We start from the raw sequence: 72,089 nt of genomic DNA on the forward strand, positions 1-72,089 counted from the left end.
CCAAATCCACCTGGTTTTCCTGACAACTGATAAACTCAGCAGAAGACAAGGTATATCCAGGAACATTTTTCTTAGTCTAACTATGTTAGCCTGGAGGTGAGGGATGGGAGAGAACTTAAGGATTGTGGGTTTCTGGGAGAAAGCCATGGAGAGGGCTGCTGGACAGACATGTAAAGTGAGTGTGCTCTCCCCTGGCTCCTTCCCAGGCCCCAGCATGGACCATGAACATGAGGACATGATACACACTTCTGCTCCGGGGCTGCTGGGTGGTCTGCAGAATCACACCATGTATCTTCTCCAGGAAAGGGAACCTCCGCCTTGTGCTGGCATCATCAGGACTCACCCTGTGGCTCTGCAGAGGTTTTCTACCCTTGAATCCCACTAACTTCTGACTCTTTGGTATTTTTGTCCCTCTAGCTACCAAAAGCGATGCACTTCAGCTAAACTGCTAATATTTTGCCTTTTCATCAGGGTTTGAAATTTAGAAAACTTAGGAAGAGGAGAAAGAAAAAAAAAGAAAAGGGGAAACAATGTGAAAGAAAGAAGCTACTTTCCTATCAACTGTTTATTCCCCCAAATGAAAATCTATTAAGAACGTTGCAAAAGAAAATGGGTGTGACCTTATCCCTGAAACCACATGAAACATTTTGTTTCAGCCTGGGCCACAAGCAGCTGGAGGAGAGGGCCTTGGAGGTCCCTGAGTTGGATCCAAAACCTCAGAGTAAGTGTAGACTTTCCTCTGGCAAGAGGAGAAGGAGGCACCCACACAGCTGGAGAGGCAGGAGTGAGCAACAGAATCAGACTGACAATCAAGAGGACCATGCTGGGGGGGAAAGGGCAGGGGGAGGGATAAATTGGGAGATTGGGATTAACATATACACACTATACACTACTATATGTAGTATAGTATAAATAAGGACCTACTTATAGCATAAGGACCTACTTACAGCATAAGGAACTCTACTCAATACTCTGCAACGACCTATATGGGGAGAGAATATAAAAAAGAGTTGGTATATGTACATATATAGCTTATTCACTTTGCCATACAGCAGAAACTAACACAACATTGTAAATCCACTATACTCCAATAAAAATTAAAAAAAAAAAAAAAGAGGACCATGGCCTTGGGCAAGGAGGCCACAGGGAAAGAGAATGTCATAGCCCTCCTGGAATTCCACTGAGGCAGGAGGTCTGGAATCCACGAAGGCCAGACAACCCTGGGGGTCCTGTCTCTCCAGGTAGCAGGCCAGGCTCTCTTGGGCATTCCAGGGGATAGCAGAGCGACTACATGTGCTTGGGTTTCAGCCAGGTGAATAAGCATTTTCATCATTATCCAGGGTTTGTTGGGTCTGGCGTTAGGGCAACATGCTTGATCCTAGGAATAAGGGGGCCAAGCCTCATCTTTACTTTCTTGCCAGGGGACAAGGCACATGCTTTATGACTGTGTTTTAGAGAAGGCCATGAGAGCTCTTCACTCCCCCGTCATCCTCTGAGGCAACTCTTGTTCTTCTCCAGAAGAGACTAAACGTCTATGTTACCCCATCAGCACTGCAAGCATGGTCTTCGCCATGCCTGGAAAGGGAGAGACAGAAGGGCACTTTTTGCTAAAATACTAGGCCAGCAAGTTGTATTCATAGAGGCTGAACTTGAAGGGAATCCCACGAACCATGAAGGGAGAATTTTGTGCCAGTCCAGTTCTTTCCCATTCAGATCGACAGTGTCTGGTTAGGACATGGTCAAATATAAGAGTTTGAACAATTTTGATCCAACAAATATTTATGAACACCTACTACATTACTAGACATTCTGCTAGGAACTTGGGTATTAAGTTGAAAACAATATGTTGCCTTCAGGAACTTTCAAATAAGTAGGGGAAATTAATACAAATTAATAAAACATGTCAAACAACTACGGTATTGAAAGAGCTATATGTGAGTCTATCAGTCCCACCCTCCCTAACCTTGACTTCTCCCCATGAGAAATTCTAGTAAATAGGTGCTTACCTTTGGATATCTCTTTAGAAAGTCAGGATGGTTGAATCTGGAGCGCACAAAGTACGAATCATTCCTAATGGAGTCAGATAGGAAAAGAGGAACTTGGAAATGAGACTGGGAAGAGCATTAGAAGTAGATGTGCTGCACTGCCATCTTGATAAAGCTGATGAGTGTAGTGAGTTGAATAGTGTCCCCCCAAAATTCATGTCTACCCAAAACCTCAGAACGTGACCATATTTGAAAATAGGGTCTTTGCAAATGTAATTAAGGTTAAGGGCTGAGATGAGACCATTCAAACGACCTACATTCAAATGAGAATGTTCTTGTAAGAGGCAAAAGAGTGAGCAAAGACCACACAGGAAAGAAGGCAAGGAGCAGAGGCTGGAATAATGATGCTGCAAACCAAGAGGTGCCAGGGGCCACCAGAAGCCGCAGGAGGAAGGAGCCTCCCCTAGAGCTTTTGGAGGGAGTGTGGCCCTCCTGACACTTGACTTTGGACTTCTGGCCTCCAGACCTGTGAGAGAATAAATTTCTATTGTTTTAAGTCACCCAGTTTGGGGCAATTTGTTGTGGCAGCCACAGGAAATGAATGCAATGAAGAAAAGTAAACCAGGTCCTTGGAATGGGGAATTAGCCCGAGAGGAAGGAGGCAGGTAGCTAAGATCGAAAGAGGAGTTGGTAGTAGGTGCTTCTGCATGCAGATACCAAGGCCATGACTGAGGTTATAAATCCTGGGAGCTGGATGGAAGGGTTGGGAATGACCTGCCGAGCTGTGTCTCATTGGTTAAATAAGATTATCTTAAACCATATCTATCTCAAGCACCAACTCACTTGACATCTCTGAATCATAGCAGAATTAAAGAAAAGCAATGCACCTACGAGCCAGGGAGCCAGGCCTGGCAAAACGAGGGGGCCGTCACCTCCTTAGCCAGTGCCAACCTGCACACCGTATCCAGCGGCCTGCAGGCAGAACGAGGGAGGTGGAAAATCAACAATTCCAAGTCCTCGAGTCAGGAAGATACCGAATATGGGGATGGAACATGAGACTCAGAAAGGAAAAACCTCTTTGTATGCATATTATCTGCAACAAATCAAAACAAATATGCAAGCATCTCCTTGGAACTGCTGGGAAGAAAATGTAACATACTTTTTGAGTCAGGGATGGTAAGTGGAAACTGAGTACCACATCCGCTACTACTAATTTAAAATGTGCAAGATATTAATTGCATCGCCTTTATTTAGATATCAGTCTTTATGATTAATGTAAACATAAAAAGGCTTTTCATATATTTATCTCCACTCAGAGCCTTGTTTTTCCACAAGATCTCAAGTTCTACAAACGCAAAATTTCCTATCTCCTTACCAAAACCCCAGCAGTGGTTCTGGCCTGGTGAAAAAGTATTTTCAGTCCTCTCCACTGAAGTGGACTAGCTAAAAGCCTTTACGTGGGATTGTGTCCACACGTGACATATCCTGTGCTAACCCCAGTAATGTGTAGTGTCTTGAACTAAACAGAACTGGATGGAAAGGTTGCCTGAAATAAAGTCTTCACGAGAAAGAGTCACCCAGGGGAACCTTGGAAGGGGGTAATCCAGTGTGTCTAGGGGCTCTCGTGGGGATGGAAAGGGAGCTGCAGAGGGCTGGACTTCATTTTGCAGGAGAAAGGGAGCTACCAAAAGTGAGTCGTTGCAGTGTTTTAGAAAGTTCACTCTAGCAGCAGAAAAGCGTGGAGGTTTTGCAGGGGAAGGAAATGGGTTACGTTTTAAAAAAAAGGAGGCAAAAATAAATAAATAAATAAATAAAAATAAAAAAAAGGAGGCAAAAGAGCAATTAGGAATACACTTAATACTAGTTCAGGCAGAGATAAAGAGGGTCTGACCAAGAGGAACAACACTAGGAGAGGAGAAAATGAAAAAGACAATTAGAAGTAGTATCAGCAAGATTTGGGACGATCTGTTGGATGGGATATTTTTGTCTTAGCCTGAGCTCCCCTACGCATCCACCACTTGCAAAAGCAGACTCCATGACAGAGTTTTACGTGCAAGTAGTTGATATGGGCAGCAACCCCAGGGAGCAGGAATGAGGGGTGAGGATGGTGACCAAGAAAGGGGGAAAAGGCAACACAAGGAGGTGTTACTGCATTGGTGACAGGTGTTTCTATCGCTGAGACCTTCCAGGAGCCACAGGAAGCCCGTTATCCATAGGCTTCCATTGCCGGTTGGTTCAGTTTCCCAAGGGCGTCCACAGCCCCTGCATTTGGTGGCCGTGCACGTGTGGGTGCCGAGCTGTCCCTTGGTTCCTCAGGTGTCCCACATCAACCTCAGAGAAGGCCCAGAGCAAGAAGTGAGACGTGCCTGAGGTAAGTCCGAGGGGCTATCTCACTGCACCTGAGCTCCCCTGGATCTTTTACTACCTTTAACAGTAGCTTTTTCCTGCTTTATGAACAAAGGGCCCTACATTTTAATTTTGCACTGAGCCCTACACATCATGTAGCCTGTCCTGCTCTTGAGTCCTACAAAAGAGGCAAACTCAGTTGCAAACACAGGTCGTACCTGATGATAGGCAACCTGTCATCAACTTACTTGGAGGACAGGTTGGGGGGGGGCACAGCTTGCTGGCAGGTGCTGGAGCTCAGGTGTGCCGCTACTGCCACCTTGTGTTCAATTCCATGAACTACACACAGCTCTAGGAGGAGACTTCCGGGCTGGGGCAGCTGCTTCTAGAAAGAAGTGCTAAGGCCACGACACTCCAGGGCCAAGCTGGTACAGCAGTAGGATTACTTTTCAGCTGGTGGTGTTTAATGAAGGCAGACTATCCTTACACACTATTTCAGAGCCAGGGCTGAAAATGCTTGTGTGTGTGTGTCTGTGCCTTTCTCTCTCCCTCCAACACGTTCTTTTTCTCCTCTCTCACGTTCCTCCTCTCTGTTTTTGCTCTTGGCTGTCCCCACACACAGACCACCACAAGCCCAAGAAGTCTGGTTCTTTTGAGTCAAACCATATCCAGCTTTCCACGTGGGGGAGGCCTGGCCCTGGAGGCCCCTCCAGGAGAACGTCGTGGATGGGAAACGCTGCAGGGGTGAAGCAGGGAGGGTATTCAGGTCCTAGGAAGTTGCTGAGTCAGCCTGGGCCAGACAAGGTCTCTAGGGACAGGCATAGACAGGCATATCACCAAGTCAATATTCTTACTCTGTGACTCGAAGGGCTGCAGCCAAGTTAACCCTGTTATTTACCATTTACAAAACAATTAAAAGGAGTAATTAAATAATCCTCCCCCAAAACAGAGAGGCAAAGGACATGATCAGTCCTGTATTAGGTATAGACTAGACACCAAAGGAACAACTTATTTGATGGTAGACACAGAGGAGCCAGAGACATGAAACCCAAAGGGAGAGTGAATGACTAGTGCTAAATAGGAAGGCAGCAAGCATCCCTGGATTCTTCATTTCTTCCTGCTTTGTCCAGGGTTCTGACTGTGCCTGTCCCCAAGGGTTAGCATAGGCTATGGACTGGGGCCAGGTCGTGACCTTTTCCTTCATGCCCTCTGAGAAACACATTTTTCAAATATTTTAGGTGAAATAACAGGCATAAAAAGACAAGAACAAGTTAATTTTTTTTTTTTTTCTTGGCTGCACCGGGTCTTAGTTGCTGCATGCGGGATCTTCGTTGCTGCATGCGAGATCTTCGTTGTGGCATGCAGGATCTTTAGTTGTGCCATGCAGGCTCTTAGTTGTGGCATGCGGGCTCTTAGTTGTGGCATGTGGGATCTAGCTGCCTGACCAGGAATTGAATCTGGGCCCCTTGCATCGGGAGCACAGAGTCTTAAAACTGGACCACCAGGGAAATTCCAGTTAATATTTTTAAATCAACTTCAGCATTTTTGTGAGTCTAAAAGTAAAATCTATACATGATAAGGAAATTGAAAAAACTTTTAAAACATAAATATCGCCAGTAATCTGGTCACTCAACCTATTACTCTTAGTATCTGAGTTTATTTCCTTCTTCATCTTTTTTCTATCTATCTGTCTATCTAACCTATAAACATACCTGTATCTTTAAACATATATATCTAAAATTTTGGAACCCATCAGATTTTTTAAACTAGAATTATAACATGTTATTTCTTAATTCATTTAACTCTCCCCCTACTGTTAGACTTTTAAGTTATTTGTTTGTTCTTATTATAAGTAATCCCAGGGTATGTGTCCTTGTATATAAATTTTAGAGTTTCCCAGTATTTCCTTGGTATAGATTCCTAAAAGTGCCATAACTAGGTCAATAGATAAAAACTTTGAAAAGAACCTTGCCAAATTGCTTGTAGACAAGTTATACCAATTTATTTTTCTACCACTAGATTAAATCTCCCATTTCCCTATACCCATAACAACACCAAACTTTTTTTTAACCTTTGTTAATTTGCTAGATTAAATTGTCATTGTTTTAATTTGCATTCTCTTGGAAACTAATGAGGTTGGATAGTTGTAATGTTAGTAGACATTCTGAGACTTGTCTACAGGGATTTAAGTTTTAAAATATGTTCACCTAATAAGAACCTGCTATATATAGAAAAATAAAATAAAGTAAAATTCAAAAAAATAATAAATAAAATTTGTTCGCCTATCTTTTCTTCTTTTTCAAGGCATTGTTAGCATTTAACTTTAACTTATCTAAAATTTATTTTGATAAATGGTAAGAGGTAAAGATATAATTTTTTCCCAGTTCTTTAACCAATTGTTCCAGTACCACTTGTTCAGTGATTTTATGCTTCCTTTAAGATATAACAAACTGTAATTATACTGCAGTTTCTTTCTGACCTAACTAATCTAGTTCATATACCTGTCTGTTGATTTTGGCATCAGTATCACACTAGTTCAATCACTATGGCTTTATAATATATGGCATTTTATAATCTGGTAGGGCAAGACCATTCATTATTTTTCCTCTTTGAAAATTTCATAGCTTTCTACCTCTTTCCCATCCCACTTAATCTTTTATATACATTTTAGTAGTATTTTAAGAAAATTTGCATTGAGGGTTTTTATTGAAATGGCATGAAACCTATACTTTAGCCAACTGATATGTTTTATAAGTAAGGATCCCATGACAGGAGTCAGGCCTTTGTCCTGGAGCTGTCGCTTCTCCAGGGGACAGTGTTGAGCGGGGATTAAGGTTGTAGGTCTTGGTCTGGGACTAGTTCTGTGAGCTTGGCAAGTCATCTAACCTCTCTGTGCCTCAATTTCATCATCTATACAATGGCTCCTCTTATTTTATTATACCAAGAATCAATATGGTAACTAGAACAGTCTCTCACAATCAAATCTCAAAATGTTTAACAATTAACTTTTAATCTGTCTACCCAAAAAATAACGTTTAAGCCTCCAAGGGAAGGACTATCTGAAAAACCAAAGGCAACATAACTGGCAATGCTGAATATCTCCACCTACATCTAAATAATGCCCAACTGCATCAGAAGGGCAGGAATTTCTTTCTGTCACTGCGCCTCACACACATACACCATGGTACATGACAGGCATTTAATACATGTTTCTTAAATGAATAAATGAATGAATGCTGATGTTTCTCCTGATCTTAGAATTCCAGGACAGTAAGGCCAACAGCTTTCCCCACTTTCCGTCAAATGGCCAGGGAGAATCATAAACTTTTTTGGGAGAACATAAGGTAAAGTGATTCTTCTTTAGGCTTTGCCAGGCTTCCCCACCCAGTAATGGGGGAGGGTGCACTGGGGGAAAATTCTTAGGCTGTTTTACAAAACCAACACAATTAATTAAAGAAGATCCTGGAGTCTTCTCTTACTGTCTCAGAGCTTCCTATCGTACCAGCCATTAAATTGCTTTAATCTCTTCTAAAGAAAAACAGCCTAATAACATACTAATACTGTTTAAGATATTTGTACATACATATATATTCATAGTAGCATTATTCACAATAGCCAAAAGGTAGAGGGAAAACAAGTCTATCAACAGATGAATAAAGAAACAAAATGTTGTACATCCACACAATGGAGTATTATTCAGTCATAAAAAGTAAGGATGTATTGAAGCATGCTACAACAAGGATGAACCTTGAAGATGTTAAGTGAAAGAAGCCAGACACAAAAGAACAAGTGTATGATTCCACTTATGTAAGATATAGAGAGAGTAGAAAAATTCATACAGACAGAAAGCAGAATGGTGGTTGCCAGGGGCTGGGATGCAGGCGGAAGGGGAACTTACTGATTAATCGGTACAGAGTTTCAGTTGAGAAGATAAAGATGTTCTGGAGATTGATGGTGGTGATGGTTGCACAACAGCGTGAATATACTTAATGCCACTGAACTGTACACTTAAAAATGGTTAAGATGGTAAATTTTATGTTATGTATATTTTACCACAATTTTTTTAAGTTACAATGCTGTTTAAAGATGCTTTCAGAACTAGTCTTACAGAAAGAAAACAAAAGGCTGCTGTGTATAAAGCTGACTCACCTACTTCGTGAGCTAATTGTGTTACTGAGTCTAAGCTCGTACTGCCCACCACACGACAGGCCAATAAATCAAGAGACAAGCTGTTGGGACGAGGAATAGTGACTTTATTTGGAAAGCTGGCAGACAGAGACAATGGTGGACTAGTCTCCTGAAGAACCACCTTCCCAGAGTTAGAATTCAGGCTTCTTTTATACTAAAAGGGAAGGGGGTAAAGTCTTGGTTCTGGCCAGACTCCGGAGGGGACGAGTTAATTGCTTCCTTCCTGCAGCCATTCACAGGTGGGCCTGGTCAGGATGTTTCCCGTAAGCACCAATAAAGGTATTTTAGCTTAATGCTTATTATCTAGGAGGCAGGGTTCCCAGAAATGCACCATTACATATAATTTAAACTTATAGGTAACATCCCTTTAGTGATTAACTTGTAATAGAATACAACTGCAGAAGATAACCCTCAACTGTGCAGAGGTATTACATGGGCTAGAATTAGGACTAGATGCCTGCCTGACACTGGTTCAGGAATTTTCTGATTCTACCATGACAGGGGCTTATGCTGTCCTTTCCTGCCAGCTGGCCTCAATCAGTCCCTCCCCAGTTCATTACACATGTTCCAATACACTTGAATCTCTCCAAAGAAAGGAGTCTGCACTCAGCTTCCCTTCCCAGAAGACTCCTGTCCAATAATGTAGATGCAAATAGCACACAGGGGAATCTCCTCACTTCATCAATCAGCACATCTAAAATAAAGGTCTTTGCCAAGCTAATATATACTCCTTGATACTCTTCTACCAGGGTGGTAGGTGGGTGGTACTTGCCTTACATCTACACAAAGTAAAGGAGCCCCACAAAGGGTTCATTCCAGACCAAGGACATTTGCTATGAAGATGAACTGAAAGTACCCTGTCAGCAATTTTTAAATGGCAATGCTCCCGGCCCCAGCCCCGCCCCCGAAAAAAAAAATATTTTAAGCGCTTTTCACCTAAAGCTCCAATACACAATATACATATTTTTAAACATATATATATTTTAAACCCTAGACATATAAATGGGAAGTATAGCATTGCCATTCTCAACATGAGCACTATCTTTATAGCAGAGAGGAGAGATTTGCAAAATCCACACAGGAAGGAGGACAGAGAAGGAGGAGCTGTCCATACTTGTAGGTTTCTGGCAAGTGGCATCCTAAATTAATGGAGGATACAGGAGAAGTAGGTTGAGCGAGAAGAATTTGGGGAGAGAGAAATTAGTAACAATGAACTGGTAGGTAAGGGAGGGTGGAAAAGGAGCTGGGTGGGGACGAAGGTAATTTAAGAGGGTGTGTAAAGCGCTCAGGAAACGAGGAACAGACTTTGACCGTCAGACTTCAATATCAGTTTCACAGCTCCGCTCCCAGATAGTTAATTTGCCCATATTCCGTTGAATACCGCGAGAACGTACATCCAATTAACTACGCCCTCCTTCCTATACGCTAAAGACCCGCCTGCCGCCCCGCCCCCTGCGGCCCAGGTCCCGCCCCTCGTGTCCTCGCTGTATCCGGCAGCGTTAATAAAGTTGCAGCAGTTTGACATTTGCGGCGGGCAACATGGCGGCCTCCACGCTCGGCTCTCTGCTGCGGACAGTCCGGCAGGTCTGCGCCACGCCCTTATACCCTCCTCCCCCTCTCCTCTGAACCTCCAAACCCACGGGTCCCCCACTATTATGCCAGCTGTAGCGCCCAGTGCAGACTCGCCTCAGGGTTTTCGCTCTGCCCACTTCCCTCCTCTGGCCTGCTTCAGGGGAGGGCCGAGCTGCAGATGTAAATTTGGTATTTGTAAGCTTAGAGCTGACTGGCGTTGAAAGCTAAAGATTGACTCCAATTTATAAGGAGTGTAGGTGGGGAGAGAAGGTGTCCGAGGAATGAGGCCCCAGAGCCTTCAATGTTAAGAGAGCCCAGCAAAGGAGACTTGAAAGAAGCAGAGCGAGGGAGGAGAGCGTGGTGGCCCGGAAGCACTCCAGGAGCAGGGTGTGGGCAACTCTCTGCTCAAAGTCAATTAAAAGACGAGCTGAGAATTGCTTGTTGGGTTTAGCAGAGTGGAAATTGTTGGGACCTCGATCTTAGCCGTTTCGATGGCGTGGTGGGGGCGAAAGCGTTCACGACAGAATAGGAGGAAAGAAATTGGAGACTGCGAATATAGACAAGCCTTTGAAAACGTTTTGCCGCAAAGGGGAGCAGAAAAATGGGTCAATAACTGCAGGGGAGGTGGGTTAAGAGTGGGTGTTATGTGTTATTTTTTTTTAACGTGACAGAATATCTGCATGTTTTTGTGTTAAAGGGAAAGATTCTGTAAAGTGGGGAAAATGGATGATGTAGGAGAGGGAAGAATTGCTGGAGCTGTACCGCTGTGTAGGCAAGAGATGATGAGTTTCGTGTTCAATTGTTTGGTCTTAGGAACATAGTTAATCTGTAATAGCGTTGTCCAGTAGAAATAAAATGCCAACCACATATGTAACTTAAAAGTTTCTAAGTGGCCACATTAAAAAAAGTAAAAAGCAGATGAAATTAATTTTATTAAAATATTTTAACTAGGTATGTCAAAAATATTATTTCAACATGTAGTCTTATAAACGTGATGTATGAGATATTTACATTCTTTTTTTCATACTAGATCTTCAAAATCAGGTTTGTATTTTACACTTAAAGCACATCTTAGCTTGGATGCTAAATTTTCCACCATTAAAATGGAAAATGTAGGAGCTTCCCTGGTGGTGCAGTGGTTAAGAATCTGCCTGCCAACGTAGGGGACATGGGTTCGAGCCCTGGTCCGGGAAGATCCCACATGCCGCAGAGCAACTAAGCCCATGCACCACAACTATTGAGCCTGTGCTCTAGAGCCCGCGAGCCACAACTCCTGAAGCTGGCACCTAGAGCCTGTGCTCTGCAGCAAGAGAAGCCACCACAAGGAAGACCCAATGCAGCCAAAAATAAATGTTAAAAAATAAATTTATTTTTTAAACGGAAAATGTAGTCCTACCAGAACACTAAAGTTAATGTTTATCTTGCTTCCGTTTAAATTTTTTAATTAATTAAAATTAAATAAAATTAGGAATTACGTTTCTCTCATTATATTTCAAACTCACTAGCTGTGTGTGGTTAGCGGCTACTGTATTGGACAGAGCAGATCTTTAATAACAGGATGGAATGTAGTACATGTGACTACAGATGCTTTTTTAAAAATTTATTTTAATTGAAGTATAGTTGATTTGCAATGTTGTGTTAATTTCTGCTGTACAGCAAAGTGATTCAGTTATACATATTTTTTTCATATTCTTTTCCATTATGGTTTATCATAGGATATTGAATATAGTTCCTGTGTTATTCAGTAGGACCTTTTTGTTTATCCATTCTATATAATAGTTTGCATCTGCTAATCCCAAACCCTCATCTGTCCCTCCCCCTTGGCAGCCAGAAGTCTGGTCTCTATATCTGATTACAGGTGCTTTTAATTTCGTAATTAAAGAGAAATTGAAGTCATCAGCTAAATGTGGGGATGTGGGAGGAGGTGTCAGAGATTTGAGGAAAGATGGTGTAAAATAGTCAAGAGTAGATCGGAAGAATAGTGGCAAGAATTAGAGCCAGTACGGTGAAGTGAGAGAGGGACCAGGGAGTTGAGGGTGTCTGAAAGATGACATTGTATTTATGGACCATGGAATTCAGGCTGGGTAAGCGGGAGATAGGAAATCAAAAGCTGAGAGCCAGTGAAGAGCTGGTAGGAACAATTGATTAAAAGTCTCAGAGGAGCTGTTATGAGGTGTTAGAAGGAGCAAGCTAGAAAGAAGTGATAGAGAATGAGATACACACAGCTGAGACAATGGAGGGCTTGCACCTACTGGTAATAAAAGACCTAGGGCATGGAAGTGAATAGGTAGAGAAGAGTGGAGGACAAAAATCACTGGAGGAAAAGAGTTCGAGGAATGGAGAGATCACAGTGTAATTTCATGTGTGTTGAGATCACCAGGAATTAAGACAGGAAGAATATTGGAGAGAGCGACAGTGAGCCAGCATTTACAGTGAGTGAAAAATGAAAGGGAATGGTGGGGGATGTGGTAGATGACTGCAGTGGTGACCTGTGGTGGGAGTATAACCCAATGGCACAAGAGCCAAAGCTTACTTTCAGGAAGGAGGGACAGTCTGGAAGCTGCAGCAAAGAGCCAGGAAGCTTTCTCCCACTCATGAGAGAAAAAAAGAGCTACGGGGAAACTATCTGGGATTCAAGATTCTCTAGAGCAAATATTTGAAGGAGATGTTAAGGAATTGAGGATTTAGAAAATTTCGACAATGGTAGACCATGAGTTGAAGAGGGCCCAATGGAAGAGTTTTAGGAGGTGAAGAGCGGTGAGAGAGAGGGGCAGGATAGGATAAGTACAGAACAGAATGCAATCTTAATATATAAAGCACTGTTATAAACTAGTAAGAAAATACTGACAATAGAAATGTGGGCAAAGGACATACACTATTTACAGAAGAAATTACTATAATAGACCAATAAATGTTTATTTTAAAAGTGTATTGCTTTTATAGTCAGAAAGAAAGTTGTGGAAAAAGAATGAAAGGTGTTTTGTTTTGTTTTCTTAAATAAATAGAAACCTGTTAGGAGATGGTAGAGAGGATGTTGATTAGGAATAGTCTGGAAAAGAATTGAGGGGAAAAATGTTTAATTTTGTTTTCTAATTCTCTTTAACTTTCAATGTCATAGATAAAAACAAACCTTGCATTGACCCTTAATGTGAATTGTTTCTTTCAGCCAAAATGATCTCCTCAGACCTTACCACTATATCTTGTTCATTTCCTCTTTTGGTTTGGAAAAACTTCACCTTCTCTTCCTTCCTTTCCATGATGCTCATTTCCAGCCACAGTGACCACGTGTTCATTTGACTCAGTCGTGTCAAATCGATATTGAAATTTCCTTCATGCTGTCTTATTTCCAAACAGCAGATTTTAGAGTTGTTGTATTTCCCCATGAGACTTTGAAGCATTGAAGATGCTCAGTTTATCTTTTGTTAATAGATTGAAAAAACGTTTTCTTTCTAATCTACTATTCTCATTTTCAGCTTTATATTCTGTATAATGCTGTACATATATTTGTTTTTAAAACAGCAGTTATAAGAGACCATCATTATTTTCTATAGCTGCAATTTAACAAACATATAATATTTGCTCTGGTTTGGGGGAGACTAGAGTTTCTAGTGGCCTATACTCTCTCTGCCTGTACTGTCAGTCAGAATTGTAAACTCTCACCATGTAAACATGTGACAATGAGGAGCCTACTATTTTATTACTGGACAACTCATGCTAAGAAATATTAGGTCAATGATAATTTCAAATTATCATTTTGAAATAATGCTTTGACCCAGCAGTTCTGCTTCCAAGAATTTATCCTACTGATACATAGAAATATATATGAAATGATTTACATAAGTCATTATTCATTGCAGCATTGTTTATAATGATAACTGGTGAGGTATGGTCTAGCTGTCCACCAGTAGGTCACAGGATAATAAATCATGATGCATCTGTGGGGAGGAAAAAGTAACTGCTTTATCTTCTTCTAAGTTCTCAGCTGGGGCCCTTGTAACAAGAGAACATCATACAAATTTGTAAGTTTTACCCGACACGGGAAGTTTCATAGGGAAATGAAGACCCAAAGAAGTTAAACCTGAGTAGTTTTGTGCTAGGTTTGATGAAGCCTGGAAAGTCATGGGGAAATTTGATAAGACAAAAGGTATGGGCTAAGTGTAGAAAACTAAGGGAAACTTAGCAAGGCCTGTTATTCAGATTCTTCTCAGTGTCCCTCAGGCTTCAGAGATAAAGATGCTTCTTTCATGCCCTGGCTATAGGGAGGGCACCTCTCACATAAGGGTCTTATGACCTGTTTCAGGGGAAGGTCAGAAAGCCCTTCTTGCACCTGCTGTTTCTCAAATTCCTTTTGCTTGAAATAGTCAGTATGCCAAAGGAGCCATATTTTGAGGTAGTGTCTCCTGAACCTGGTCACATCCATATAGTGGAATATTATGTGACCTAAAACAATGTGGAAGCTTTTTGGCATATGGATATGGAAAGATCTCCAAGATGTATTGTTAAATGTGAAAAAAGGGGGTAGGGGAAGAAACATGGGAGTGGGCGTGTGTACATGTATTTTATAGACAAAAATCTCTGGAAGGCTGCACAAGAAACTAGTAACTGGATACCTCTGGAGGTGGGGGTGTGGTCACTTGGCTGGTGAGGGACGAGGTGGGAGGGTGAATCCACTGTATGTCTCTACTTTTTTAAAATTTCATTTTTTTATTGAACTATAGTTGATTTCAGCAAAGTGATTTGGTTATATTTGGTGTGTTTTATATATATTTTTTCGATTCTTTTCCATTATAAGTTATTATAAGATATCGAATATATTTCCCTGTGCTATACTGTAAATCCTTGTTTATCTGTTTTATATATGCTAATGTGTATCTGTTAATCCTATATTCCTGATTTATCTACCTCTCCTTCCTCCCATCCTGTTATCCCTTTTGGTAACCATAAGTTTGTTTTCCGTGTCTGTGAGTCTGTTTCTGATTTGTAAATAAGTTCATTTGTACTATTTTTTAGATTCCACATATAAGTTATATTTGTCTTTCTCTGTCTGACTTGCTTCACTTAGTATGATAATCTCTGGGTCCATCCATGTTGCTACAAATGGCATTATTTCTTTTTTATGGCTGAGTAATATTTCATCTTCTTTATCCATTCACCTATTGATGGACACTTAGGTTGCTTCCATGTCTTGGCTGTTGTAAATAGTGCTGCTATGAACATTGGTGTTCATGTATCTTTTCTAATTAAAGTTGTTTTCCAGATATATGCCCAGGACTGGGATTGCAAGATCATATGGTAACTCTATTTTCAGTTTCTTGAGGAACCTCCATACTGTTTCCCATAGTGGCTGCACCAATTTACATTCCCACCAAAGTGTAGGAGGGTTCCCTTTTCTCACAACCTCTCCAGCATTTGTTATTTGTAGACTTTCTGATGGTGTCCATTCTGACCTGTGTGAAGTGATACCTCATTTTAGTTTTGATTTGCATTTCTCTAATAATTAGCAATATTGAGCATCTTTTCATATGCTTGTTGGCCATCTGTATGTCTTCTTTGGAGAAATGTCTATTTAGGACTATTTAGGTCTTCTGTCCATTTTTTTATTTTCTTTTTATATTAAGCTGTGTGAGCTGTTTGTATATTTTGGAAATTAATCCCTTGTCAGAAGTATTGTTTGCAAATATTTTCTCCTAGTTGGTTGGTTTTCTTTTTGTTTTCTTTATGATTTCCTTTGCTGTGCAACAGCTTAGTTTAACTGGGTCCCATTTGTTTATTTTTATTTCCATTATGCTAGAAGGTGGATCCAAAAACATATTGTTGCAATTTATGTCAGAGTGTTCTGCCTGTGTTTTCTTCTAGGAGTTTTATAGTATCTAGTCTTACATTTAGGTCTTTAATCCATTTTGAGTTTATTTTTATCTATTGTGTTCAAATTTCATTCTTTTGCACATAACTGTACAGTTCTTCCAGGACCTTTTAATGAAGAGACTGTCTTTTCTCCATTGTCTATTCTTGTCTCCTTTGTCATAGATTAATTGACCATAGGTGTGTGGGTTTATTTCTAGGCTTTCTGTCCTGTTCCATTAATCTATGTGTCTGTTTTTGTTCCACTACCATACTGTATTGATTTCTGTAACTTTGTAGTATTGTCTGAAGTCAAGAAAGGTGATTCCTCCAGTACCATTCTTCTTTCTCAAGATTGTTTAGGCTTTTTGGGGTCTTTTCTGTTTCCATATAAATTTAAACATTGTTTGTTCTAGTTCTGTGAAAAATGCCTTTGGTAATTTGATATGCCATTAGATTACACTTGTCTTTTTCTTGTGGTTGATTTCTATCTAATCTATTGCCATTGGATTGCACTGAATCTGTAGATTGCCTTGGGTAGTGTGGTCATTTTAACAATATTGATTCTTGCAACCCAAGAACATGGTATATCTTTCCATATGTTTGTGCCATGTTCAGTGTCTCTCAGTTTTTGCAGTACAGGTTTTTTGCCTCCTTAGGTAGGTTTATTCATAGGTAGTTTATTCTTTTGATGGGAAACTTTAACTGTGCTGTCAACTTTGGAGAAGTATCCCAGTTGTACCATGTTGGGTTGGCATTGTACAGAAATCAACAGCCATATTGGTCTAGAAACGTTAAACATAATTTTTTCCATTTGTACAGGCGTAGCACACTGTATTAAATATGTAAGGTCTTATCTACATGGGTTTGATTACAGAAACTAATAAAGTATTCTCTAAATAAAAAAAATTGTTTATATTATTGTTAACAATATAAATTGTTTATATTAATATAACAATATAAATTGTTTCTTCAATTTCTCATTCTGATATTCCATTGTTTGTGTATAGAAATGCAACAGATTTCTGTGTATTAATTTTGTATCCTGCAACTTTATCAAATTCTTTGACGAGCTCTAGTAGCTTTCTTGTGGCGTCTTTAGGATTTTCTGTGTATAGTGTCATCTGAAAACAGCAACAGTTTTATTTCTTCTTTTCCATTTTGGATTCCTTTAATTTCTTTTTGTCTCTGATTGCTGTGGCTAGGACTTCCAGAACTATGTTGAATAAAAGTGGCACGAGTGGCCATCCTTGTCTTGTTCCTGATCTTAGAGGAAATGCTTTCAGCTTTTCACCATTGAGTATGATGTTAGCTGTGGGTTTGTAATATATGGCCTTTATTATGTTAAGGTAGGTTCCCTCTGTGCCCACTTTCTGGAGTTTTTATCATAAATGGATGTTGAATTTTATCAAAAGCTTTTTCTGCAACTATTGAGATGATCCTATGCTTTTTATTCTTCAGTGTTAATGTGGTGTATCACACTGATTGATTTGCAGATATTGAAAAATCCTTGCATCTCTGGGATAAATCCCACTTGATCATGGTATATGATCCTTTTAACCTATCGTTGGATTTGGTTTGATAATATTTAGTTGAGGATTTTTGAATCTATGTTCATCAGTGATATTGGCATGTACTTTTCTTTTTTTGTGTGGGTTCTTTGTCTAGTTTTGGTATCAGGGTGATGGTGGTATCATAGAATGAGTTCAGAAGTGTTCCTTCCTCTGCCATTTTTGGGAATAGTTTTACAAGGATAGTTATTAACTCTTCTCTAAATGTTCGGTAGAATTCACCTGTGAAGCCGTCTGGTGCTGGACTTTGGCTTGTTGGGAGTTTTTAAATTACCAACCCAATTTCACTACTTATAATTGGTCTGTTCATATTTTCTATTTCTTCCTGGTTCAGTCTTGCAAGATTGTACCTTTCTAAGATTTTGTCCATTTCTTCTAGGTTGTCCATTTTATTGGCATATAGTTGCTCAAAGTAGTCTCTTATGATTCTTTGTATTTCTGTGGTGGCAGTTGTAACTTCTCTATTTCTATTTTATTGATTTGGGACTGCTCCCTTTTTTTCCTTGATGAGTCTGGTAAAGGCTTATCAATTTTGTTTATCTTTTCAAAGAACTAGCTTTTAGTTTCATCGTCATTCCTATATTTTTAGTCTCTATTTCATTTCTGCTCTGATCTTTATGATTTCTTTCCTTCTACTAACTTTGGGTTTTGTTCTTCTTTCTCTAGTTGCTTTAGGTGTAAGTTTAGGCTGTTTATTTGAGATTTTTCTTGTTTCCTTGCATCTCTAAACTTCCCTCTAAGAACTGCTTTTGCTGTGTCCCATAGATTTTGGATTGTTGTGTTTTCATTTTCATTTGTCTCCAGGTATTTTTTGATTTCCTCTTTGACTTCTTCAGTGATCCATTGATTGTTTAGTAGCATATTGTTTAACCTCCATGTGTTTGTGTTTTTGCAGTCTTTTTCTTGTAGTCGAATTCTATCCTCATAGTGTTGTGGTCAGAAAAGATGCTTGATATGATTTCAGTTTTCTTAAATTTACCAGGGTTTGCTTTGTTGCTCAGCATGTGATCTATCCTGGAGAATGTTCCATGTGCCCTTGAAAAGAATTTGTATTCTGCTGCTTTCAGATGGAATGCTCTATAAATATCAATTAAGTCCATCTGGTCTAATGTGTCATTTAAGGCCTGTGTTTCCTTATTGATTTTCTGTCTGGATGATCTGTCCATTGATGTAAGTGGGGTGTTAAAGTCCCCCACTAAAATTATTATATATTCTTGTATTGATCCTTTGATCATTATGTAGTGTCCTTCTTTGTCTCTTGTAACTGTCTTTTTCTTAAAGTCTATTTTGTCTGATATAAATATTGCTGTTCTGGCTTTCTTTTGATTTGCATTTGCATGGAGTATCTTTTTCCATTCCCTCACTTTCAGTGTGTATGCGTCTTTAGATCTGAAGTGTGTCTCTTGTAGGCAGCAAATATACTGGTCCTGTTTTTGTATCCATTCAGTCAGTCTGTGTCTTTTGGTTGGAGCATTTGGTCTGTTTACATTTAAGGTAATTATCAATATGTATGTTCCTATTACTATTTTGTTAATTGCTTTGGATTTGTTTTTGTAGGTCTTTTTTTGCCCTTTTTTCTCCTGTTCTCCTGTGTTGTGATTGGATGACTATTTTTAGTGGTATGTTTGGATTCCTTTTTCTTTTTTGTGTCTGTATCTATCATAGATTTTTGTTTTGCAGTTACCATGAGGTTTTTGTATAGGAGTCTATATTTATGCATGCTTGTTTCAAGTTGCTCAGCTCTTAATTTCTAATGCATTTTAGATACACTCACTGAATTTGTAGTCTCCTTTCCTCACTATTACTGTTTTTTGGGTTGTTTTTTGTGGTACGCGGGCCTCTCACTGTTGTGGCCTCTCACTGTTGTGGCCTCTCCCGTTGTGGAGCACAGGCTCCGGATGCGCAGGCTCAGTGGCCATGGCTCACGGGCCCAGCCACTCTGCGACATGTGGGATCTTCCCAGACCGGGGCATGAACCCATGTCCCCTGCAGTGGCAGGCAGACTCTCAACTACTGCGCCACCAGGGAAGCCCACTGTTACTGTTTTTGATTTTACATTTTACGTCTGATTGTTTTGTGTATCGCTTAACTGCTTACAATGGTTACAAATGATTTTACTACTTTAGTCTTTTAACCTCCCTACTAGCTTTGTGCATGGATGATTTTCTACCTTTATTGTATGTTTGCCTTTATCAATGAGCTTTTCCATTTTGTAATTTGCTTGCTTCTAGTTGTGGCCTTTTCATTTCCGCCTGATGAAGTTCCTTTAGCAGGTGCTGTAAAGCTGGTTTGGTGGTGCTGAATTCTTTTAGCTCTTGCTTGTGTGTAAAGCTTCTGATTTCTCCATGAAATCTGAATGAGAGCCTTGCTGGGTAGAGTATTCTTGGTTGTAGGTTTTTCTCTTTCATCACTTTAAGTATATCATGCCACTCCCTTTTAGCCTGTAGTTTCTGCTGAAAAATCAGCTGATAGCCTTATCGGAGTTCCCTTGTGTGTTATTTGTTGCTTTTCCCTTGTTGCTTTTAATAGTCTCTCTTTATATTTAACTTTTGTCATCTTTCTTACAATGCATTGTGGTGTATTCCTCTGTGGGTTAATCTGTATGGGACTCTCTGCACTTCCTGTACTTGGGTGACTGTTTCCTTCCCCAGGTTAGGGCAGTTTTCAGCTATTATCTGTTCATTTATTTTCCAAGACCACCCTTTCTCCCTCCTTCTGGGATCCCTAAAATGCCAGTATTAGTGTGCTTGATGTTATCCCAGAGGTTTCTTAAGCTGTCCTCATTTCATTTCATTCTTTTTTCTTCTTTCTGTTTAGTGGCAGTGATTTCCACTACCTCTGTCTTCCAGCTCACTGATCCGTCCTTCTGAATCATTTAGTCTACTGTAGATTCCTTCCATTGTATTTTTCATATCAGTTATTGTTTTTTTTAGTTCTTTATATTCTTTATATTTTCTAATTCTTTTTTAAAAACTTCTGATTTCTTGCTCTGTGCATCTATTCTCCTCCCAAGTTCTTTGATCGTCTTTACGATCATTACTCTGAACTCTTTCTTGGGTGGATTGCCTATCTCCACGTGACTTAGTTGTTCTTCTGGAGTTTTATCTTGTTTATTCGTGTGAAACATATTCCTCTGTTGCCTCATTTTATGTAAATTGCTATTTGTGTTTTTATATATGTGGTAGGTTGGTTTCGGTCCTCCACCTTGGAAAACTGGCCCTCTGTAGGAAATGTCATTTGTGTCCCAGCAGTGCACTCCCCTCTCATCCCTCAAGGATCAGGGGCCAGCTGGTCCCAGGGAAGTGTCTGGCCTGTGTTTGTGGACTCAGTCTGCAGGCTGCGGAACTGTAGTTTTCGTGCATCTAGTGACTGTCCCCTGGTAGGTGAGCCTGGTGTAGAGGCTTGTGCAGGCTTCTTGGTGGGAGGGGCTGGTGCCTGTCCGCTGGTGGGTAGAACTGGGTCTTGGTCCTCTGATGGACAGGACCATGTCTAGGGACATATCTAGAGGAGGCTGTGAGCTCAGGAAGTCTTTAGGTAGCCTGTCTGCTGATGGGTTTGACTGTGTCCCTGCCCATTGTATTGTTTGCCTCAGTGCCTCTCAGCACTTGAGCCTATGGATGGGTGGGGCCAGGTCTTTGTGCCAAAATGTCAGCCTCCACAAGAACTCACACATGCAGATGAATGCTCCCTGATACATCAGGCACCAGAGTCTGTGTCCCCAGGGCGGGCCACAGCCACCTCCCCAGGAGACCCTCCAAGACCAGCAGTAGGTCTGGCCCAGGCTTCTGTCAGATTACTGCTTTTGCCCTTGGTCTGGTGCATGTGAAATTTTGTGTGTGCACTTTGAGAGTGAAGTCTCTATTTCCCCCATTCCTGTGGAACTCTTGCAATCAAGCCCCACTGGCCTTCAAAGCCAAATGCTCTGGGGGCTCCTCTTCCCCATGTCAGACCCCTGGGCTGGGAGTGGAGTCTGACAGGCTCAGAACTCTCACTTCTTTGGGAGAACCTGTGCAATATAATTATTCTCTAGTTTGTGGGTAGCACACCTGGGGGTATGGGATTTGATTATATCATGAGTGTGCCCATCTCATTGTGGTTCCATCTTTATGTATTTAGATGTAGAGAATCTTTTCTGCCAAGTTTCAGTCCTTTTTAACAATGGTTCTGCAGATTATTCTGATTTTCGTGTGCTCGTGAGAGGAGGTGTGCTTAGGGTCCTTCTCTGCCATCTTGACTGCTCTCCCTTCAGCATTTTTATTACTTCCTTTTTGGACTTGGGGTCATGTAGACTGGAGAGGTCTGTTTCATTGCTTGTTCTTTCAGGGGATTTCACCTGTTCTTTTAATTGGGAGTAATTCTGCTTTTTCATTTTACTTATATTTCTCTTATTCTGAATTTATTTTTTTAAGTATTAAATTTATTTATTTATATTCTATTTTTGGCTGTGTTGGGTCTTCGTTGCATGTGGGCTTTCTTAGTTGCAGCAAGTGGGGCTACTCTTCATTGCGATGCATGAGCTTCTCATTGCAGTGGCTTCTCTTGTTGCGGAGCACGGGCTCTAGGTGCACAGGCTTCAGTAGTTGTGGCACACAGGCTCAGTAGTTGTGGCTCACGGGCTCTAGAGCACAGTCTCAGTAGTTTTGGCACACGGGCTTAGTTGCTCCGTGGCATGTGGGATCTTCCCAGACCAGGGCTTGAACCTGTATCCCCTGCATTGGCAGGCATATTGTTAACCACTGTGCCAGCAGGGAAGTCCCTCTTACTCTGAATTTAGGGAAAACAGTCGTCTACTGTGGTTTTGAAGGGCTGTTTTTATCTGGGAGTGACCCTGTGTAGACTGTATGAGTCCAGTATTTTCGGTGCGAGGGCTGTTTTTGGCTTGCTGTGTCTTTCCTCAGGGTGTACTGGCCCTTGTCTCCTTGATATAGGTGGTGTGTTTGATATTGTGTTGACTGGAGCCTGCACTGGATGTTGGGCAGGACCTCCTCTTTTCTCTGTGATTGTTAACAACCCTGTCAGGGGTAGAGTCTGCTCCCCGTTTGTTGGAGTGGAAGCCCCTAGATCCGATTCTAAGCTTCAATGTGAGGTAGGCAGGACTAGAACACTCCCTCTGGGAAAGGAGCCCCTGTGCGTTCCTCCCCAGGAGCTGTTTGCTGTGATGTGCAACTCTGTGACACTGCCTGCCACCTGGTGTGCACACCCACAAAGATCACTGTGGCTGGCACTGCCCTCGGGGGCTGCATCTGCTGCAGGAGTGCTTGGAATCGGCTTGGAGATTAGGTATGGGTGAGAAACCCTCACAAAACCATGGGCGAGAAAGTCCTCTGGAGCTGCAGCCCCACACCTAAAGCAGGAGTGCCAGTGATCACCTCAGTATTCAGTGCCGCCTCCATGTGTGTGTGCCCACAAAGTTTGCAAAACCCACTGCAGTTGGAGCTGTGCCCTGCTGTGAGCATGCTGATAGTGAGGCTGCTGTAGTGGACTCATGCCCCTTCCTTCCCATGTTGACAGTGGGGCTCCTACGGCAGCCTCATGCTCCATCCTGTGCACACCCCCAGTTGTGGCTCGGGCCACACTCCAGGCCCTTTGGGCTGTCTTCACACAGCCAAACCGAGTCATCTCCCCAGGTCTGTCTATTGAAGCCTGAGTTTCAACACCCAATCACTATGCACGCCAGCAGGTGCACCTCAGACTGGAAAGTGTGGCAATGTGGCAAAGACCGTCTGTGCTGGTCTCTCTACCCTGTGGGGCAGCAGACCAGCTCCTGCACTCTGCTTTTGAGCCTCTGAAGCTCCCTAGCTGTCCCAGCAGACCTCCCAGCCAGTGAAGGAGGTCCCCAGGGTGAGGGAACCTTTTGTCTTTCACAGCTCCCTCCCAAGGGTGCAGGTCCCATCCCAATTCCTCTTCTCCCTTTTCCCTTCATCCTACATGGTTTTGTGGAAATCTTTCTTGCAGCTTTGGTTGTCTGAGATCTTCCTAGGCTTTCAGTAGGTAGCATGTATGGATTGTTCCACGTGTAGATGTATCTTTGATGTATTTGTGGGAGCAGGTGAGCTCCATGTCTCTCTACTCCACCATCTTGGCCTCCTCCCCCTTTCTATACTTTTTTGACTTTTGAACCATGTATTTATTAACCTAAGTAAAGGTAAAACAGAATTATATAAAAAATCTCAGAAAATTTTTCACTTTCCAACCCACATTATTGGCATTGTATTAATTACCACCATTTTGGCTTAATATATGTCCATAAAAGTTATTTGTTCTGAATTAAGAAGTCTATTATTTTAAATTATTAAAGTTATCCATAATTACTTGGGGGATAAAAGGTCATAAATAGTGACTAAAAGAGGATCACAGGATGGAGAAACTGCCAGAGTCTGGGTCTGACTGTCCTTCACTTGTTCCTTGTCTCTGTCTCTTAGGTGGTTCCTTCATCAGCTTCAGGCCAAGTTCGAAGTTACTATGTAGATTGGAAAATGTTGCGTGATGTGAAGAGAAGAAAAATGGCCTATGAGTATGCAGATGAGAGGCTTCGGATCAATTCTCTCAGGAAGAATACCATTCTGCCAAAAGACCTTCAGGTTAGCTAAGTAAGATGAGTATCTACCATAAAATCATTAAATCAAATCCGATCACTTTTAATACAGTTTGTTGTGACTTAGTATCAATATACTTTCTGGAGAAGGTAATCAGATTTTTTTCAATCAACGTAAACAAATACCCTTGTAACTGATTTTGATGAGTTTCAAATTAAAAAAGAACTATTCATTCTTAACTAGCTCTTTAACCATTTCATTAGGTGATGCTTAGAAAGTACTGATGCATGGTAACCACACAGAAATTGGATAGTTATTTCTCCAATCATCCCAGTCATTCAACTCTCAAGGCATTGGGAGTCTTTGCCAATGCGTGGGGCCAGGTGCCCAGCACATGGCCTACACCGTTCCTTGTCCAGGGCCATCCCTAAGCCTGCCTCTCCGAATTCCTGTGCCCATGAGGTGGCCTTCCATTTAGGTTTACTTTCTTGTCACACTCTAACTTGAATAAGAGAATGTCAACTCTGTTTGATTCCCTGAATCATAAGTCCTGCCTAACTGGTGACATAAAATACCTGCATTCAAGAGTCTTATCAGGGCCTTCCCTGGTGGCGCAGTGGTTGAGAGTCCGCCTGCCGATGCAGGGGACATGGGTTCGTGCTCCGGTCCGGGAAGATCCCACATGCCGCGGAACGGCTGGACCTGTGAGCCATGGCCGCTGAACCTGCATGTCCGGAGCCTGCGCTCCGCAACAGGAGAGGCCACAACAGTGAGAGGCCCGTGTACCGCAAAAAAAAAAAAAAAAAAAAAAAAAGAGTCTTATCAGAGAGTATAACTCAAATTCAAAGCCATTAAACTTATCAAAAGCTCAGAGTAAATAATATTTCATTTGGAGAATAATATACAGGCCCCTCATTACTGTGGATTCTTTTTAAATCTTGTCTAAATTAAGCCAGATAAGCAGAAAACTGAGTGCCCTGGACCATTCTGTTATGACTTTTACTGTAGTGACATTAAGCTACTTGCCTATATTTAGCGAGTAATAAGAAGTGGCTCCTGAGAAGCTCAGCTTAAGATGTTGTGGAGGACAAATGTATGAAGATCACCAGAAGAGTCTGTGGTATGAGAACCAGCAATAGCTGTGCAGAGACTCTATGAATCATGGGAAGTGATCATGGCACTATGTTGCCTGCCAACTAGCTTACAAGTCAAATTTATGCCCCAGTGCTAACATACTTAGAGGCTCTCACAGAATGCTCTTTTGTTTCATTTTCCCTTTGCCCAGTTTCCTCATTTGTACACTGCCTTAAATCTTTACATTCACACATATGTAAACAATTTGTAGGTATTCTTCAAGTTCTGTCTCCATGAGACTTCATTCTGCCAGCCCAATCATTTCTCCTGTCTCTATAGCATTTACTGTCTACCATTCATTGACTTAATCATGTTGTTTTATATAATTCTCTCAGTATTTTTTTTTTCTTAATAGTATTTCTTAATAGCACATGCATAAGCTTTTGGAGATCAGGAACTACTCTTAATGCTTAATAATTGATATAAATTTAGTGGCTTTCATATACATTTTCTCATTTATGTACTTCTAATATGTTAGAGTAATTATTTTGCTTCCATCATAGTCTAGTACAGGGTCAATCACACACATACACACACACACACACACACACATACACATGCACACACACGCACAATAATACACATACTTCAACAACATACATAAGACTAAATCTGTACTGACAAAACCTTAGTGCTAACTACTGCAGTAATCTCTGTTTTTCTCCCCTGAACCATTTTTGCCCTTACCATATTTATTTCCCTACGTTGCAAATGATCTTTTAAAAATGTAAGTCTCACTTGATCACTCGTCTTTGCATCTTCAGCCGTCAGAGTCTTTACCATAGGTGTCAAGGTTCTGAGGGCTCCTGCCCTTCCTTCTTCTTCAACTTCACCTCAAACCACATTTTCCTCCTACTTGATGTTCAGTCCAGAGGTTTCAGACTTTTATGATTCAAAAATCTTATGGGAAATAACCTAACGTACACCTCAAGGAACTAGAAAAAGAAGAACAGGTAAGCCCAAAGTTAGCAGAAACAAAGATCAGAGCAGAAATTAATGAAAATAGAAACTGGAAAAATTAAAGATCTGTGAAACTAAGAGCTTGTTTTTTGAAAAGATAAAACTGATGAGCCTTTAGCTTGGCTAACCTAGTAAAGAAGAGAGAAGACTCCAATAAAATCAGCAATGAAAGAGGAAACATTACAACTGATACCAAATAAATACAGAGAATCATAAGAGACTGATAAGAGCAATTGTATGCCAACAAATTGGCTAGCCTAGAAGAAATGGATAAATTCCTAGAAACATATAACCTATCAAGACTGAATCATGAAGAACTAGAAAATCTGCGGTGACCAATAATGAGTAAGGAGATTGAATCAGTAATCAGAAACCTACTAAGAAAAGCCCAGGACTGTGTGCCTTCATGAGTGAATTCTACCAAACATTTAAAGGGGAATTAGTGCCAATCCTTCTCAAACTCTTCCGAAAAATTGAAGAAGAGGGAAGCATTCCCAAAGTCATTTTATGAGCCCAGCATTGCCCTGATACTAAAGCCAGATCAGGACACTACAAGAAGAAAACTACAGGTCAGTATCCCTGATGAATAGAGATGTAAAAATTCTCAACAAAATACTAGGAAACCAAATTCAACAGTTTTTCCTCTAAGATCAGGAGCAAGACAAGGATGTCTACTCTTGCCACTTCTGTTCAACAGAGTACTAGAAAGCCTAGCCAGAGCTGTCAGGCAAGAAACAGAGATAGAAGGCATCTAATCAGGAAGGAAGAAGTAAAACTCTCTCTATTTGCAGACAACATGATATTATATATAGAAAACCCTAAAGACTCCACCAAGAAACTGTTAGAACTAATCCATAAATTGAGTAAAGTTGCAGGTTACCAAATCAACCTACAAAATTTAGTTGTGTTTCTATACACTGACAAACTATCTGAAAAAGAAATAAAACAATCCCATTTACAATAGCGTCAAAACTAAACCTAGAAATTAAGAAGATGAAAGATTTGTACACTGAAAACTATATGCACTGATGAAAGAAATTGAAGAAGCAAAAATAGAAAAAATAATCTTAAAATTTGCATGGAACTACAAAAGACCCTCGAATAGTCAAAGCAATCCCGAGAAAGAAAAACAACAAAAAAAGCTGGAGGTATCACATTTCCTGATTTAAAAGCTATAATATTCAAAATTGTATGGTATTGGCATAAAAACAGACACCCAGAAATAAAGCCACAGATACATAGTCAACAAATATTTGACAAGGTAGCCAAAAATACTCAGTGGGTATTGGATAGTTTCTCCATAAATGGTGTTGGGGAGACTGGATATTCGCATGTGAAAGAATGAAATTGGACCCCTATCTTACCCCACTCACAAAAATTAACTTGAAATGGGTTAAAGACTTAAAGGACAGACCTGAAAGTATAAAACTGCTAGAAGAAAACAAAGGGTAAAAAAGTTCTTTGCCATTTGTCTTTGCAGTGATTCTTCAGGTGTGACACCAAAGGTGCGAGCAACAAAAGCAAAAGTAAGCAAGTAGACTACATCACACTAAAAGAAACAACAACATGAAAAGGCACCCTACAAAATGGGAGAAAATATTTGCAAGTCATGTACTTGATAAGGGGTTAATACCCTGAAAATGTAAGGAAGTCATACAACTCAGCCCCCCAAATTTTTTTGATTAAAAAATGGGCAGAGAACCTGAATAGACATTTTTCTAAAAAAGACATAAAAATGGCCAACAGGTACATGAAAAGATGCTCAACATCACTTATCAGGGAAATGCAAATGAAAACACAAAGAGCTATCACCTCACACCTGTCAGAATGGCTACTATCCAAAAGACAAGAGATAAGTTTTGGCGAGGATGTGGAAAAGAGAACCCTTGTGCACTGTTGGCGGGAATGTAAATTGGTGCAGCCACTATGGAAAACAGTATGGAGGTTCCTCAAAAAGTTAAAAATAGAACTACCATGTATGATCCAGGAATTCCATTTCTCAGTATAAATCTGAAGGAAATGAAATCACTAGATAGAAATAGAAGTGATATCTGCACCCCTATGTTCACTCCAGCATTGTTCACAATAGCCAAGACATGGAAACCACTTGAATGTCCATCAACAGATGAATGTGACACTCAATGTGATTCATACACAGGCACAGAGTACGATACTATTTAGCCATAAAATAGAAGGAAATCCTGCCCTTTGCAATAACGTGGATGTACCTTGAGGGCATTATGCTAAGTGAAGTAAGTCAGAAAAAGACAAATACTGTATGATCTCTCTTATATGTGGAATCTAAAATAACAAATTCATAGAAACAGAGTAGAATGGTGGTTACCAGAGGCTGGGGACTGGGGAAAATGGGGAGATGTTGGCCAAAGGGTACAGACCTCCAGTTTTAAGGTGAATAAGTCCTGGGGTTGAATAAGTACAACATGGTGACTACAGTTAACAATACCATATTATATACTTGAAAGTTGCTAAAAGAGTAAATCTTAAGTGTTCTCACGCACACAAAAAAGTAATTATGTGGGGTGATGGAGGTGTTAACTAACCTTATTGCGGTAATTATTTTTCACAGTATATACATGCATCAGAATATCACATTGTACACCTTAAACTTATATAGTGTTATATGTCAATTATATCTCAGGAAAGCTGGGAAAAAATCGTTTGGGGAGACAACAGAAATGCAATCATACATTTTCCAAAAGAGAAATGAGAATGTCTGTAGCAGCTCTATTTGTAATAGCTCAAAACTAGAAACTACCCGGATGTCCATCAGCTGTACAATGGATAAATGAATTATGGCATATTCACACAATAAAAGTTAGCACCAATGAGAATGAACAGCTTACAACACATGCACCAGTATGAAGACTCTCACAAGCATTTTATTGAGTGAAAGAAGCCAAACAGAAATGAATAAAAAAGAATGGTTTTTATTATACTTCATGGTTACATTTATATAAAATCAAAACAAGAAAAATTCATCTGTGGTGTTAGTAACCAGGTTAGCTCTTAGCCAGGAGGTCAGTGACTGAAAGGAGGCAGAGGGAAGGCTTGGGGTGCGGATAATTTTTCTTAATCTAGTTGCTGGTTACACAGCTATGTTCTGTTTGTGAAAACTTGTTGAGCTTTACACTTATGGTTTGTGGATTCTTGTGTATCTACGTTGTTTCAATTAAATTTTGAAAAATTACATTGTATGTCAAACATTTCTGTCATTTTTCTGATCTGTTTGTTTCTATTCAGAGCTTAAATTCCACTATGGTGTCCAGGGTTCTTTTGCCAAACTTGGCTACATTAATGAATCTAGCCCTTCGTTCTCTTCCTCTGAGCATTAACTAATCATCTAGAATAAATAAATGCATGTGATCTGTGTAAATAATGTTGTGACTTCCCTTAGGAAGTGGCTGATGAAGAAATTGCTGCCCTTCCCCGGGATAGCTGTCCCGTTAGAATCAGAAATCGGTGTGTTATGACATCCCGTCCACGAGGTGTAAAGCGGCGCTGGAGGCTTAGTCGTATCGTCTTCCGTCACTTAGCCGACCATGGGCAACTGTCTGGGGTGCAGCGAGCAATGTGGTAATAATCAGCTCCAGAACCTACTGAGCTTACAGGAAAACCAGTTCTGGCAAGAAGAGACTTCTCTAATAGACAAAAACCTAGTTTTTATGGGGGTCCAGAATAAAGGTCTTCTCTACCTGATGCTATCTATAGTTAAATTACTTATAAATTTTAAATGAAAAAATTTGGAAGTTTCATTCTGTCAGTGAATTATCTTTTCTCCTGAACTTAATAAATTACTGTTCCCAAGCATAGTGTGAAGCGTAGAGTAATAAAAAATATTTCTGTGGAAATATGGTCTGTATAGTTGTCTTTTCCATCATGTTTATTAATCTTTTAGCAACAGGTAAGTGTTCCTGTACTTTAAGAGCATTATTTCATACAGCAGAATTATCTTCTTGTTAATTCAACTCATTGACATACATGTCAGTGCTCATCTATGGCAGTTTTTAATCCTGGGATGGCTACCCTGACCTGCACAGCTCACTTTACTTTTAGTTGATTGTTAGACAATACATTGGAAAGTAAAGCTGATGCTCTGGATTATCTAACTAATGCTCAACTTCTTTGTGTGATGGCTGAACAAAAACAGAACCACTAATTGTTTTCTTTTTCCATCTTCAAGAGCCCTTAGAACAAAATATGTCCTTTAAGCCCTGAAAATCTGTCCAAAGAGGATGAGTTTTGCTAGAATGGTATATATTCTCTATATTCATATTTATTTCATCTGTAACAGAAATAAGTAAAGGTAGTAAAGTGTTGTCTCATGCAGTAACTCAATAGTGTCATCAGCCCAATGATAAAATGTACACAGGGTGGTGTGGATGCACCTACCTAACATCAATCTGGAAGGTATTCCTGGAGCTGACACCTGAATTTAAATCAGGAGGCAAGGGATGAGGTTGTTTGCAAAGGGAACAGTGGAAGCAAAGGCGCTAAGGCATCAAACAGTGAAACTGCAGTCACTTCAGTGTATCAGAACTAAGCAGCACACGACAAAGGTCGTAAATACCAGCTGTTGGAGAGTTTTAAGCAAAGGAACGACATGATAGTTTGCTCTACAAATGACAGCTGTGTGGTAGACGGCCATGAGAGGAAAAGACTACAAGCAAGATAAGCAGCTAGGAGGTTGTCTTAATTGTTCAGGAAGACTAGGGCCTGATCTATGGTAGTGGTATTAGCAAAGTAGATGAGGACAAATTTTAAAAGTGTTGTTTAGGAAGGAAAATTGGGCAACACTTAGAAACTGATTATATTTAATTGGTAAAGAACTTTCTGGGTTCCTGATAAGTGCTACTATATAGATGGTAGAAGGCAACTCCAAAATAATTTGGGGGATAAAAGAATGGGTTTGGGGGAAACAGAAGATACGTACCTGAGTTCAGATTTCAGTTGTACAATGTTTGAGATGCAAGTGTCATCCCGATGGGAAAGTCAAGTCTGGAAACCAGGTGAGGTCATGAGAGGGAATTATGATATACCTTGGATTCGTATTTCCTAAATTTGTATTACGACTTACTAACTGAAATGCTCTAGCTAATATCTCAACTAATAACCAGTATTAATCAAATCATAGCTAGAACATGAAAGTTGCTGGTTTCTGGCATATCATTGATAACCTACCTTTTCCTTTGTTTGAATCAGTGTCCAAGCATTATCCACATATTTGTTTTGATTGCCATCTCCTACTCCTCCCTTTTTTCTTCATATCATTCATTTGTTGAAGGAGCCAGGTCATTTATCCTGTAGAACGTCCACATATGGCTGTTTGCTTCTTTATGTGTCCTTTAACTTAGTCCTCTATCCCTATAAAGTGGAAGTTACATCCAGAGGCTTGACTAGATTCAGGTTCAGTATTTTAGGAATGAATTTTCTCAAGTGTGCTGTGTACTCTGTCCCTTCACATCAGAAGGCACATATCTGGTTGTCCAACTTTAGTGATGATTTATCAGTGGATTCAGGTGGGGTCAGCCTGATCCCTGCATTTGAAGTTCACCATTTATTAACCTGTCACCTAATGATTTTAGCATTTCACTGGTGTATGTTACCCTGACCTCTACTTCAATTAATGGTGATTGTCTAAATTCCATCACTTCTTCTGCATTAGCTGGAATTTAACAATTTATCTTCCTGAAATACATTTCTTAAAGACCAGATAAATGCATGATTCTCTATCAGTTTTTAGAGTGAGTTGGTGCTCTAGCAACTTCCAAAGGAAACAAATGACTTTTCACTACAATGAGCTTGTAGATTTCCTGTGTATTTAATGTTTCAGTCTACTCCAGACATTATTTTGATGTTCAAATTAATCCACTCTTGGGTCCTGTATCTTGTTGACTTGATACACTTTGACTTCATACAGGACTTTTTGATAGTTCCTTGCTTTCTAGCATAAGATAACCCAGGCTTACCTTGTATATTTCCTGCCTCCGACATTTTTTTCAAGGGTCCCTCTTTTCGTAGGTGATGGTAGAGACCACATCTGGATGTTGTAAATAGTGCTACTGTGAACGTTGGGGTGCATGTATCTTTTCGAATTTTTGTCTGGATTTATGCCCAGGAGTGGGATCATATGGCAACTCTATTTTTAGTTTTTTAAGGAACCTCCATACTGTTGTCCGTAGTGGCTACACCAGTTTACATTCCCACCAGCAATATAGGAGGGTTCTCTTTTCTCCACACCCTCTCCAGCATTTATTTGTAGACTTTGATGATGACCATTCTGACTGGTGTAGTTTTGACTTGCATTTCTCTAATTACTGGCAATGTTGAGCATCTTTTCATGTGCCTGTTGTTCATCTGTATGTCTTCTTTGGAAAGATGTCTATTCAGGCCTTCTGTCTATTTTTAATTGCATTGTCTGTTATTTTACTATTGAGTTGTATGAGCTGTTGGTATATTTTGGAAATTAAGCCTTTGTCAGTTGCATCGTTTGTGAATATTTTCTCCTAGTCCGTAGGTTGTCTTTTTTTTTGTTTGTGGTGTCCTTTGCTGTCCAAAAGCATATAAGCTTAACTGGGTCCCATTTGTTTATTTTTGCTTTTATTTCTGTTACCTTGGGAGACTGACCTAAGAAAACATTGCTACAATTTATGTCAAAGAATGTGTTTGCCTGTGTTCTCTTCGAGGAGTTTTATGGTGCCATATCTTGTGTTTATCTTGTCATATCTTGTATTTTCAGTTTATTTTTGTGTATGGTGTGAGGGAGTGTTCTAACTTCATGGATTTATATATGACTGTCCAGCTTTCCCAACACCACCTGCTGAAGAGACTTTTTTCTCCACTGTATAGTCTTGCCTCCTTTGTCGGAGATTAATTGACTGCAGGTGTGTGGGCTTATTTCTGGGCTCTCTATTCTGTTCCATTGATCCATATGTCTGTTTTTGTGCCAGTACCATGCTATTTTACTAAGTGTAGCTTTGTATTATTGTCTGAATTCTGGGAGGGTTATGCCTCCAGCTTTGTTCTTTTTCCTCAGGATTGCATTGGCAATTCTGGGTCTTTTGTTGTTCCATATAAATTTCAGGATTATTTGTTCTACTTCTGTGAAAAATGTCATGGGTATATTGATCACATTAAATACATAGATTGCTTTCGGTAGTATGGCCATTTTAACTATATTAATTCTTCCAATCCAACAACATGGCATATCTTTCTGTTTCTTTGAGTCATCTTCAATATCCTCTATCAGTGTTTTATTGTTGTCAGCATATAAGTATTTCACCTCCTTGGTTAGGTTTATTCCTAAGTTATTTTTTTGTCATTATTTTATTTTATTTTTATTATAATTAAATGTTTTATTGAAGTATAGTTGATTTGCAGTGTTGTGTTAGTTTCAGGTGTACATCAATGTGATTCAGCTATACATACATATATATCTATTTTTTTCACATTCTTTTCCCTTATAAGTTTTTTTTGTGTTTTTTTTTTTTGCGGTACGCGGGCCTCTCACTGTTGTGGCCTCTCCCATTGCGGAGCACAGGCTCCGGACGCGCGGGCTCAGCGGCCATGGCTCACAGGCCCAGCCGCTCCGCGGTATGTGGGATCTTCCCAGACGGGGGCACGAACCCGTGTCCCCTGCATCAGCAGGCGGACTCTCAACCACTGCACCACCAGGGAAGCCCCCCTGTAAGTTATTATAAAGTGAGCATAATTCCCTGTGCTATACAGTAAATCCTTTTTGGTTATCTATTTTATATATAGTAGTGTGTGTATGTTAATTCCAAACTCCTAACTTATCCCTCCCTCCCCCCTTTCCCCTTTGGTAACTGTAAGTGGTTTTCTATGTCTGTGGGTCTATTTCTGTTTTGTATATAATTTCATTTGTATCATTTTTTTTGAGATTCCACATATAAATGATATCATATGATATTTGTCTTTCTCTGACTTCACTTAGTATGATAAAGCGTAGGTCCATCCTTGTTGCTGCAAATGGTATTATTCATTTTTTATGGCTGAGTAGTATTCCATTGTGTGTGTGTGTGTGTGTGTGTGTATGTATCACATCTTCTTTATCCATTCATCTCTTGGTGAACATTTAGGTTGCTTCCATGTCTTGGCTATTGTAAACAGTGCTGCTGTAAACATAGGGGTGCATGTATCTTTTTGAATTATGGTTTTCTCTGGATATATTCCCAGGAGTGGGCTTGCAGGATCATATGGTAACACTATTTTTAGTTTTTAAGGAAACTCCATACTGTTCTCCATAGTGGCTGTACCAGTTTACTTTGCCACCAACAGTGTGAGAGGGTTCCTTTTTCTTCACACCCTCTCTAGCACTTACTATTTGTAGACTTTTTGATGATGGACATTCTGACTGGTGTGAGGTGATACCTCATGGTAGTTTTGATTTGCATTTCTCTATAATTAGCAATGTTGAGCATGTTTTCATGTGCCTTGTGGCCATCTGTATGTCTTCTTTAGAGAAATGTCTAGATCTTCTGCCCATTTTTGATTGGGTTGTTTGTTATTTTACTATTGAGTTGTGTGAGCTGTTTGTATATTTTGGAGGTTAAACCCTTGTCAGTGGCATCATTAGGAAATATTTTCTCCCATTCTATAGGTTGTCTTTTCGTTTGTTTATGGTTTCCTTTGCCATGCAAAGGATTTTAAGTTTAATTAGGTCCCATTTATTTATTTTTGTTTTTATTTCTATTACTGTAGCAGAGAGATACAAAAAGATACTGCTGTGATTTATGTCCGAGTGTTCTTCCTATGTTTTCCTCTAGAAGTTTTATAGTATCCAGTCTTACATTTAGGTCTTTAGTCCATTTTGAGTTTATTTTTGTGTGTGGTGTTAGAGAATGTTCTAATTTCATTCTTTTACATGTAGTTGTCTGTTTTTCACAGCACCACGTATTGAAGAGACTGTCGTTTTTCCATTGTATATTCTTGCCTCCTTTGTCATAGATTAATTGACCATAGGTGTGTGGGCTTATTTCTGGGCTTTCTATCCTGTTCCATTGATCTGTATTTCTGTTTTTGTGCCAGTGCCATACTGTTTGGATGACTGTAGCTTTGTAGTGTAGTCTGAAGCCAGGGAGCCTGATTCCTTCATCTCAGTTCTTCATTCGCAAGATTGTTTTGTCTATTCGGGGTCCTTTTTGTTTCCATACAAATTAAAAAACTTTTTGGTCTAGTTCTGTGAAGAATGCTGTTCATAATTTGTTAGGGATTGCGTTGAATCTGAAGATTGCCTTGGGTAGTATAGTCATTTTGACAATATTGATTCTTCCAACCCAAGACACAGTGTTTCCATCTGCTTGTGTCATCCTCAATTTCTTTCATCAGTGTCTTACAGTTTTTGGAGTACAGGTCTTTTGCCTCCTTTTTAGGTTTATTCCTAGGTATTTTATTCTTTTTGATGTGACGGTGATGGGATTCTTTCCTTAATTTCTCTTTTTGGTGTTTCATTTTTAGTCTATAGAAATGCAACAGATTTATGTGTATTAATTTTGTATCCTGTGACTTTACCAGTTTCATTGATGAGCTCTAGTAGTTTCCTGGTGGCATCTTTAGGATTTTCTGTCTATGGTATCATGTCATCTGCAAATAGTGACAGTTTTACTTCTTCTGTTCCAATTTGAATTCCTTTTATTTCTTTTTCTTCTGATTGCCGTGGCTAGGAATTCTAGAACTATGTTGAATATAAGTGGAGAGAGTGGACATCTTTGTCTTGTTCCTGATCTTAGAGGAAATGCTTTCAGCTCTTCATCATTGAGTATGCTATTAGCTGTGGTTTTGTCATATATGGCCTTTATTATGTTGAGGTTGGTTCCCTCTGTGCCCACTTTCTGGAGAGTTTTTATCATAAATGGATGTTGAATTTTATCAAAAGCTTTTTCTGCATCTATTGACATGATCATATGGTTTTTATTCTTCAATGAGTTAATGTTGTGTATCACACTGATTGATTTGCAGATATTAAAAAATCCTTGCATCCGAGGGATAAATCCCACTTGATCATGGTATATGATCCTTTTAACCTATTGTTGGATTTGGTTTGCTAATATTTAGTTGAGGGTTTTTGAATCTAAGTTCATCAGTGACATTGGCCTGTAATTTTCTTTTTTTGTGTGGTTTCTTTGTCTAGTTTTGGTATCAGGGTGATGGTGGCCTCATAGCATGAGTTCAGAAGTGTTCCTTCCTCTGAAATTATTTGGAATAGTTTCAGAAAGATAGATGTTAACTATTCTCTAAATGTTTGGTAGAATTCACCTGTGAAGCCATCTGGTCCTGGACTTCTGCTTATTGGGAGTTTTTAAATAATTGATTCAATTTCAGTGCTAGTAATATGTCTACTCATATTTTCTGTATCTACCTGGTTTGGTACTTTTCTAAAAATTTGTCCATTTCTTCTAGGTTGTCCTTTTTATTGGCATTTTATAGCTGGCAGTGTCCGTTTTATAGTTGCTTATAGTAGTCTCTTATGGTCCTTTGTATTTCTGTGGTGTTGGTTGTAATTTCTCCTTTTTCATTTCTAATTTCGTTGATTTGGGCCCTCTTTTTTCTTGATGAGTCTAGCTAAGGGTTTATCAATTTTGTTTATCTTTTCAAAGAACCAGCTTTTAGTTTCATTGGGCTCTTCTATTCTTTTTTTCATCTCTATTTCATTTTTTCTGCTATGATCTTTATGATTTCTTTCCTTCTACTGACTCTGGGTTTTGCTTGTTCTTCTTTATCTAGTTGCTTTAGGTGTAAGGTTAGGCTGTTTGAGATTTTTCTTGTTTCCTGAGGTAAGCTTGTATCACTATAAACTTTCCTCTTAGAACTGCTTTTACTGCATCTCATGGGGTTTGGATCATCATGTTTTCATTTTCATTTGTCTCTAGGTATTTTCTGAATTCTTCATCTCTTTAAATTCTTCAGCGATCCATTGGTTTTTCAGTAGCATATTGTTTAGCCTCCACGTGTTTGTGTTTTTTACAGTGTTTTTCTTGTAGTTGATTTCTAATCTCATAATGTTGTGGTTGGAAAAGATACTTGATATGATTTCAGTTTTCTTAAATTTACCAAGACTTGCTTTGTGGCCAAAAATGTGATCTACCCTGGAGAATGCTCCATGTGCAATTAAAAAGAATGTGTATCCTGCTGCTTTCAGACGGAATGCTGTATAAATATTAATTAAGTCCATCTGATCTAATATGTCATTTAAGGCCTGTGTTTCCTTTTATTTGCTGTCTAGGTGAGCTGTCCATTGATGTAAGTGGGGTTTTAAAGTCCCCCACTATTATTGTATTAATCAGTTTCTCATTTTATGTCTGTTAACATTTGGCTTATATATTGAGGTGCTCCTATATTGGATCATATATATTTACAGTTGTTATATCTTCTTGGATTGATCCGTTGATCATTATGTAGTGTCCTTCTTTGTCTCTTATAACCTTTATTTTAAAGTCTATTTTGGGGACTTCCCTGGTGGTCCAGTGGTAAAGAATCTGCCTTCCAATGCAGGGGACACGGGTTCAATCCCTGGTCAGGAAACCAAGATCCCACATGCCGCAGGGCAGCTAAGCCCACATGGCACAATTACAGAGACCACATGCCACAACTAGAGAGAGAAAACCCACATGCCACAACTAGAGAGAAGCCCACGCACCACAACGAAGAGACTGCATGCCTCAACGAAAGATCCTGCATGCCACAACCAAGATCCCATGTGCTAAAACTAAGACCTGGTGCAGCCAAAAATAATAAATTAATAAATTAATATATATTAAAAGAAGACTTCAGAGACAGACAATTGCAATGTAAAAAAGAATCAAAAAAATAATAAAGTCTGTGTTGTCTGAGTATTGCTCTTCCAGGTTTTACCTGATTTTCATTTGCATGGAATACATTTTCCATCCCCTCACTTTCATTCTGCATGTGTCTCGAGATCTGAAGTGGGTCTCTTGTAAACAGCATATATACGTGTCTTCTTTTTGTATCCATTCAGCCAGTCTGTGTCTTTTGGTTGGAGTATTTAATCCCTTTACATTTAAGGTAATTATTGGTAAGTATGCTCTTACTGCCATTTTGTTAATTGTTTGGGATTTGTTTTTATAGGTCTTTTCTCTTCCTTTTTTCTTTTATTCTCTCCACTTGTGATTTGATGACTATCTTTAGTGTTGTGTTTGGATTCCTTTTTTATTTGTTTGTATGTTTATCTATTATAGATTTTTGGTTTTCAGTTACCATGAGGTTTTGATATAATGGTCTATATACATACATGATTGTTTTAATTTGCTGGTTTCTTAATTTCAAATGCATTTCAAATAACCTACATTTGTACTCTGCTCCTCTCATGATTACCTGTTTATATATCATATTTTTGTGTGGATAATTTCTTACCTTTACTATATGTTTGCCTTTACTGGTGAGCTTTTCCATTTCATAATTTTCTTGTTTCTACTTGTGGCCTTTTCCACCTAGAGAAGTTCCTTTAGCATTTGTTTCTTCTTTTTTTTAATAGCCTGACGTCCTAGAGGTCATGTCAGTGTTTACAAAGCTTAATGATAAGTAAATGACTTGGACACAGATTTTGCTCAGACACCTCAAATCTGGTAAGTCTTTTACCCTCTGGTGATGGGTCTGGTTGGATATGGGTTGAGGAGTTCATTTAGTGTTCAGCCAGTTATCAAGTCTTGTCTTGGGTTTTTGTGTGTTTTTTTAAATTTTTTATTTTTTTATACAGCAGGTTCTTATTAGTCATCAGTCTTATACACATCAGTGTATACATGTCAATCCCAATCGCCCAATTCATCGCACCACCACCACCACCACCCTGCCGCTTTCCCCCCTTGGTGTCCATACGTTTGTTCTCTACATCTGTGTCTCAATTTCTGCCCTGCAAACCGGTTCATCTGTACCATTTTTCTAGGTCCCACATATATGCATTAATATATGATATTTGTTTTTCTCTTTCTGACTTACTTCACTCTGCATGACAGTCTCTAGATCCATCCACGTCTCAACAAATGACCCAATTTTGTTCCTTTTTATGGCTGAGTAATATTCCATTGTATATATGTACCACATCTTCTTTATCCATTCGTCTGTCAATGGGCATTTAGGTTGTTTCCATGACATGGCTATTGAAAATAGTGCTGCAGTGAATACTGGGGTGCATGTGTCTTTTTGAATTATGGTTTTCTCTGGGTATGTGCCCAGTAGTGGGATTGCTGGGTCATATGATAATTGTATTTTTAGTTTTTTAAGGAACCTCCATACTGTTCTCCATAGTGGCTGTATCAATTTACATTCCCACCAGCAGTGCAAGAGGGTTCCCTTTTCTCCACACCCTCTCCAGCATTTGTTGTTTGTAGATTTTCTGATGACGCCCATTCTAACTGGTGTGAGGTGGTACCTCATTGTAGTTTTGATTTGCATTTCTCTAATAATTAATGATGTTGAGCAGTTTTTCATGTGCTTCATGGCCATCTGTATATCTTCTTTGGAGAAATGTCTGTTTAGGTCTTCTGCCCATTTTTGGATTGGGTTGTTTGTTTTTTTAATATTGAGCTGCATGAGCTCTTTATATATTTTGGACATTAATCCTTTGTCCATTGATTCATTTGCAAATATTTTCTCCCATTCTGAGGGTTGTCTTTTCATGTTTATGGTTTCCTTTGCTGTGCAAAAGCTTTGAAGTTTCATTAGGTCCCATTTGTTTATTTTTGTTTTTATTTCCATTACTCTAGGAGGTGGGTCAAAAAATATCTTGCTGTGATTTATAATAAAGAGTGTCCTTCCTATGTTTTCCTCTAAGAGTTTTATAGTGTCCAGTCTTACATTTAGGTCTCTAATCCATTTTGAGTTTATTTTTGTGTATTGTGTTAGAGAGTGTTCTAATTTCATTCTTTTACATGTAGCTGTCCAGTTTTCCCAGCACCACTTGTTGAAGAGACTGTCCTTTCTCCATTGTATATCCTTGCCTCCTTTGTCATAGATTAGTTCACCATAGGTGTGTGGGTTTATCTTTGGGCTTTCTGTCTTGTTCCATTGATCTATGTTTCTGTTTTTGTGCCAGTACCACATTGTCTTGATTACTGTAGCTTTGTAGTATAGTCTGAAGTCAGGGAGTCTGATTCCTCCAGCTCCGTTTTTTTCCCTCAAGACTGCTTTGGCTATTCAGGGTCTTTTGTGTCTACATACAAATTTTAAGATTTTTTGTTCTAGTTCTGTAAAAAATGCCATTGGTAATTTGATAGGGATTGCATTGAATCTGTAGATTGCTTTGGGTGGTATAGTCATTTTCACAGTATTGATTCTTCCAGTCCAAGAACATGGTATATCTTTACATCTGTTGGTATCATCTTTAATTTATTTCTTCAGTGTCTTATAGTTTTCTGCATACAGGTCTTTGGTCTCCCTAGGAAGGTTTATTCCTAGGTATTTTATTCTTTTTGTTGCAATGGTAAATGGGAGTGTTTCCTTAATTTCTCTTTCAGATTTTTCATCATTAGTATATAGGAATGCAGGAGATTTCTGTGCATTAATTTTTTATCCTGCAATGTTACCAAATTCATTGATTAGCTCTAGTAGTTTTCTGGTGGCATCTTTATGATTCTCTATGTATAATATGTCATCTGCAAACAGTGACAGTTTCACTTCTTCTTTTCCAATTTGTATTCCTTTTATTTCTTTTTCTTCGCTGATTGCCGCAGCTAGGACTTCCAAAACTATGTTGAATAATAGTGGTGAGAGTGGACATCCTTGTCTTGTTCCTGATCTTAGACTAAATGCTTTCAGGTTTTCCACTTTTGAGAATGATGTTTGCTGTGGGTTTGTCATATATGGCCTTTATTATGTTGAGATAGGTTCCCTCTATGCCCACTTTCTGGAGAGTTTTTATCATAAATGGTGTTAGATTTTGTCAAAAGCTTTTTCTGCATCTATTGAGATGATCATATGGTTTTTATTCTTCAATTTGTTAATATGGTGTATCACATTAATTGATTTGCATATATTGAAGAATCCTTGCATCCCTGGGATAAATCCCACTTGATCATGGTTTATGATCCTTTTAATGTGTTGTTGGATTCTGTTTGCTAGTATTTTGTGGAGGATGTTTGCATCTATATTCAGGGATATCGGTTTGTAATTTTCTTTTTTTGTAGTATCTTTGTCTGGTTTTGGTATCAGGGTGATAGTGGCCTCATAGAATGAGTTTGGGAGTGTTCCTTCCTCTGCAATTTTCTGGAAGAATTTGAGAAGGATGGGTGTTAGCTCTTCTCTAAATGTTTGATAGAATTCACCTGTGAAGCCATCTGGTCCTGGACTTTTGTTTGTTGGAAGATTTTTAATCACAGTTTCCATTTCATTACTTGTGATTGGTCTGTTCATATTTTCTGTTTCTTCCTGGTTCAGTCTTGGAAGATTATGCCTTTCTAAGAATTTGTCCATTTCTTCCAGGTTGTCCATTTTATTGGCATAGAGTTGCTTGTAGTACTCTCTTAGGATGCTTTGTATTTCTGCGGTGTCTGTTGTAACTTCTCGTTTTTCATTTCTAATGTTATTGATTTGAGTCCTCTCCATCTTTTTCTTGATGAGTCTGGCTAATGGTTTATCAATTTTGTTTATCTTCTCAGAGAACCAGCTTTTAGTTTTATTGATCTTTGCTATTTTCTTTGTTTCTATTTCATTTATTTCTGCTCTGATCTTTATGATTTCTTTCCTTCTGCTAACTTTGGGTTTTGTTTGTTCTTCTTTCTCTAGTTCCTTCAGGTGTAAGTTTAGATTGTTTATTTAAGATTTTTCTTGTTTCTTGAGGTAGGCTTGTATAGCTATAAACTTCCCTCTTAGAATTGCTTTTGCTGCATCCCATAGGTTTTGGATCGTCATGTTTTCATTGTTATTTGTCTCTAGGTAGTTTTTGGGGTTTTTTTTGTTTTTGTGGTACGCAGGCCTCTCACTGTGGTGGCCTCTCCCATTGCAGAGCACAGGCTCCGGATGCGCAGGCTCAGCGGCCATGGCTCAGCAGCCATGGCTCCGTGGCATGTGGGATCTTCCCAGACCGGGGCACAAACCTCTGTCCCCTGCATCGGCAGGTGGACTCTCAACCACTGCGCCACCAGGGAAGCCGTCTAGGTAGTTTTTTATTTCCTCTTTGATTTCTTCAGTGATCTCTTGGTTATTTAGTAATGTATTGTTTAGCCTCTATGTGTTTGTGTTTTTTACATTTTTTTTCCTGTAATTCACTTCTAATCTCATAGCGTTGTCGTCAGAAAAAATGCTTGATATGATTTCAATTTTCTTAAATTTATTGAGGCTTGATTTTTGACCTAAGATGTGATCTATCCTGGAGAATGTTCTGTGCACACTTGAGAAGAAAGTGTAATCTGCTGTTTTTGAGTGGAATGTCCTATAAATATCAATTAAATATATCTGGTCTATTGTGTCATTTTGGATGATCTGTCCATTGGTGTGAGGTGTTAAAGTCCCCCACTATTATTGTGTCGATTTCCTCTTTTATAGCTGTTAGCAGTTGCCTTATGTATTGAGGTGCTCCTATGTTGGATGCATATATATTTATAATTGTTACATCTTTTTCTTGGATTGATCCTTTGATCATTATGTAGTGTCCTTCCTTATCTCTTGTAACATTCTTTATTTTAAAGTCTATTTTATCTTATGAGTATTGCTACTCCACCTTTCTTTTGATTTCCATTTGCATGGAATATCTTTTTCCATCCCCTCACTTTCAGTCTGTATGTGTCCCTAGGTCTGAAGTGGGTCTTATAGATAGCATATATATGGGTCTTGTTTTTGTATCCATACAGCAAGCCTGTGTCTTGTTGTTGGAGCATTTAATCCATTCACATTTAAGGTAATTATCGATATGTATGTTCCTATGACCATTTTCTAAATTGTTTCGGGTTTGTTTTTGTAGGTCCTTTCCTTTTCTTTTGTTTCCCACTTAGAGAAGTTCCTTTAGCATTTGTTGTAGAGCTGGTTTGGTAGTGCTGAATTCTCTTAGCTTTTGCTTGTCTGTAAAGCTTTGGATTTCTCCATCGAATCTGAATGAGATCCTTGCCGGGTAGAGTAATCTTTGTTGTAGGTTCTTCCCTTTCATCACTTTAAGTATATCATGCCACTCCCTCTGGCTTGTAGAGTTTCTGCTGAGAAATCAGCTGTTAACCTTATGGGAGTTCCCTTGTATGTTATTTGTCGTTTTTCCCTTGCTGCTTTCAGTAATTTTTCTTTGTTTTTAATTTTTGCCAAGTTGATTACTATATGTCTTGGCATGTTTCTCCTTGGGTTTATCCTGTATGGGACTCTCTGCGCTTCCTGGACTTGGGTGGCTATATCCTTTCCCATGTTAGGGAAGTTTTCAACTCTAATCTCTTCCAGTATTTTCTCTGGTCCTTTCTCTCTCTCTTGTCATTCTGGGACTCCTATAAAGCGAATGATGTTGCGTTTAATGTCGTCCCAGAGGTCTCTTAGGCTGTCTTCATTTCTTTTCATTCTGTTTTCTTTATTCTGTTCCGCAGCAGTGAATTCCCCCATTCTGTCTTCCAGGTCACTTATCCGTTCTTCTGCCTCAGTTATTCTGCTATTGATTCCTTGTAGTGTAATTTTTATTTCAGTTATTGTATTGTTCATCTCTGTTTGTTTGTTCTTTAATTCTTCTAGGTCTTTGTTAAACATTTCTTGCATCTTCTCGATCTTTGCCTCCATTCTTTTTTCCCAGGTCCTGGATCATCTTCACTATCATTATTCTGAATTCTTTTTCTGGAAGGTTGCCTATCTCCACTTCATTTAGTTGTTTTTCTGGGGTTTTATCTTGTTCCTTCATCTGGTACATAGCCCTCTGCCTTTTCATCTTGTCTATCTTTCTGTGAATGTGGTTTTTTTTCCACAGGCTGCAGGATTGTAGTTCTTCTTGCTTCTGCTGTCTGCCCTCTGATGGATGTGGCTATCCAAGAGGCTTGTGCAAGTTTCCTGATGGGAGGGACTGGTGGTGGGTAGAGCTGACTGTTGCTCTGGTGGGCAGAGCTCAGTAAAACTTTAATCTGCTTGACTGCTGATGGTTGGGGCTGGGTTCCCTCCCTGTTGGTTGTTTGGCCTGATGCAACCCAACACTGGAGCCTACCTGGGCTCTTTGGTGGAACTAATGGTAGACTCTGGGAGGGCTCATGCCAAGGAGTACTTCCTGGAACTTCTGCTGCCGGTGTCCTTGTCCCCACAGTGAGCCACAGCCACCCCCTGCCTCTGCCGGAGACCCTCCAACACTAGCAGGTAGGTTTGGTTCAGTCTCCTCTGGGGTCACTGCTCCTTCCCCTGGGTCCCAATGCACACACTACTTTGTGTGTGCCCTCCATGAGTGGAGTCTCTGTTTCTCCCAGTCCTGTCAATGTCCTGCAGTCAAATCCCACTAGCCTTCAAAGTCTGATTCTCTATAGGAATTCCTCCTCCCGTTGCCGGACCACATGGTTGGGAAGCCTGACGTGAGGCTCAGAACCTTCACTCCAGTGGGTGGACCTCTGTGGTATAAGTGTTCTGCAGGCTGTGAGTCACCCACCCAGCAGTTATGGGATTTGATTTTACTGTGATTGCACCCCTCCTACTGTCTCATTGTGGCTTCTCCTTTGTCTTTGGATGTGTGGTATCTTTTTTGGTGAGTTCCAGTGTCCTGTTGATGATTGTCCAGCAGCTAGTTGTGATTCTGGTGTTCTCGCAAGAGGGAGTGATAACACATCCTTCTACTCTGCCATCTTGTATGGAAGTCTCTCCTTGAGCATTTGTTATGAAGCTGGTTTTGTGGTGCTGAATTCTCTTAGCTTTTGCTTGTCTGTAAAGCTTTTAATTTCTCCATCAAATCTGAATGAGAGCCTTGCTGGGTAGAGTATTCTTGGTTGTAGGTTTTTCCCTTTCATTACTTTAAATATATTGTGTCACTTCCTTCTGGCCTACAGAGTTTCTTATGAAACATCAGCTAATAATCTTATGGGAATTCCCATGTATGTTATTTGTTAGTTTTGCCTTGTTGCTTTTAGTATTTTTTCTTTATCCTTCATTTTTGTCAATGATTATTATGTGTCTCAGCTTGTTCCTCCTTGGGTTAATCCTGTGTGGGACTCTCTGTGCTTCCTGGACTTGGGTGGCTGTTTTGTTTCCCATGTTAGAGACGTTTTCACCTATTATCTCTTCAAATATCTTCTCAGGCTCTTTCTCTCTCTCTTCTCCTTCTGGGACCCCTATAATGCAAATGTTGGTGTGTTTGACCTTGTCTCAGAGGTCTCAAATTTGCCTGATTTCTTTTCATTCTTTTTTTACTTTGTTTTGTTCTATGGCAATGATTTCCACCACTCTGTCTTCCAGATCACTTATCCATTATTCTGCCTTATTTATTCTGCTATTGAGTCTTTCTGGTGTGTTTTTCATTTAACTTATTGTGTTCTTGAACTCTGTTTGGCTATCCTTTATATTTTCTCTTTGTTGAAAACTTCTTGTAACTTCTTGCTGTGGATAGTCATTCTTTTCCTGAGTTCCTGGATCATCTTTACAATCATTACTCTGAACTCTTTCTTGGGTAGGTTGCCTATCTCCACGTCACTTAGTTGTTCTTCTGGGGTTTTATCTTGTTCCTTCTTCTGGAACATATTCCTCTGCCATCTCATTGTTTAAATTTCTATTTGTATTTTTATGTATATGGAAGGTTATTTATGTTTCTTGACTTTGGAGAGGTGGTCCTCTGTAGAGGATATCCTGTGCATCCCAGTAGTACACTCCCTTCTCTGGCCCTCCCACCCAAGGGCCAGAGACCAGCTATTCCCAGGGTAGGTTCTGAACTGCTTTTGCAGACTCGGTTCCACAGGTTGCTGGATAGTAGTTTGCTTGTTTCTGGTATCTGCCCACTGGTGGGTGGAGCTGGATCTTGGCCCTCTGGTTGGTATGGCCATGTCAAGGGGCATGTTTAGAGGTGGCTGTGGGCTCTGGAAGTCTTTAGGCAGCTTGTGCTGATGGGTGGGACTGTGTTCCTGCCCTGTTGGTTGTTTGGCCTGAGGCCTTCCAGGATCCTACAGGCTGTTGGTTGGAGCCAGGTCTTGGTGCCAAATGGTGGCCTCCAGAAGAGCTCACGCTGATGAATATTCCCCAGTACTTCCACCACCAGTGTCCTTGTCCCCACAGTGAGCCCCAGCTGTCCCTGCCTCCCCTGGAGACCTTGAAAGACCGGCAGGTAGGTCTGGCCCAGGCTCCTATGAAGTCACTATTTTTGCCCTGGATCCCAGTGAGCACAAGACCTTGTGTGTGCCCTCCAAGTGTGGAGTCTCTTTTTTCCCCATTCCTGTGGAGTTCCTGCACTTGAACCCCACTGGCCTTCAAAGCCAAATGCTCTGGAAGCTCCTCCCTATTTCAGACCCCCATACGGGGGAGCCTGACGTGAGGCTTAGAACTCTCCTATTAGAGAACTTCTGGGATGTAATTGTTCTCCAGTTTGTGGGTCACCTGTCCCAGGGGTATGGGATTTGATTATATTGCAGGTGTGCCCCTTTTACCATCTCATTGGGTTTCTTCTTTATGTCTTTGGATATAGAATATCTTTTTTGTTAGGTCCCAGTCATTTTTATCGATGGTTGTTCAGCAGTTTTGATTTTGGTGTGCTCATGAGAGGAAGTGAGCTCAAGGTTCTTCTACTCTGACATCTTGTCCTTGTAACAGTTTTAAAGGGGATTGTTTTTTACTCTGTGATATTTCATTGTTAGTGTAAAGAAATGCAACAGATTCCTGTATGTTAATCTTGTATCCTGCTACCTTGTTGAATTTATTAGTTCTAATAGTTTTTGTGTGTTTAGGGTTTCCTATATAGAGTATCATGTCATCTGCATATAATTACAGTTCTACCTCTTGCCTTCCCGTTTGGTTACCTTTTATTTCTTTTTCTTCTCTGAGTACTAGGACTTCCAATACTATGTTGAATAGAAGTGGTGGAGTGGTTATCCTTGTCTTGTTCTTAAATTTAGCAGGAAGACTTTTAATATTTACTGTTGAGTATTGTGTTGGCTGTGGGTTTGGCATAAATGGCTTTTACCATGTTGCAATATATTCCCTCTATACCCACTTGAGTGAGAGTTTTTATCATGAATGGATTTTGAATTTTATCAAATGCTTTTCCCACGCCTGTTGCAATGGTCATGTGGTTTTTGTTTTTTCTTTTGTCAATGTGGTGTATCACTTTGATTGATTTGCCTATGTTGAACCATCCTTGTCACACTGGGATTGATTGATTTGCCTATGTTGAACCGTCCTTGTCATACTGGGATTAATTCAGCTTGGTCATGGTGTATAGTCTTTTTTATGTGTTGTTGGATACAGTTTGCTAATATTTTCTTGAAGATTTTTGCATCTATATTCATCAGTGACATTCGCCTGTGATTCTCTTTTTTTGTGGTATCTTTATCTGATTTTGGTACCAGCATGATCACAGCTTCATAGAATGACTTTGGGAGTGTTCCCTCCTGTTTGGTCTTTTGGAAGAGTTTGAGAAGGATAGGTATAAGTTCTCTGTATATTTGGTAGAATTCCCCAGTGAAGCCATCTGGTCCTGGACTTTGGTTTGCAGAGAGTTTTGGGGGGTTTTTTGTTTTTCTTTGTTTTTAATTATTATTATAGATTCTATTTCACTTCTAGTGATCATTTTGTTCAAATTATTTTTTCTTGATTCAGTTTTGGTGGGCTGTATGTTTCTAGAAACTTGCTCATTTTTTTCTAGTTTGTCCAATTTGTTGGCATATAATTGTTCATAGTATTCTCCTATGGTTTGTTGGTAATTCTGTTTTATCAGTTGTTATTTCTCCTCTTTCATTTCTTACTTAGTTTATTTGGGTCCTGTCTCTTTTCTTCTTGGTGAGCCTGGCCAGAGGCCTGGCAATTTTGTTCATCCTTTCAGAAAACCAGCTCTTGGTTTGACTGATTTTTCTGTTGTCTTTTTAACCTCTATTTTATTTATTTCATCTCTGATCTTTATTATTTCCTTTCTTCTGCTGACTTTAGGTGTTGTTTGTACTTCTTTTTCTAATTCTTGTAGGTGGTAAGTTAAGTTGTTTGAGATTTTTCTTGTTTTTTTGGGAAAGGCTTGTATTGCTATGAACCTTCCTCTTATGACTGCTTCTGCTGCACCCCATAGATTTTGTATGGTTGTGTTTTCATTGTCATTTGTCTCAAGGTATTTTTTAATTTCCTCTTTGATTTCATCATTGACCCATTGGATATTCAGTAGCATGTTGTTTAGTTCCTGGTAATTGGTTTTTTTTTTTTTCCCCGTTTCTCTTTATGTGGTTGATTTCTAGTTTTATACCACTGTGGTCAGAAAAGATGCTTGAAATTCTATCCTCTTAAATTTGTTGAGGCTTGTTTTGTGTCCTAGTATGTGGTCTATCCTACAGCATGTTCCATGTGCACTTGAAAAGAATGTCTATTCTGGGGGGTTTTTGGATGTAATATCCTAAAAATATCAATTAAGTCTAACTGTTGTATTGTGTCGTGTAGGGTCTCTGTGGCTTTATTTTCTGTCTGGAAGATCTGTCCATTGATGTCATTAGGGTGTTAACATCTCCTACTATTATTGTATTCCTGTCAATTTCTCCTTTTATGTCTGTTAGTATTTATTTTATATATTTAGATGCTTCTGTATTCCTTGCATATATGTTGAGTATATCTTCTCGTATTGATCCTTTTATCATTATATAGTTTCCTTTGGCTTTTTTTATGGCCTGTTTTAAAATCTATTTCGTCTGAGTATTGCTACCCCCTGCTTTCTTGTCATTTCCACTTAACCTACTGACATTTAAGGTAATTATTGATAGGTATGTATTTATTGGCATTGTAAACCTTGTTTTCCAGTTGATTTTGTACTTCTTCTGTGTTCCTTTCTTGTTCTTTTTGTTTTCCCTTTTGTGTTTTCTTGGTTTCTTTTCTATTCTTGAGTTTTCTTTTTGGTTTTTGTGAATCTATTATTGTTTTTGATTTGTGGTTACCCTGGTTTTCAAGTATGTTAACCCATTACTATATCTACATGCTTTAGGCTGGTAGTCATATAATCTCAAACACGTTCTTTTAAAAATCTACATTTTCTTACTCCCCTCCCCCTCATTTTTTGATTTTGATGTCCTATTTTATATCTTCCTATTTATCCTTTTGGTGTTCATTGTAGTTACAATCACTTTCACAAAGTTGTTTTTGTTTTTGCGGTACGCGAACCTCTCACTGTTGTGGCCTCTCCTGTTGTGGAGCACAGGTTCCGGATGCGCAGGCTCAGTGGCCATGGCTCACGGGCCCAGCCGCTCCACGGCATGTGGGATCTTCCCGGACTGGGGCACGAACCCGTGTCCCCTGCATCGGCAGGCGGACTCCCAACCACTGCGCCACCAGGGAAGCCCACAAAGTTTTTTTGGATATTCTTTTAATCTATGTACTGGCTATTTAAGTGATGTACAGTCCTTTTATATATGTCTTTCCTACTGTGATTTTCCCTTTCTTATAGATTCTTGCTTTTTTATTTAAAGCAGACCTTTCAATATTTCTTTTAGGATAGGTTTAGGATTGCTGTATTCTTTTAGTTTTTGCTTGTCTGAGAAATTCTTTCTCTTTCCTTCTATTCTAAATGATAATCTTACTGGGTAGAGTATACTAGATAGTAGGTTTTTCCCTTTCACGACTTGGAATATATCTTGCCACTCCCCTCTGGCCTGCAAAGTTTCTGTAGAGAAATCAGCTGATAGCATTATAGAGGTTCCCTTGTAACTGACTCCTTGTTTCCTCTTGCTTCCTTTAGAATCCTCTGTGTTTAGCTTTTGCCATTTTAATTTTGATATGTCTTTGTGTAGGTCTGTTTAGATTCATCTTGTTTGGGACCCTCTGTGATTCCTTTACCTGGGTATGTTTCTTTCTTTGGGTTTGGGAAGTTTTCAGCTATAATTTCTTCAGATACATTTTCGATCCCCTTTTCTTTCTTCTCATTCTGAGATGTTATGCGTAGATTGGCATGCTTTATATTATCCCATAACTCTCGTATGTTGCTTTCATTCTTTTTCATTTGCTGTTCTGATTGGGTGGTTTGCATTATTCTGTTTTCCACATCACTTATTCGTTCTTCTACATTATTTATTTTGCTATTTATTGCCTTTAGATAGGTTTTCATCTTGGCAATTGAATTGTCTAATTTTAATTGGCTCCTCTTTATAGTGTGTTACAGTGATCTGCATTTCTATCAGTATTTCTTTCTTAATCCCTTCAGCATTTTTATTACCTCCTTTTTGGACTCAGGGTCTGGTAGACCAGAGAGGTCTGTTTCACTGTTCTTTTAATTGGGAATAGCTCCCCTGCTTTTTCTTACTTATATTTCTCTGAATCTATTATGAATTTAGGGAAAACAGTTATCTACTGTGGTCTTGAATGGCTGTTTTTATGTGCAAGCACCCCCGTGTAGCTTGTGTGAGTCCAGTTATTTTTGGTCGTAGGGCTCTTTTTGTTATGGGTGCCTACCACATCTTTCCTGTGTGTGCTGGCCGTTTTCCCAACAGAGGGTGTGTCTGGTGTTGTGGTGACCAGAGGCTGCACTGGATGTTGAGTGGGGCTTCCTCTTTCCTATGTGGTTGTCATAGCCCTTTGGGGGCAGGGTCTGCTCCCCAGGTGTTAAAGAGTAGAAGCCCCAAGATCTGATTATAAGCTGTGGTGTGAGGTAGGTTGGGCTGGAGTGCTCCATCTGGGAAAGGAGCCACTGTGTATTCCTCCCCAGGAGCTGTCCACCAGGACCTGCACTCTCTGATGTCATTTGTCACTCACTGTGTGTGCTCACAAAGTACACTGTTGTTGGCACTACCCTCAGCTCTGCCTCCACGTGTGGGCAACCTCCTGGTGTTTTGTGTGCTCCTAGAACTCAGTGGCTGACCTGTGCCCACTGTGAGCAAGCCGAGAATGAGGCTGCTATGGTGGGGCCATGCCCCTCTCTCATGTGTGTGTTAACAATTGGGCTCCCATGACGGACCCAGGCTCCATCCTGCACACTCCCACTTGTGGCCCTGAGCACATTCCAGGCCCTTCAGGCTGTCTCCAAAGAGTCCTCTCCCCCAGTCTGTCAGCTGAAATCCAAGTTTCAGCAGCGACTTGCTATGCACACGAAGCAGGTGCTTCTCTCCTGCTGGGAAACGCAGCAAGATAGCAAGGACCCTCTGCACTGGTCTCTGCTGGTTTCTGTCCTGCTTGCCACAAGTTAGGTGTTGCACTATCCTCCAAGTCTCAGGCTATCTTTCCTAGCTGACCTCTCAGCTGGTGTAGGAGGATCCCAGGGTGAGGAAACCTTTCATAGCTCCCTCCCAAGGGTCTCATCCTACCCAGTTACGTGGTGTATTTCTTGCTGCTTTGGTTGTATGAGATCTGCCAGAATCTAGTAGGCATTCTGAGAATTATTCCCCATGTAGGTGTATTTTTGATGTATTTGTATGAAGAAGTGAGCTCCATATCCTTTTATTCCGCCATCTTGATCTCATTCCCCCAAGTTTTTATTTAGCTTTTAAATGCTTAAATTTTAGATGGTCAAAACTATAGAAAGAGATAGTCACAGTACTGCTTCCACCCCATCTCTTTCCTCCCCCTATTGGTAACCATTTTTATTTGGGTTTACTCTTCCTTTTTGAATTTTATGCAAATACATGTATTGTACATTCGTATTTCCCACTTTTTGTGTGTGTGTGTGTGTGGTACGCGGGCCTGTCACTGCTGTGGCCCCTCCTGTTGCGGAGCACAGGCTCCAGACGCACACGCTCAGTGGCCATGGCGCATGGGCCCAGCCGCTCTGCGGCATGTGGGATCTTCCCAGACTGGGGCACGAACCCGCGTCCCCTGCATCGGCAGGCGGACTCTCAACCACTGCGCCACCAGGGAAGCCCTTCCCACTCTTTTTGACACTAAGGTAGTTAAGTGTAGCATAAACAATGTTCTGCATGTTGCTTTTCCACTTACTGTGTCCTGACTGATCACTGTGTATCAATATGTGGAAATAATCTTCATTTTTTGGTGACTATTAGTACTTCCTGTGTGGATGTCCCAAAGTACTAGTTTACTCAGCTAGTCCCCTATGAGTTGACATTTGGGTGTTTCCAATCTTTTGTATATATCACTCCAAATTTTTGCCAGTGTTACTTTTGGGAAAGAGCCTAGAAGTATAATTGTGAATTAGAGGATAAATGCACATATAATTCTGGTAAATACTACCAACAACTACTCTTCTATAGAAGTTTTAAGCTTCTCAACCTTTTCATTCCATTACCATATATGTATTTCCCCATACCCTGAATAGTCCATATGTTTTAGAGTTTTTCCAATAAAAGTTAAAATACAGTATGTTTTTTTATATGCTAAATTCTTTTTATATGTTAAATGGTCACTGAGGGATTTCCTGGTGGCACAGTGGTTAAGAATCCACCTGCCAATGCAGAGGACACAGGTTTGAGCCCTGGTCCAGGAAGATCCCACACACTGCAGAGCAACTAAGCCCATGCACCACAACTACTGAGCCTGCGCTCTACAGCCTGTGAGCCATAACTACTGAGCCCACACACCACAACTACTGAAGCCCGTGTGCCTAGAGCCTTTGCTCTGCAACAAGAGAAGCCAAACAATGAGAAGCCTGCACACCGCAACGAAGAGTAGCCCCCACTCGCCGCGACTACAGAAAGCCCATGCACAGCAACGAAGACCCAACACAGCCAAAAAGGTTATAAACAAACCAAAAAAAAGTCACCTACATTCCTTTTACTAACGAAGTGTTTGTTAATAATTTTGGAATTCTCTCAATGTGTCATGTTTTTGGTAATTGTGGGGGGGGTTTGCCATGTAAACATTACATAGTTAAAATTATCAATATTTAGCTTTGTTACAGCTAGATTTTAAGTAAGTCACATAGTATAGTTTTCCCTCACTGAGGTTACGATGGAGTCTTTCAGTACTCATGTGGCTTCACTTTTACATTTAGATTTTCTCATCTGTTTGGACTGTACCCATATGGCTATTTTTAGTTATCTCAATAAGAGCGCATCACTTCCCCATAGTTATGAAATGCTATTTACTGTATTCTAAACCTTCCATACACCTTGGGTATTTTTTATTCTGTTCCATTGGTCTGTTTATTCATGTGCCAACATCACAGCTTTAATTATAGAGGTTTTATAATGTGTTCAATATTTAGTAATAGTTATCCTACATATTGGCTGTTTTTTTATGTTAATTTTAAACCCCACCAAACTTTACCCTAGTACTTTTACCAAATTCTCTTATTAACTGTAGTAGTTTTGGATTTCTTCTCTATGCAGTTAATTTGCTTTCTCTTTTCTAATTGCAGTGGCAAATAGCTCCAATACAACATAGTTATGGAAATCACAGGCATCTTTCTTGCTCTTACTTCTGATTTTAGGGGGAGTAATACCCTCTGAAATAAACAATTCCCCTAAAAGCCTGACTTTTCTGACATACATCTGGACATCTGCTACATGATAGGTTTTTATTCAGCACAATAGATGGATTTCATATTTTACTTTACAGTTATTGTTTTTACAAGCCATCTGATCCATGGCAAACCCACTTACTGGTACTATATAAATATGTGTATTCTCAAGTTTCGATTTAGTTCCAATTTATTCATAAATATATTTAAATCTAGAGAAAAATATTTGTGATTAGATTATTAGGGCATGTTAATTCGTGGTATATACATTACTTAAGCTGTGAATAGATCAATCTCTATAACAACCTTGAAACACAGGTATGAATTTGCATTTTATGCAAAAATTCACGTTTTATTTTTATTCTTATATTGGTGGGAGCTGATGTCAGAACTGGAAGGCAAGCAATAACTTTTGTTTCTACCTCTTAGCTGAACAATACACACAATGTGGCATTTTCATTAGGTAAGACTTGTTTCTTTACATTTCACACTAGAATACATTACCCTTTTCTTGAATAAAATGACCCGGTTACTAAGGAAACCATCTTTGGAGGGAGTGTTTGTTTAATAAGCATATTTTATTTAAATAAATCCTCCAGCAGGAAATGGAGAATTCACTGCCTTTACTTAGACTGTGTAAGTAGTTATATGTGAAATTTATCTGTGCAGCTCACCAACATGTCCTCATTGGAAACATCGATATTTCCACATCACAGTTCCCAAAAAGACTAAAGTCTCAGAATTCTGTATCTCCTTTGGCTTGCTTCTCTCTTGATTCCACCCAGGCTTTATTAATGGTTCGCTTCATATCATCATCTCCATCTTCATAAATTTTCTTTAGAACATTCATTAATCCCTCACTAGGATCTGTTTCAGTGTCGTAGGAGGGCTTTCTGTTAAAAAGAAAACACACGCAATCAATAATGGAGGAATATATATAATGTACATGAAACATATAATAGTAATAATAATATATAGAATATAGAAATATATATAAATAATCCCATTTACTAACAAATTTTATAGGTATGATTACTAAGTATGAAAAGAGACAAATTAGTATGTAGGAAGTACAAGAGTGGAGGTAAGAGGAAGACAGAGTATCCAAACATACTCTGACAATCAAAACATGTACAGATTCATCTTAAACAATATATAACCACGCTTAGTGCATCAAAGAATGGGCATCAAAAATGGTTAAGGGGGACTTCCCTGGTGGCTCAGTGGTTAAGAATCCACCTGCCAATGCAGGGGACATGGGTTTGAGCCCTGGTCCAGGAAGATCCCACATGCAGCTAAGCCTGGGCGCCACAACTACTGAGCCTGTGCTCTAGAGCCCACGAGCCACAACTACTGAGCCCACATGCCACAACTACTGAAGCCCGTGCATCCTAGAGCCCATGCTCCACAACAAGAGAAGCCACTGCAGTGAGAAGCCCACGCACTGCAACATAGAGCAGCCCCCACTCGCCGCACCAGAGAAAGCCCGGGTGCAGCAACAAAGACCCAACACAGCCAAAAATTAATTAATTTTTAAAACAACGGTAAGGGGTTATCTTGGGACTATGGGATTTTAGGTTAATTTTTAGCAGGAAAAGTAAAGAAATAAGCTTTTACTTTTCTAAACTTTTAATTTTCTTAAAAGCATGTTTCCTAATATAATATGAAAAACAATTTCATTGATAAAAAACAAACATGTTATATATGGACACATACTGAAGCTCATATTTTTTAATTAGAAAAGCCTTCTCTTAAACCTGAGATACCTGAGTTTTGGGCCTGGTGGTATAAAAGCACAGCCCTCAATGTAGTCAACACTTCTAGTTCAATCAGTGTGCAAACTGGGCTCATTAACTTTATTTTTCACTTAGCTCATTTATTAAGTGCCAGATTCTGTACTGGACCCTGGGGATACAGTAACAGTAAAACAGGTTCCTATACTCAGGTAATCCATTCTAGATTTAAAAGCAATTCCACAGGTAATGCCTAACACCTTAGCCAACCACATCCCAAATGCACACTGGCTATGGGAGGGAGCAGTGAGAGAAATGTGGATGGCTAATTGACTCAACGAGTACATTACTACTGCAGGAAAGCAGAGGAATGTTTTACCTAGGATGGAAGTATCTTTGAATAAACATTTTTCAGAATAGCCATTATTAAGGAGGATAAAAATATTCTCTTTTTCACTCTATACCAGTGATAGTGAAATTCTAACTATATATCAGAAACTTCTGTGGAATTAAAAAACCATATATGGGTATCTGGGCTACTATGGAACTACTGAAATGGAATCTCTCAGAATGAGCACAGCACCTATATAGCAGCACCACTGGCCCAGGGTTAAGAACCAGCACAAAAGAACCAACCACAAGTCCAAAGATCTCCTTAAAAAGCAACTTGCTAGATACATGCCCTCTTCGGGTGCCCTCTGACAAGTGAAAGCAGATATAACTGGGTTAATCAGAGGACATTAGAAGGTAAATGGTCAAATTGCAGACTATACACCTCCATTATTGATGAACATCTACAACCCTAGCAGAGAATACATTATAATTCTTAAATAAATGAAAGCAGACTCACTCTTTCTCTTTGCATTCTTTTTCAACCTGAGTCAGGTAGTCCCACCGTGTGTTTTCTGCTTTCTTCCTACATAAGATAAGAACGGTATCTGTCTTGATCTGGAAGAAAAGTGGAAAACAGGTACAACTTAGAACACATGGAGATAGGCATGAATATTTAGAAAATAATTATTTACTCAATTACTCGAGTTACTGTTACGTACAGGACCCATTTTAGGTGCTAGTAATACTTTTATGAATAGGCTGGAAAATCATACACAAACTGTAATTCCTTCAAATACTAGATGCTATCAAGACAAAGGGGATGTTAATGAGTATTGGGGAAGGAACTTCACTAGGAAAGCCTCTCTGGGGTGAAATGTGAGCTGTGGCCCAAGCTCCAGGAAAGAGGGCCTTCCAGACAGTTGACACAGGAAGAGATGATTCTGGTGTCTTTGAAAACAAGGAGGAGGAATGGCTGGATTTTGATGATTGAAGGAGAGAATAAAATAGTAAGGGGGTCAGAGACAGGCAGAAAATCATGTAAGGCAGTATCGGTTAGGGAGTTTGCAAGGTGAGCAGAAACAGCAAGAATATACAGCCCTTTCAACAATGATCCACATAACTCTAGGACTCTTGAGTAATACTTCAACATGTGATTAGTGGACAAAGAAGGGAGCAGGGAGTCACAAGTTAATCATTAAATTATATTCTAATATTACCTTTAAGCTGCTACATAACTCTATGTAAACACAGACAGCAGAATGGCACATCTGTGTACCAGGGGCATTAAACTTCATTTATTTAAATTAGGTAGGAACAGAAGGATTATCTGAATTAGTGAAAAATGAATAATGTTGTTTCAAAGACAGTTTATTTCAATTTTGTAAAACAAATTATTATTCCCATTGTACAAATGAGAAAGCTGAGGTATAAAGTGATTAAGTGAGCTGCCAAAGGTCACAATTAATATGTGATAAAACTGGCATTAAAACTCAAGTCTCGGGCTTCCCTGGTGGCGCAGTGGTTGAGAATCTGCCTGCCGATGCAGGGGACACAGGTTCGAGCCCTGGTCTAGGAAGATCCCACATCCCGCGGAGCAACTAGCCCCGTGAGCCACAATTACTGAGCCTGCGCGTCTGGAGCCTGTGCTCCGCAACAAGAGAGGCCGCGATAGTGAGAGGCCTGCGCACTGCGATGAGGAGTGGCCCCTGCTTGCCGCAACTAGAGAAAGCCCTCGCACAGAAACGAAGAGCCAACACAGCCATGAATAAATAAATAAAAATTAAAAAAAAAACCCTCAAGTCTCATTCTTAACCACTTTCAGTTTATTCAACACCCTCCTGATTCTAATGCAATATTCTTATAATCTATTTTTCTAGAGCAGGAGCTGGCAAACTTTTTCTGTAAAGAGCTAGATAATTAGTATTTTAGGCTTTGTGGGCCACATGGTCTGTTGTAGCTACTTAACTCTGCCACTGAAACACAAAAGTAGCCAGACAACACATACACAAATGAGCACTGATATGTTCAAATAAAACTTTATTTACAAAACAGGCAACAGGATAAATTAATTCTAGTTCATCTTAATTCTAAACTGGCCAGGTAATTTCATGAGGTTTCACAATATTATGAAAAAAATATTACGACAATTATGACAATATTACAACAAAAAAGTAAACCTACCTTTTTTGAACTGCCTTCCACAGAGATGGGTTTCAAGAGATTGTTCACAATCATGGAGTAACTCTTCCCATTTAGATTCTTTACCAAAAGATCAAATGACCTACAACACAATAGTGAACACTTTATCTTTCTGGTTCTGTGAAAGGTGCTCTTCAGTCGTTGTGGAAATAAAGCCAGTTTTACTTTAGGATGTGCACCTGGCCATCCCAGATGATAAGACTCAACCTTTAAAGCAGATGTAAAGGATAATTTTAAATTTAAGCAGAATTTTAGAAGCTGAAAAGAACCCATAATAAGGCACTGTCTTCCCCATTATGAGAACTCACCTCTCTGTGAAATGCACCTGCACATTCTCAGCGGGGACTTGATGAACTCCAGTTAAGGTAATGTAGATTTTCACAAACTTATCTGACTGATCCCATCCTGGTTAACAACAACAAAAAATGGACCATGAATAAAGTCTGATACTATCTCTGGAATAGCAAATGCACACAGCTCATAATAAAACTCACTAAGATAAAAATCTAGTAATAGAAACATGAAAGAAAGAAAGATATAAGACACTTTTTAGATGGAAAAATTGAGCTTCAAAGCAGTTAAGTAATCTACCCAAAGTTAGGCATCTAGCTAGTGAAACAGCCTGGATTCAAATCCAGGTTTACTGAACACAAAGCCCATGTTCTTTTTATTCCTTAGAGTAAGCAATATGATTGTTAAATACTTCCTTAATTGTAGCTCATTTCCCCTTTTTATGGATATAATTTTGTCCTATTCCTAAATATTGATAATCTCCACCAAGCTGGATGGCTAAACATCAGCTTTGTCTAATCAGTATTAGCTAATTCCATAATCATTTCTACTTCTTTAAGCAGTTCAACAAATGCAAACCTAGCTTCCTCAATTCCTTTCCCTGATAAAGCAGAATATAAATTTAGAGAGTCAAATTCATCCAAATCTGCCAATTTAATTAACCTACCAATATCTAGAACTTATTTCATTTTTTTATTATCAAGCTAGTCTCTAACCTACATGAATTCTGCTAACAGAAAATACACAAATGTCACATAAAAAGCACATCATATAATAAAATATATATTTATCTAGTTATTGTACTATATGACTTTTTCTTACTTAGTCCTATAGAAATCTAGTGTTAATAATAAAAAAAAACAGATGTTCTAGAGGGTTCTGTACTTCATTTAGTTACTTACCATCCGTTCAACCCATCCTCCACATTGATAACTATTTCTCCCTAAAGACAAATCTAGGTTCCTAGTTACTATGCCAGAATCCTACCACCTTCAGACCAGTTTCCTATCGTCAACGAAGTACACAGCGTATCTCCTATAGTACTGCAGTACATCACTTAAACACAACACACACACTGCTTTTTGCTATGACGATACCCAAAACGCATGATGCGTTTCACATCTCTACTCATGTCCTTTGCTCATGGAATTCCCTTCTTTTCTTCATACTTGACGAACTCACCTTTTAAACTCAAATGTCTCTTCTAATTTTCCCTGACTGTTCCTCCCCTCCAGAATTACTTTATCAGCTATATTCTCATAATACTTTATAAATCTCTATTCAGTTAATAAAATACTAAGTACTTACTGTGTGCTAGATATTGTGAGCACAAAGGAAAATAAGACTGTCCCTGCCTTCGTGAGAGCTCATTACTCAGACTTCAAGTTGCATTGCTTCCAAAATAAAAAAAGTCTATAATCAATTTAGGGAAAATGGTATTATGACATTGTTATGGCATTAATTGTACGTCTATGTCCCAACCACACCATGAGCAGGGATTGGGTCTTGCTCACTGTTGTGTATCTACAAGTCCAAGTACAATAAAGGCACATACTAGGTGCTCAAAAATGTTGTTTGAATATAACTGGATTCTCTTTCTCAGTTAATATCGGTAATTGTTTGGCAAACAGAAATGCAAAACAGGAAGAAAAACAAAACAAAAAGCTGTGTCCATATATACTGAATATATTTCAGAATAGGTTCCTTCTTGCTGCTACTCACCATTGTACTAATCATCTTGCTCTCTTATTAATTAATTAGCTTTTAGAATGCAGCATTTTCTTTTTAATATCTTAAAAAGCATCTTATTAAACAAGAACTAATGGGTCTTCTCTTTAAAATCACCAAAAACAAACACTCAAGACTATTAAAAAATTGATTTTGTTAGTGGGTCACTACTAAGGAATACATTGCTCAGAGGCAGAAATAACTGTATAGAGCTGTATGTAGGGGCGAGTCATACCATAATTACTGATTTTCACTGTATATCCTGTTGTAATAGGAGCAACCACGGCGGCTGGCTTTTCATTTTCCAGAAGTTCTGCTTTCCTCTGTGATTTCTGCTGCATCTTATTCTTGATTTCTGTCTCAATCCTGGATTTTTCAGCTGTCAGGGCATCACGTACTCTTTTTCTAGTGGCTTTTTCCAGCAGCACCTTCACCTCTTCTAGATCTTTCTGTAGCTGTGTTAAAAGATAAGTTAGCTACGATAAATAAGACAATAGTTTGATATTGTGCATATTGGTCATTTCAATTTACTGAATAAGAGCTAAGAATAGGAGAGGAGGTTCATTTAAATTTCCTAGGGTTGGGTAGCAACAAGGATTCTTTTCCTCCAGCCTACTGAATTGTAAATAACTCAAGATTCCTTTCTTTTAAAAAGGAAAACTTAATCTTGAAGTAACAATAGGTAATCAAGCCAAATTTTTCCAGTTTGGTAGACTGTTATCTACCTTTGTTTTAAAACATTTTATTTACAAGATACGAGTGTGATTTATAAACATTTTCTGATTATAACATGAAGAAATCCAACAAAAGGGAATCGTGAATTTCCTTGTAACATCCAGTCAAGAGATATTAGGAATTTTTTAAATATTGAAATAAAAGAGATGAGTGAGTACATGGTAAGTGTGGTGAAATGCTACAGCAACTTGACTGAGGTAATACTCTACTTTCCATCAGTGATGCGTCCTCACTGATCTTCCTACCCCTAGTAATACACATAAGAAAGTTTAAATTTTTAAGACAAAACATAAAATAAAGACATATTTCTTCTTCTAAGAAGTTAGACAGCTTCTTAATTCTAAAGCTCCTGGTTAATTTTACTGTCAAAAGTCTGGGACTTGGTTGCACAGTAGAGGATGAAAACCTGGACAAACAATCCAACATGCAATGCACTCCTGGATCACTGAAAAAGCCACCTGTTTTTTTCTTCTCACGCCAATACACTGCCTACCCAAGTCTATTTCTATTACTTTCTAGAGACAGAGTCAACATTGTGTTAATTTAAGAGTTAAAGACACTGTTAGAAAATTAATGGGCTTAAAAACTTTTTCCCAGTTACCCTCTGACTTACTGCAAATGCATGAGATCTTTATAAACAAGGGATTCATTTCTCTTAAAATGACTTTACATTCTGGCTTGATACTAGCTAGCAATCTGACAGGAAGGCTTTGACATTATAGGCTGAGATCATGTAAGGCTCAATATAAAAATCTTTAAATGCTTGGTAACTTAGTATAATATCCAAAGTACAGCTCGAAAGTCTTTAGATTTCTTGAGTCTTAGAAAATGCAAACCAGAAAAACAAATGCTTTTCTTTTATCCCAAGTCTTTTATCTCATTTAACTCAGATGCCCCCTTGTTTCACCTATCTGTAACTGCTAACTTGGTATAAAAAGTCCAACTGTGCCCAGTCTCCTGCCCAAATTCTATCCCCACCTCCCAAAACTCATATTACTAAGAAAAAAAATTGCAAACTCATCTTTAAAGCATAGAACCAAGATGCTTTTAGTGCAAAGCAATCTTTTTTGTTATAATAGCTTTCAAAATTCACATTCATTCTAATAACAAGATGAAAAAAAATTAAAATGTTAAATGAGTATATTTTGTTTCCAGAGTAAGGATTTAGTTAAAAAAAAAAAAAAAGTAAACGTATAGAGTCTAAACAAAAGGTTTTACTTCTTGACTGGAATAGGAATCCTTTTTCTAGGAGACTCAGAAGAGAACTGAGAATTAAGCAAGAGATCCCCAGGCCCTCTTTACAGCCAGTTTGGCTCTACAGTACTACAAAAATAAGATATCCACTGTAAGTCTGAAGCAATTTACAGCAGGCCTGTTTAAGGTAATTCCTCAGTTCTTCTCTGTTATTTGCAGATCTGAAACCAGTAAAATTGATCCCTTTGGTGCTTTTCCTGTACACATATTTAAGATGCCTTAGATACAGCATTTCTTACCTAATTTATCTAGGCATTCACTTGTTTTCCTTATGCAAAATCACACCTCCCTTTTATCCCTATCCATAAACACATTAAAGCTTTCTCTTCTAATCTATTTCCAAATTCTTCACTAGGAAGCAATAAAACCAAAGTGCCTCAAAATAGGCAAAGACCTTGTACAGACATTTCTCCAAAGACAGACAAATGGCCCTCAAGCACATGAAAAGATGCTCAACGTCATCAGGCATTAAGGAAATGCACATTAAATCCACAATGATACACCACTTCACATCCACTAGGATGACGAACAACAACAAACTCCAGCAAATAACAAGTGTTGACGAGGATGTGCAGAAATCGGAAGCTTCATACACTGCTTGTGGGAATGTAAAGATGCACTTTGGAAAGGAGTTTAGCAGTTTCTAGAAGTTAGTTACCATATGACCCTGCAATTCCACTCCTAGATAGATACACAGAGATTTGAAAACGTATATCCACATAAAAAGCTGTACACAAGTATTCATAGCAACACTGTTCATAATAGCCAAAAAGTGGAAATCATCCAAATGTCTATCAATTTATGAATAAACAAAATGTGGTATATCCATAAAAAAGATTATTCTGCCATAAAAAGAAATACATGTTTCACCATGGATAAACTTGAAAACATTATGCTAAGTAAAAGAAGCCAAAAAGTAAAAGGCCACACATTGTAAATCTCCATTTGTATGAAATGCTCAGAATAGGCAAATCCATAGAGACATAAAGTAGACTGGTGGCTGCTGAGTGGGAAGGCGTAATGGGAAGTGACTGCTTAATGGCCACTTAATGGGTTTCTTTTGGGGTTGATGAAAATACTCTCAAATTATATAGTGGTGATGATTGCAAAAACACTGTGAATATACTAAAAAGCATTGCACCGTACACTTTAAATGGTTAAAAACTGAATTTCATCTCAAACAAAAGAAAAGTGTCCCTAAATGTATACACCGCAATTAGAAAGCCCCTTACTTTAAAGAGGATTAATACTGAACACGCCAAATGTAGGACTGTAAAGTCACTTCAGAGATTCTTTCCTCAGGGCACATGGTACCACAAGGCCAATCTTTAACACCTAACAAACTTGTGGCAAGTTATCCAGAATAACAAACATAGTTTTTCTTCATTTAAAGCAAATTCTCAGACTTAAAAGTCAAATGTGAGATTTCCCACTCTTGTTCATATTAAGCAAAAAGATTTCCAGAGAACAAATCTAGTCAATGGATACCCAACACTTTACTGTGAATAACAGTACTGTCATCTTAAGTCAAAAACAGAGCAATCCAAGTTTATCATTCCCATGCTGTAACTGTGCAAACTAAGTCTCCAAAAAAGTTAAGCTGCCTCTGTTTAAAGAGCTTAAAAGAGAAAAAGCTATTTCCCACCACTAGTTACAACTAACTTTACAATTTATTTTTAAAAACGCCTATAGCAGATTGTTTTGTCAAGCACTGTTTTGAACATTTAGAACTATTACTTGGTCTTTACAACCCTATGAAAAGGATACTGTGACCCAGAGAACCACCATAACTTGCCCAAAGTCTGTGTAGAGAAAAGATGACTAAGAGAATTTAAGTGCTGGGACCGAAGACTTCTCACCTTCCAACTGCCCTCTACCATGGAACGACACTCAGTTTTCGTAATCAGCTTTAATTTAACGACGCCTCACGTCCTCAGGCCAGTGTAACGCGGGCGGAAAGGGCCTGAGGATAACGTGAAGGTGACCAGCCCTCAGGTCCACCATCGGACCTACCTGCCGCCGGGAACCACGACACACACCCCCGCTCACCTACATCGCCGACCAAGGCTGAGCCGGGGGCATCTATCGTCAACTTTCCGGGGAAAGCGAAGGCCCCGAGGCCCGCAGTGGCCGGGTCGGCAACGGGGCGCCTGCAGCTGGGCGGGTGGGAGGCCAAGGGGAAGCGCGGGAACCCGAGTACGCAGGAAGGCGGTCCGACAGGCAGGTGTCGCGTGCGGCCGCTAGGCAGGCAGCTCCGCACGGGAAACGGCGGTGGGGCGGGAGACGGAGCGGAAAGCTTCCAGGAAGGGCGAGCGAGGAAGATGAAGGCCGGATCCCTTACCTCCTCCACAGTTGAAGCCATGCTCGGGCTGCGTGAGGGAAGGCCCCAGCTGCAGCGGCGCACGGGCGAGAACAGCAAACGCCGCACTGACCGCGCTTACCCCGAGCGCCGACAGCACCGGCACCTTTTACAGTGGCCGCGGCCTGAGGGCACACCCGACGCTGCGAGAGATCTCGGCCCGCCTCCCGCACGCGGCGCCTCTAGAACCTTCGCGAGTCCTTCGAGGCCACCCCCCGGGCCCAAGCACCGCCTGCGGGGCTCGGCCCCGCCCCTCCTCGCCTGGCCCCGCCCCGCCCCGCCCACCTCGCCTCTTAGCAAAGCTCAACTCTCGCGATTAAACCGGAAGTTCGAGAAGAGAAACGCCTCTACCTCCACGCCGGGGCAACTGTACGTAATATACTTTGACCCCGTAGGTTCCGGCTGCGCAGTCGCAACTCAGAACCGCTGCTTTCCCGTACCATAACCCAACCCCGGAAACACGCACTGATCTTCGGGGGTCCAAGCCGGAAGTTGACTAGAGAGTCGGCTGTTTCCGTGCTCTCTAGGACCCAGTGCCATCGAGGCGGCCATCTTGTGTAAAGTTAATCTGTGAAGTGCGAGAAAAGGACAAAAAGGGGGAGGAAAGGAAGCCTCTTTATGCTAAGACGGGACAGAATGAGAACGTTAAGTGTGCTGGGTCCTGAAGGGAACAGTTTTATTTTCAGTGACTGCTGGCGCTCTGGAGACGTCATGATTTAGCCTGTACGACGTGGTGACGTCATCATGGATTGCGGGAGGAGGTGCGGTTGCGTTGGCTATGTGACGGGACCCAGTAACCCCGCGGGGAAGTAAGCGTGCTAATATAGCGGGTACCTCCGTGTGTCACCGCATTTCGGGTCCCGGTTTCCCCTCCTAGACTGTTGAAGGCCTTCCCTAGTACCTTCACCGACCATTCTGCGAGTCTCTAGTTGTCACCCAGGTTTGGATTCGGTTTAAGTGAGTCTATTCGCCAAAGAAAATGTGGGCTGAGCTTTCCTGGGGCTGCCTTCTGCTCCTGTTCTGGCTCCCGCAATCCCGCTATGTAAGGCCCTTGCGAACCCCCCGTTTTCAGACTGTTTTAGCCTCTGGCCGACTGAAAATGTCTGCAGCCCCGTTGAGAGCATAAACAGTAACCCCGGAGAAGTCAAATAGCCCACACTCAGCTTAATATATCGCCGGAGGTAGCGATTAGAATCAGCACGTCAGAGGAGGAAAAAAGGACTAGAAAAAGGCAGGCTGACCATTATGGTAGTAAAGAATCTGAAGTACCGCACAAAAACAAATTACAGCTACGTACAACGTGCATGAATCTCAAAGGTGACGTTAAGGGGAAAGAAGCCAGACAGAGAAGTTCTTCTCTAAAACTGCGAGACATTCAAAATCGGGTTAGTCTTTCCTTAAGTGGGGAGGACAATGACAGAAAGGAGCCACAAGGGGACTTTTGAGGTTCAAGTAACGTTCTGTTTTCTTTGGATGCTGGTTACAGATGTGTTCACTTTGTAGAAATTTCATTGAGCTGTAATTTGTGTAGTTTCTTTTGTATGTTATAGTTAACTAAAAGTAGGCCCAGGAGGGAATTTTCCAGAGATGATAGAAGTGTTACACTGATACATGCAATTGTCAGAATTCACAGAACGGGTACTTTCTGGTGGTCCAGTGATAAAGAATCTGCCTTCCAATGCAGGGGATGCAGGTTTGATCCCTGGTTGGGGAACTAAGATCCCACATGCTGTGGGGCAACTGAGCCCGCGGGCCTCAGCTAGAGCCCGGTGCTGCAAACTACAGAGGCCACAGCACAACTAGAGAGAGAAAGTCCATCCGCATGCCGCAGCTAGAGAGAAACCCTCACACCACAACGAACAGCCTGCGCTGCAATGAAATGTCCCACATGCCACAACTAAGACCAGAAAAAGAAAATAAAAAAGATTAAAAAAAGAGGCCAAGAAAATATTTTTTTAAGTGTATGCTGTCTGTAAATAAAAAAAAAAGAATTCATAGAATGAACTCCTAAGATCTGTGCATTTTGTTTAGTTATACCTCAAGTTTTTAAAAAAGTGTCTAGGGAGTTCCCTGGTGGTCCAGTAGTTAGGACTCCCTGCGCTTTCACTGCCAAGGCCAGGGTTCAATCGCTGGTCAGGGAACTAAGATCCCACAAGCAGCACAGCACAGCCAAAATAATAATAATAAAATACTCCACTTAAAAAAAGAGTGCCTAACTGGAAGCCTGGAATTATTTAGGTACTTAATTAAATAGGAACAAATATCATAGTCCACTGCGTGAGAACTTGACCTAATGCAGTGATTTTTAAATTTGCTTGATTATGCACCTTGGGCAACTTATCCGCCAGATATCCTAAAGCCACAGGTTTTAAGTACCACCTGTTACCAGTGACTCCCAAATCTATACCTTCAGTTCCACCATATCTCTGAGCTCCAGACTCTGCCTTTGCTTCGATGTCTGATAAGACATCAAATTCAGCTTGTCTGAAAAACAAAACAACCAAAAAAACCTCCTGATTTCTCATCCTCACACACCAAATCAGTCCTTCCAGTTATTCTCCAGCTCTGTGAATGGTCACCTCATTTTCTTAATTGCTCAGGCCAAGCATACTTGAGCTCTCAAGTCATACTTGAGCCTTCAATTTCAGGTCCTACATCCCATTCTCTGGCAAGTCTTGCTGGTTTTATCTTCAAATATATAATGAGAATAAAATCACTTCTCTCACCTAATCTGTGACAAAGGAGGCAAGAATATACAATGGAGAAAAGACAGCCTCTTCAATAAGTGGTGCTGGGAAAACTGGAAAGCTACATGTAAAAGAATGAAATTAGAACACTCCCTAACACCATACACAAAAACTCCAAATGGATTAGAGACCTAAATGTAAGGCCAGACACTATAAAACTCTTAGAGGAAAACACAGGCAGAACACTCTGACATAAATCGCAGCAAGATCTTTTTCGATCCACCTCAGAGAGTAATGGAAATAAAAACAAAAATAAACAAATGGGACCCAATTAAACTTAAAAGCTTTTGCACAGCAAAGGAAACCATAAACAAGACAAAAAGACAGTCCTCAGAATGGGAGAAAACATTTGCAAACAAAGCAACTGACAAAGGATTAATCTCCAAAATATACAAACGGCTCATGCAGCTCAATATCAAAAAACAAACAACCCAATCAAAAACTGGGTGGAAGACCTAAATAGACATTTCTCCAAAGAAGACATACAGACTGCCAAAAAACACAGATGCTCAACATCACTAATTATTAGAGAAATGCAAATCAATACTACAATGAGGTATCACCTCACACCGGTCAGAATGGCCATCATCAAAAAATCTACAAATGGGACTTCCCTGGTGGTACAGTGGTTAAGAATCCGCCTGCCAATGCAGGGGACATAGGTTCGAGCCCTAGTCCGGGAAGATCCCACATGCCATGGAGCAACTAAGCCCGTGTGCCACAACTACTGAGCCTGCGCTCTAGAGCCCACAAGCCACAACTACTGAAGCCCACGTGCCACAACTACTGAAGCCCACGAGCCTAGAGCCTGTGCTCTGCAACAAGAAAAGCCACTGCAATGAGAAGCCTGTGCACTGCAATGAAGAATAGCCCCTGCTCACTACAACCAGAGAAAGCCCATGCGCAGCAATGAAGACCCAAAGCAGCCAAAAATAAATAAACAAATTGTTTAAAAAAATGTTTAAAAAAAAATCTACAAACAATAAATGCTGGAGAGGGTGTGGAGAAAAGGGAACCCTCTTGTACTGTTGGTGGGAATGTAAACTGATACAACCACTACGGAGAACAATATGGAGGTTCCTTAAAAAACTAAAAATGGCAACTACCATATGACCCAGCAATCCCACTACTGGGCATATACCCCGAGAAAACCATAATTCAAAAAGACACATGCACCCCAATGTTCACTGCAGCACTATTTACAATAGCCAGGACATGAAAGCAAACTAAATGCCCATCGACAGAGGAATGGATAAAGATGTGGTACATATATACAATGGAATATTACTCAGCCATTAAAAGGAATGAAATTGGGGAATTTGTAGAGATGTGGATGGACTTAGAGACTGTCATACAGAGTGAAGTAAGTCAGAAAAACAAGTATCATATACTAATTTACATATGTGGAAAAATGGTATAGATGATCTTATTTGCAAAGCAGAAATAGAGACACATGTAGAGAACAAACGTATGCATACCAATGGAGAAGGGGGGGTGGGATGAATTGGGAGATGGGGATTGACATATATACACTATTGATACTATGTATAAAGTAGATAACTAATGAGAACCTACTGTAGAGCACAGGGAACTCTACTAAGTGCTTTGCGGTGACCTAAATGGGAAGGAAATCCAAAAAAGAAGGCATATATGTATACGTATAGTTGATTCACTTTGCTGCACAGTAGAAACTAACACAACATTGTAAAGCAACTACACTCCAGTTAAAAAATTAAAAAAAGATAAACTTCTCCCTTTCTACATCATACTACTAAGAAAGGTGGTTGCTACTCTGGACAAATTCTTTTTTAATTTCTAGTGAGTATAAAAGTGAAATTAAGTTTAAAAACACTGAAAACATTTAAAAGATATCAGACTCAAAATTTTAATTACCTCATTAAATGATTAAATTTAAAAATAAATAAATAAATAAAACCACTTCTCACAATCTCCACTGCTACCACCTGAGACCAAGACATCATTATTTTGTCTGGATTTTTAGCCTCTTGGCTGGTTTCTCTGCTTCCCCACTGTGCCTTTACGGTTAGTTTTCCACAGGGTAGCCACAGTAATCTTTTCAAATGATTATATCCCTTTGCTTAAAAACCTCCAATAACTTCCTGTTAGGCTTAGAATAAAGCCCAAACTCCTTACATAACCTGGAATGTTTTGCATGATCTTATATCTCACCTTTATGAGTTCCTTTATCTCACGGAACTCATCTCTCACCAGTTTCCCCTCTCCCTGGTTTAAACAGTGGCATTTTTGTTACTCCTTGAATCCACTGAGTTTGTTCTCACCTCCAGGCCTGTACTCTGTGCTTCCTGTCTGGAATGGTTTTCCTCCAGATCGTCACAAACCTTTTTCTATCTTCCTTTTGTGCCAGCATTTAAAACACCTCATAATTCCCGTTCTTAAGGGTCAACAAACTCAATGCTGCTTCTCTCCAGCTGTATCCTATAACTGTCCTTACATCTATCATGTAGAAGCAAACTGACTCCTTACCCTGCTACCATTAGGAGTAATTGGGTACATCAGATCCCAAAGTCAAGAAAAAAAATTAAGAACTTTGCATCCTGAGATAAATCAAAAACAAAACATCATCAACAAGACATACACACATCAGGGTCATTGTGTCTAGTTCTAGTCCCCCAAATAAATGAAATTCTGAACCTGAGCCTTTCCTGTAAAATTGGACTCCCTAAAATCAAACAAACACTTTATCTCTGACTTTTGCAATGCTGATGTCTAAAAATATGGATAGTAGTGTGAGAATTGCTGTTTTCCCACCATGAACAAACTAATTATAGACTCTATACTTGGAAATTGTGTAGTTTTTTCCTATAAATAGTTGTAATTTCTATTTGGCGAGCTTGTTCTTCTAAAGCCTGAACTTCCTTGCAAACTTTCTTTGCAAGTAAACTTTCAAAAGATTTTGCTCTGAGTGTCCCTTTGACAGTACTGAAAAGTTCTGTTAAAGTATAATTTCAAAAAGGTGAAATCAAGATTCTCATGCAATTATAAAATAAATATTAACAAATATTTTATGCAATTCATTGCATAAACCATGAGGGTAGCAACAAGTTCTTAAAACTATCAAAGAGTACATTTGCACAGGTGGGTACTTTACGCAATTTAACAATGGAATATTAGTGTAAAGTTGCAAAGTTAGACACAAACTAGTTAATGTCCTACAGGGTAGTAGACTATACATAACCTTTCGAGTCATCTATTCCACTGGAAAGAAAATAGGGATTTGCATCCCTCCTGGACAAAAATCTACAGGTTAACAGGTAACTTCACTAAGTGTAGGGTCTTTAATCAATAACGAACAGTGAGTTCCACTTACTATTCATGTCAAGACCACTCATGACCTCCTCACTGCCAAGTTCAGTAGATATTTTCTGAATAATTTGACTGTTTTACTTTGCGGTACGCGGGACTCTCACTGTTGCGGCCTCTCCCGTTGCGGAGCACAGGCTCCGGACACGCAGGCTCAGCGGCCATGGCTCACGGGCCTAGCCGCTCTGCGGCATGTGGGATCTTCCCGGACCGGGGAACGAACCCCTGTCCCCTGCATCGGCAGGCGGACTCTCAACCACTGCGCCACCAGGGAAGCCCCGACTGTTTTACTTTTTATGTAAAACTTCTCATTTTTTAAAATACTGCATAGGCCAAACAAAAGATGTCTGTGGCTGGGTTTGGGCCGCAAACTAATTTTACAATCTCCTATTACTATTTTTTAATACATGCTGAATTCTAAGAGGAGCTGACTAATCTGGCATTCATTCGGTTCCATGGACACCCAAAACAAAATGCAAATTAGAACAAAATGCAAATCAGGATTCTCTGCACCCTGCCTCCACTTCAAGAGAGCCTCTGGAGTTCTGTTTGAATTATATGATGTCACCCACTGTGCTGTACTCTGAAAGATGAGGAGCAGCCACCCAATCCAGGATCAGCCAATCGGATTTTTTGTTTTGTTTTGTTTTGTTTTGTTTTGCGGTACGCGGGCCTCTCACTGTTGTGGCCTCTCCCGTTGCGGAGCACAGGCTCTGGACGCGCAGGCTCAGCGGCCATGGCTCTCGGGCCCAGCCGCTCCGCGCCATGTGGGATCTTCCCAGACCGGGGCACGAACCCGTGTCCCCTGCGTCGGCAGGAGGACTCTCAACCACTGCGCCACCAGGGAAGCCCGCCAATCAGATTTTTGCAAGATTTTGAAACTGGGACACTGAGATGCCAGCCCATCTCTGCTGGTCACTTGAAGAGAGGACATGTAAACTTGCAAGTTGTGCACTTAGAAGCAGGGGATGCCTCTTTTCAGAGAGAGAAGCAGCAGCAGATAAGCATCACCTGGCAAGAGAAGCACAAGAGCGATTATAAGAACAATTGCTTAGGTTCCTGATGGCATTCCAGTCCCTTGTCCCCATGCCTCGTCAGGCCCAATGGTTTGGCCTTTGGTAGCTATGAGCTAAATATACTTTTTTTCCTTTTAATTAATTGCCTTATTATTATTAAGCTAGCATAAGAGAGTTTGTTACTTCCAACCAAGGAATCACTATAGAGAGGAATACAGGGCACTTGGCTGTACCTGCTGTACAGGATATCATTTTGCAGGGTATAACCTGGAGCAAACTCCTGTATATTTCTTCTTGCTGAATTGACTAGAGTCTAGTGTCAGATAAGTTTTTCACAAACATTGGGTTCAGATGATTCAGAATAAAATCAACTAGAAAAAAATTTAAAAAGCCATATGGATTTCAGAACAAATGTTTATTACTGCTTAATGGGGCCAAAGGAGCAACACAAAGCATTGAAAACATCACTGGCTCACAAAAACAGTCATCTTGCTACCTTCTCGGTTGCATTTGTTTATTTCACAAGGCTTCATTCACACATGAAAACAAGATACTAATCCAATTCAAGTTCATAACAATTATAAAAGTAAACATTTGTTGGGACAATGTACAATAAATTGCACTTTTTTAACAAGCATTACATTTACATTTATAGAGTGTACTATACATAATACATGGAATTACGGAAACATCTAATTGGTCAGTGGTGATAGAGGGGAG

The 72,089-nt window shown here is 39.8% G+C and overlaps 3 protein-coding genes across 8 annotated transcripts in view; 1 reads left to right on the plus strand and 2 right to left on the minus strand.

Moving 5' to 3' along the window:
• Positions 1 to 10,047: 10,047 nt before the first annotated feature.
• MRPS14 (mitochondrial ribosomal protein S14) lies at positions 10,048 to 30,002 on the plus strand. Its single transcript, XM_082832785.1, has 3 exons — positions 10,048 to 10,103; positions 23,926 to 24,084; positions 29,549 to 30,002. Exons 1-3 carry the CDS (start codon positions 10,059 to 10,061, stop codon positions 29,729 to 29,731), a joined length of 387 nt encoding a protein of 128 aa, XP_082688911.1. The 5' UTR covers positions 10,048 to 10,058; the 3' UTR covers positions 29,732 to 30,002.
• A 22,860-nt stretch (positions 30,003 to 52,862) lies between these two features.
• CACYBP (calcyclin binding protein) lies at positions 52,863 to 64,475 on the minus strand. Its single transcript, XM_082864338.1, has 6 exons — positions 64,247 to 64,475; positions 60,152 to 60,371; positions 58,206 to 58,302; positions 57,880 to 57,979; positions 56,216 to 56,313; positions 52,863 to 54,525 (listed from the first exon to the last, which is right to left on the minus strand). Exons 1-6 carry the CDS (start codon positions 64,265 to 64,267, stop codon positions 54,369 to 54,371), a joined length of 693 nt encoding a protein of 230 aa, XP_082720464.1. The 5' UTR covers positions 64,268 to 64,475; the 3' UTR covers positions 52,863 to 54,368.
• A 7,331-nt stretch (positions 64,476 to 71,806) lies between these two features.
• The window catches only part of RABGAP1L (RAB GTPase activating protein 1 like), a gene marked incomplete at its 5' end in the record, with an annotated part of 698,468 nt that continues 698,185 nt past the window's right edge, over positions 71,807 to 72,089 (minus strand). For all 6 annotated transcript variants that reach the window (XM_082834440.1, XM_082834438.1, XM_082834439.1 and 3 more), the window contains one exon: positions 71,807 to 72,089. This exon is cut by the window's right edge and continues 4,860 nt beyond it.

The sequence above is a fragment of the Leucopleurus acutus genome (genome assembly GCF_964270905.1).
Source record: "Leucopleurus acutus genome assembly, chromosome: 2".
Taxonomy (NCBI): Eukaryota; Metazoa; Chordata; class Mammalia; order Artiodactyla; family Delphinidae; genus Leucopleurus; species Leucopleurus acutus.

Bases quoted from the DNA above. Each gene is read 5' to 3' on its own strand.
- MRPS14 (XM_082832785.1), top strand. From the start codon at position 10,059: ATGGCGGCCTCCACGCTCGGCTCTCTGCTGCGGACAGTCCGGCAG. The intron at 10,104-23,925 runs GTCTGCGCCACG...TCTGTCTCTTAG, and splicing joins TGCTGCGGACAGTCCGGCAG to GTGGTTCCTTCATCAGCTTC. The intron at 24,085-29,548 runs GTTAGCTAAGTA...GACTTCCCTTAG, and splicing joins TTCTGCCAAAAGACCTTCAG to GAAGTGGCTGATGAAGAAAT.
- CACYBP (XM_082864338.1), bottom strand. From the start codon at position 64,267: ATGGCTTCAACTGTGGAGGAG. The intron at 57,980-58,205 runs GTGAGTTCTCAT...ATTGTGTTGTAG, and splicing joins CAGGTGCATTTCACAGAGAG to GTCATTTGATCTTTTGGTAA. The intron at 54,526-56,215 runs GTGAGTCTGCTT...TCTTTTTAACAG, and splicing joins AAAGAATGCAAAGAGAAAGA to AAAGCCCTCCTACGACACTG.